Here is a 55,208-nt window from a genome sequence, read left to right on the forward strand (position 1 = left end):
GAGGTGACTGGAGCTGAACTGATAGCAGAGGCCCTGAAGACTCAGGTAAAAAACAACAACAACAACAACGTACATTTGTTTAAATCTCAATCAATGTTATCGCAACTTCAGCCTTCAGCCTACATGTCAAAGTTCAAGTGCTGCGCTGTCCCGTTTTAAAAACGCTATGTATTTTAATTCTTTATGTGTTCATTGTAAATGACAACTGCCCACAGCAACGTGGGCATAAAGAGCTTTATTTTATATTTCTTCATGTCTGTCCCTGCAGAAAGTGGAGTATATGTTTGGGATAGTTGGGGTTCCTATCATTGAAGTGGCCATGGCCGCTCAGGCTGCTGGGATCAAATATGTAGGAATGCGCAATGAGCAGGCGGTAAAAGTCTTTATTTTTGAAATCTCCTTCAAGACTCAGTCCAGATAAAAAAACAACCTTATAAATTCCTTCTTCATACAGGCCTGCTATGCTGCATCTGCCATTGGATACCTCACCGGGAGGTAAGACCTTGGAGAATGGGGTTGTGCTGGTTTATAAAGCTTTGAATGGTTCGGCACCAAAACACATAGTTGACCTCCTGACCCCGTATGTACCAACCAGATCTCTCCAGTCATCTGGATCCGGTCTGTCGTCAGTTCCAAGAGTCGAAATCAAACATAGAAAAGCTGCATTCAGCTTCTATGCTCCGCATATCTAGAAGAGACTTACAGAAAGCCTTAGACCAGCCGAAACACTCGGCTAGTTTAAATCCAGGTTAAAAGCCCACCTGTTCTCAGCCGCATTGGATTAGTTGGATTCAAAAGTTTATGCTTACTTTAACTTCATTTCATTTCAACTTTCTTTAAATTTTTATTGTAATGATCCGACTTTTAATATTTCTATTAAATGTTTCTGTTAATGTTTTATTTAATCACTTTAAAATGTCTTAGTACATGAATTGGGCTATACAAATAAACAACAGCTGAATGACTTTAGTACTCACATGTTGTTTCATATGGTCTCTGAATCCAGACCAGGTGCCTGTCTGGTTGTATCTGGACCTGGACTTATTCACGCCCTGGGTGGGATGGCCAATGCTAACGTGAACTGCTGGTATTCCTTCATGAACAAACATCACACAGCCAAACTTCCCTGATCTGAGCTCATCATGTTTTTAAAGTCTGCGTTGATGTGCAGGCCTGTGGTTGTCATTGGGGGGTCATCAGATCGGAACCAGGAAACAACAGGAGCCTTTCAGGAGTTCCCTCAGGTAAAGCATGTTGCCCTGTGGATTTTCCTCCCTCTACATTGCTAAATTGCACTAAAACTGGTTTTATTTGTCACCAGGTGGAGGCGTGCCGTCTGTACAGCAAATTTTCTGCCAGACCCAGCAGTCTAGAGGCAATCCCCTCAGTCATAGAGAAGGTCACACCACACGTTTATCTAGGTTTAGGACTAACTCCAAAAGGCTTTAAGGTACTGTTTGTCAACAAATAAATATAACTGAGACTTCCTGGTTTTGCAGGCAGTCCGCACAAGCATATACGGGCGCCCAGGAGCTTGTTATGTGGACATTGCAGGAGACATGGTCAATGCCAAAGTTAACAGGAGCAAAGTCAAGTTAGTAGTCCTTTCATGCATTTTAATCATTTCACCTTGGTGTTTCCAGAAATGAAATACTACCGTGAGGTTTGTTCTCTTTGTTTACAGGGGAGTCTCCTGCTGCCCACCTCCACCTGTGAGTTTGGCTGACCACAGTGCTGTCACAGAGGCCATCTGTGCCCTCAAGGCAGCTAAGACACCTTTAGTGATCATTGGCAAAGGTAGCACAGAAAACACTTTGAGTGTGTTTTGAATAACCATACTAAATGATATATAAGGCCATGTTTTTTTTTTCTACAAATACGGACTACTTATGCATGAAATGTTGCTCTTACGATCAGGGGCAGCCTATGGAAGAGCAGAGGCTTTACTGCGGCAGTTTGTGGAAATCAGCGGTTTGCCATTTCTCCCCACACCGATGGGAAAAGGAGTCATCCCTGATGATCACCCCAACTGTGTGGCAGCTGCCCGCTCACGGTCTGCCTCATCTGAAATTTATTCATAGCGAGAATATGTATACATAAATTGCAAACACCGTAAATTAATTTTTTAATAAAACTGCTAAAGTAAAATCAGAATTGTCCTAAAAACAAAAAAATATATATATTTGTATGTTTTTTTTTAGCGCATTTGTTTAACTTTTGGTTTAACACTTGATAAAAAAAATGAAAGTAAATTTTATCCTGGTGTCAGAGCTCTTCTCCAAGCTGATGTTGTGCTTCTGTTTGGAGCCCGACTGAACTGGATCCTGCATTTTGGGCTTCCACCCAGGTTTAACCCAAATGTTAAAATCATACAGGTAAGTTAAAATTATTGCCACACGTCTTTGCCGTGTGGAAAACTGCCAAAATAGAGTTCTTAATTACTGTTGAATTGTTTTCATCCCAAATTTTTAAAAAATAAACAATGTTCTTTTAATCAGATTTCTTTGTCCTTCTCACTCAAATACACATAGAAATGAAAGCATAGTAAATACGCAAGTAGAATTACAAAAATAAATCTTGAAATCAATTTCTAGACAAAATTGTATTGATGTAATTCTGTAATGTACACAATTTTTAGCTTCAAGCAACCTTATCTTTTTTTTTTTAACCATTTTTTATTGAACCTTACTACTTTGAACTAGAAACAATATATTAGTTAGTGTGTTCTAAAACTTTTGTCTGATAATTTTTGTATTAATTTTGCCTTTGGCTTCCAAAGTCTACCTCAGCTCAACTCTGATGAAAATATCTCGTATTAAACGTACTTTTATGTATTTTGATTGTTGAAGTACTGTAATCTACATTTGTTCTCGCCTTATTTGTCATAAGATGAAACTATTTTGTTTTTGTTTGGCAGGTTGACCTCTGTGCTGAGGAAATGAGTAACAATGTGAAGTCAGTTGCTCTGTTGGGAGATATTGGAGCCATCGTCACTCAGGTCTGTTATCACAAGTTGTCAAAAAACTATCAGTCTGCAACAAATAGTGTTTTAATTTAATGTAATATTTCTAATTGTTTTCAGCTTTTGACATGTGTCCGTGAACACGGCTGGAAATATCCCTCAAATACAGAATGGTGGGGCTCTCTGAAGGAGAAAATCGCTGCAAATGCAGAAATATCAAAGGTGAGTCTGACTTATCGACTGAATGAAAAAGGCCTTTTTATTCATATCTTTTACGGTTTAATATTCTGTTGTTTACTCTGCAGGGCCTGGCTCTGAACACAACACTGCCGATGAACTACTACACAGTATTTCATCACATTTCCCAGCAGCTGCCTCACGACTGCATCATTGTCAGTGAGGGTGCAAACACCATGGACATCGGACGCACTATGCTGAACAACTATTTACCTCGACACAGGCAAGATGGGCTCTTTGGAGCAGCTTACAGACAGCTCTCACCTTAGTTTTTCCCTGTTCTTCACTAACTCTGAGGATGTGCAGGTTGGACGCTGGTACCTTCGGGACAATGGGAGTGGGCCTTGGCTTTGCCATAGCGGCAGCTGCCGTGGAAAAGAGCAGAGACAAAAGCAGAAGAGTCGTCTGTGTGGAAGGAGACAGTGCCTTTGGATTTTCTGGCATGGAAGTTGAGACCATGTGCAGGTTGATAATTGTATTTTTTTAAGTCAATCTTGTGTTTTGTTTTTGTTGTAATTGTTTTTGTTATTCTCTCAGATACAATCTTCCTGTTGTCATCATTGTGGTCAATAATAATGGGATATACAGCGGACTGGATCCTGAAGCATGGAAGGAAATGGCAAAAATGGGGGATCTGACCTCTATGTGAGTCTTGCATATAGTAAACTATATAATGTCTCACAAGAACTGCGATGTGACAAAAGCCTGTTGACTTTTAGAGCCCCGCCTGTGTCCCTCCTACCTGATGCTCGCTACGATCAGGTGATGACAGCCTTCGGGGGTCAGGGGTTCCTGGTGCGGACAGCGGAGGAGCTGAAGAGCGCCTTGGAGCTCAGCTTGAGCGACTGGGACAGGCCAAGCCTCCTCAATGTGCTCATTGACCCTTCCTCCGACAGAAAGCAGCAGGTATCAGCAGCCTTATGAGTAAAACAGAGAGAATCATGGGTATGGGCATAACGGAGACCCTAAAGGAATCCACAAAAATGTTATTATCAAGTTTAGACTTTATTTGCAGGCCTTTTAAGAGCACATGTGTCAGCTCCAAGCCTTGAGGGTCCAGTGTCTTGCATCTTTTCCAACTAACCTGCCATTGTAGCAGTTGATCAGGTAATCAGCAGCTGGCCCTCCTGCAAATTCTGACCCCATGGAGTTAATATGAGATAATACAAAGAACTGCAACGTTTAAGCAACTTACTTAACATTGGGTGGATCTCCACTTTGATGCTTGTGTAACAATGCTGTGAGTTTGTGTTGAGCATGGCCTCTCCCTCCTATACTTTTGGGTGGTCTCTTGCTCCAGGATGTTCCATCAAATCCGTTCCATTTCTGTGTTTTTGACTGCTGTAGATGGAAGTCTGTTGAGAACACCTTACAGCTGCCAGTGGAGTGGGTTTAAGAATGGAGTGAGGCAATGATGTGTCAAATTTCTATACATTATATCAGCAAATACTACAAATCCAGCTCTGTACCCTCTTACATATTTTTTCCTCTCATGAAGCAGTGAGTGACAGAAGGAATCATGACAGAAAATCCATCCCTGATTTTAAAAGACGGAGTTCCGATTAGGGATTTGAGCATCTAACAGCTTGAGCCTCCTCTCATCCTCAAAGTGGCATGTGACTGTCAGGCCACACTAAACATTAATCCGTTCACTCCAGGTGCAGCGCAGAACTCTTCTGTTCCACTCTCGGTCCCTCCACCTCACACCACACTGACCTTTCTATTTCAGAGCTCTTATAATTAGAAGGCATAGCCCTCTGTGTTTATGTTGAATGTATCCACGCAACCATGCTTGAAGGTTGTACTGAGGTCCGTGTCCGTGATGGCGGGCTCCATGGCCGTGCAGCAGAAGGAAGGAAGCTCGATTCCCTCATTTAGATGCCTGCTGCTCTCATCTCTTCCATTCATTTTTGCAGGCTTGCGATTAATTTGGAGTCGCGAAAATATTTCTTCTTTTTGAGGAATTTCTTGTTTTTTAGGGGGTTTCTTATGTTAACACACTGTGTTCTCTGTTTCTCCAGGACTTTCCATGGCTCACTCGCTCCAACCTCTGAGCACAAACCTTCATCCAGAGCTCTCAGCAAGAGTTTATCAGAAAACAAGATAATTTTCTACGTAATTGTTTCCATGAAATAACCACATTCTTTCTGATTTTTACTACACAGTAGTATATAAGAACACAGTAAAACATTTTAAACAGCTTTCATAATTAGTACTTTGTTTTGTTATGAAATAATATTTTCTGATGTAAAGATGTTGGGGAATTATCACCCTGTTGTAATGTTTTGATCAATAAAAACTCAAAGGTTGCACCTGGTTTGACTGAATCTTTTTAAAATCTTTTCTTTTGATCTGGATTCTAATAAAAATCAACAAGAGAAGAAAAACACTATGATTAAATAATTAAAACCTCACATGCTTTTACATGTTAAAGAAATATTTATATTTCTTTTGCATAAAAGGAATGACGTGCTAGCTGTTGAAATGTAAGTAGAAAACTGCTTTTAATTCGTTCAACAAAACATTAGCAAAGCTCAGGAATGGTTAGGGCTTACATGTGTTTAAAGAAGAGCACCAAACTCAGAAATTGTTAGCTTTAGTGGTAGAAAAAGTTTCCATATGGCCATTGAGAGAAACATTTTAAACCATTATCATTTAATTCTGTTATACTCATGCATTGATGTCCACTGAAGACATGAAAGATACATAACATCTGAGAGTAATGGTACTAAAAATGAAACAAAACCAGAATTATTTCTTACTTAAAATAATAGATTCCCTGCAGAAATCTCTTTAAAAATGCCATATGTTCCTTTTTAAGGGCTCGCTTAATGATGATGTAAATAGAATGTGTAATAAACTGGTAATATAATAAGCCGTAGTTGCTCGGCACGTGGCGTAAGAGAAATAAATATATTCATTAGAGCAGACGGAGCATTGTCAATCTACATTCAAGCTTTATGGAGAATCCTATTTGCAGAGATGCCAAATCTGTGTTTGTCTCGATCAAGTCTCCCAAGAGGAGTGGAAACAATAATAACACCCCTTACAGTAGTACAAATCTAATATTGGCACAAGGAGCAGCTGGCGAGCTGTCTCTTGTAATTTTAGCACACACTGATGCAGAGGAAAGATTTAATGGGCATTGGTCAGTGTACCCTCTTGTGAGTGTAAGGGAGAACCAGGAGATTGAGCAAAGAGGGAGGGGAAACGAGGGGGAGGACAGTGAGGAAGGAAGGAGAGGAAGAAGGCAGTGTGTGAAGGCTGCTGTGGCTCAGACATAAAGTAAGGCAACAATCTGAAGCAGCATGACTCTTTTCACATTTGGACTTTATCTGCAGCTCTGGCTTTCTTATGGCCTAGCTCAGTCTCCATTTCTGGACAGTTTCTTTTCATTTCCTGCAGGTAGGACCATTTCAGCTGAGTTTGCATGCACGTTTAGATCTACGAGGGCTTTCTCTGCATGCAGATTAGGTGTTGAGCTCCTGTAAAAGTCTAGATTCCGCCTGAGGTCTTTTCAGATTCATCTTGGACTTATCACTGTACACTTTGTTGTCTCGTTTCCCCTGAAGCAGACTGGAAATGCCTTTATAAATAGCAAGCAGAGCTTGAGTCGTTCAGTGACAGGCACTTATGTCCGTCTGTCCCTCAGAACTCTTCTGGAAGTTTTTTCAGAATCTGACAGTCTGCACCTGTTTCCCTTTTGCTCCTCCATTCATGTGCACCTTGCAATCTTTCCAGTTTCTGTCAGCAAACCTCATAATGTAAGGATTTTCTCAGAGACATTAAGATTTAAGGGTTTCTTTGCTTGTGTTCATGGTAAGGTCTCGGTTCAGCCGTGCACGAGTCAAAGCAACACATGATCAAGGTTCTGACTGTCCTCTCATAACTTGGACCGGTGCTGTCATTTTTGACTTCATGCCTGCCTTGCACAGCTCTCGCATCCCGGGAGCAGCGGAAAAGATTCGACCCATGCTGTTTACTGAGTCCACCTCCACCCCCGCTCTTTCCTCCACCCCCTTCAATTTGGCGCAGCTACACACCAGTGAGTGCAAAATCATGTGGCTTTCTATTACGGAATGTCTGATTGTTGATGTGTCGTTTGGTTAACCCTTGTGCTATCCTAGGCACTTTAACATTGGGTTAAACCCATCTGCCCTGTTGTGTGATGGAGAATCTTGCTTATGAAACTCCTTTGCAGACTTTTGTGCTTCGATTGTGAAACCTTTATTAAAAAAAGAAAGAGAGAAAGGATGTTTCTCCTTTTTGTGTGTATCAGAAGGAAGAGATTTCACATCGTGGCAGTGAGTCTGACTTCGACTATGAAGAAAAAGGCTCTGATTGTGTCAGAGGCCTTCCTGATCCCCCTAAATATCAGGTATGACCCCAGATTCAATCATATCAGCAGAGCTGCATTCCCCATCTGAGACTTTGCTAGTGTCAAAAGTAGCTCAAAGAAATTAATCATTTGCATAGTTTCATCACAAATTTGCTCATGTAAACAAAGACAGCGTTAAGGATTAGTGCCACAGAATTGTATTTCCCCATCTCCTCTCCAACTTGACAGTTCCTGCAGGGCAGGGGTTGGGGATTTCTCTGGGTCATCCAGAACAGCAGCCCATTAATTTTCTACATTTAGATGTGACATAAATAGATTTTTTTCCACTGCCTGCCAGTTTGCCACACACCATTCTCAGAAAGTGTCTACAGAGCGGCCTGCTTGGAAAGGCGTCCTGGGTTGCGTAAATTCCAGGGATTACCAGTAAATACACACGTCCATGTGTTTTGGGATTTTTGGTGATGAGAGATTAAAGGCTTTCTGGTCATTACTGCCTATCGTCCCATGCTGTCAGCCCAACATTTTGAACAACATAAGAAAAAAAATTACCTAAACCAGAAGCTTTTATTAAAGCTGCTCTTTCCAGGCTGTTTCAGCTGCAGAGCAGGAACTTTTCAGCATGTCAAAAAAAGAGCCAACAGGCACTTTTTAAATCAATAGGGACCAGTCAGCCTTTAGTTAATTGAAACTGCAGCTAAGGAAGGCAAATGGGACTTTGTGGTGGGCATAGTGGACAAAGACAAAAATATATAGAGAATGATCTCTTTAAATAAATGTTTTTAAGGGTCCGCCTGGATTACCTGGAATAAGAGGGCCTAAAGGAGAAAAGGTGAGCAGTTCCTCTGCTTACAGTGGTTTATGTAAACTTTCCTTAAACTGATTTGTTGTGTACAACTTGAAATGTTTTTAAGAAGTTTATTAAATATCAGTTGTTTGTGTCTGTTTCCCATCTACATCCTGTTGTCAGGGAGAAATCGGAAGGCCTGGGCAAAAGGTGAGAGTCCTCATTAATCTCTCCATATTCTTTACTACCATAAGTAGATTTGCTCAGACATGAGATCTGAGGCTTGCGGCTGCTTGGACCATGGAGTGTACAACGCCCAAGTGCAACCTTGACAGGAGACAAAACAGACGCAGGATGCAGGGATGCTGAGGCAGGCTGTCCTTTATGGCAGGATTTACAGTACAGTCGGTCCCTTATAGCACAGATGGGGGGAACATATAGTTTCCCTTTAAACATCCAGTATACCTGTCAGGCGCCCCCTCTCTCTCTGTTACACAGCTACCTTGAAAGATCAGGACCGAGATTTTTATGAGGTTGAAGACAATAATCTGCAGCTGTAGCGGAGCAGAAATGGCAACCCTTTACTGAGCTGTTTCTCTGCACTGCAGCGCAATTTAGCTTAGTGCTCCGGCCAGATCATTAATCATTTTATTCCAAACAGGCAGACTCCTGTTCTATATACAGCCTATCATTTAATTAAAGAGAGCAAAGTGACAGGGCTTGTTAAAGCCATTCTCCAGCTTCATGTGCAGCAGGGCGTGATGGATTCTGTGGAGGACTGGTTGTCAGCTGAAGCTGCACTCAGTTTTTTATTTTTTATTTTCTGTATTTAGCTGCAAAGCAAAAGGACATTAAAGGCTCTGATTTAACTTCAAAAACTGACGTGTCGCCTCAGGGTCGAACTGGGCCTCCTGGACTCCCAGGGAAGCCAGGACTACCCGGATGGCCAGGACCAAGTGGGGCCAAAGTGAGTAAGTCAGACCTCATGATGCAGATCATGCCAGAAAATTGACTGAATACAATAATAACATGAAGAAATAACCTAAAATAAATACAAAACATTACAGACACCAAATTCTGGGGCCTGAGTTGTAATTTTGAGGCTGATTTAAAAGTGAAGGCCAAACTGAGCTCATCTAATTTTTTTTTTCTTTTTTATTAGGGAGAAAAAGGTGACCCAGGGTTGATGGGTCTGCCTGGAGGCAGGGGACCAATTGGGCCAAGGGTATGATTAAACCCTCTGACTTTAATTTCACTGTCATTTTTTATATTTACTGACCATTTAATGCACACTTTTATAAATTTCAGGGTTTGCCCGGATATAAAGGAGAAAAGGTATATGTTTACCCAAGAAATTGATACTTACTTGGAATAAATATCACTCTGTAACACTGCTTTGTGCTCTGTCAGGGTTCACGAGGTGACCATGGTGAGAGGGGAATAAAGGGAGACAAGGTGGGGCGGAGTTTTTTTTAAAAAATATTGTACGAATAGTCCTTTTAGTTATGACATCAGACATAAGTAATTGCTGTTTTCCGCTCACAGGGTGCCATGGGCTTTCCAGGAATGCTTGGACAGAAGGTAAGAAAAAAACTGCACACTGTCGCAAACCAATTTTACTCTATTCAGTCTCATCTCCCATATGAGATGAAAAGTTACTGTTACATTTACAGCTACATTTTCTTAAATTAATATTCACCTGATCCTCTGATTTACACTCATAATATTTGAGAGCTGTGAAAATACCTGGCTCACTTTACAGGGTGAAATGGGCCCCAAAGGAGAACCTGGAAACTCAGGTAACAGAGGACCCACAGGCCGACCAGGGAAGAGAGGCAAGCAGGTGAGGAGATCGTAGTTTAAATTTGCAATACAGCACATCTACATTTATGTTCTCCAGGCTTTGAATGCAAATTCGGTGAAGAGAATTCAATGGGCACACTCAGAAACAGAATGAAATGCAGAGAACAGGAAGAATACGCCAAACTGGGGAAAATGCTATAGGTGAAAGATGTGTTACAGAGATTTTCCAAAAATTCACATAGCAAGTGCTGGAAAACTGATTTCAAAAGTTTTGCTCGTTCTATAAGAAATTGTATTTCTTTCTATTCTTGATTTTTTTCTTCATCCCCATTTTGGCTGCCTGACCATTAAAGGTTTATGATGTTGCCTTTTGCTGTCTGTTGCGTACTTATGATGAACATTACTGACCCCTCACATCTTTTTAAATGGGACAACTTGCCAAATCAGTAACTGACTAACACTTTTTCACCACTGTAATAAAAATCACACAATGCTTTGGGGCTAGAGGTTAAAGCAGAAATCAGATATATCCAAAGTGTTTTCATAAATATACATATAGTTTTATTTAGCCTCAGATTTGTTGTGAACGCATTTCCTTTGGATTAGAATGCAAATTCTTAAAGTAATAAAAATAACAATTTTCTGTTAAAAACAGTAAAATATTAAAATAATCAAGTAACTCAGTGGCTGCATGGTGGCGCAGTGGTTAGCACTCTTGCCTCACAGCAAGAAGGCCCCCAGTTCAAGTCCTGGCTGGGGGACATGAAAAACAACATCAATGGGGACCTTTCTGTGTGGAGTTTGCATGTTATCCCCGTGCATGCGTGGGTTTTCTCCAGGATCTCTGGCTTCCTCCCACTGTCCAAAAACATGCTTCATAGGTTAATTGGCAACTCTAAATTGTCCACATTCTACCCTGCAACAGACTGGCCACCTGTCCAGGGCATCCCCTGCCTTCGCCCACAAGTGGCCGGGATAGGCTCCGGCAGCACCATGACCCTGAAAGGGAATAAACAAAATAGAAAATGAATGAATGAATCAAAAAAAAAGGAACTCAGTACAGTTAAGAAGACTTAATAAAGTCTTGTCAAACCAGTCTTGCATGTCTAACAAACTAAACAATCTGATAATGACCTCCATTTCCTTGGCTTGCAGGGTTTTGACACAAATGTGTTAACTTTTAACCTTTTTCAATACATGCATTTTCTATATTTCCCCTGGCATCAGTGGAAATATATATTTGAATTATTGCTATCATTACAATTCTCACCTGTCTAAGTTTTTCAGTCTCTTGACTTTTCTTGACAAACTGTTTTGCTCTGTGCCAGTCCGGATCAAAGCAAACACAAATACCTTTTACTAAGAGCGAGAGATTGCAGCTTACAAAGATCTCTGACATGCATTCATAAAATGTTTTTCTGTGCTCACTACGTGCCATTGTACCCACAGAATGGAGTTTTAAATCCTTAAACATAGTGAAAGGGTGTATTTTTAATCTGCCATCTTGTAATGTTTGATTGGGTTTCAGGGAGTGAAAGGAGACCCCGGGAGAATTGGTCTTATGGGACCCATTGGCCCACAGGGACCTCCAGGCCACCCGGGTCCACCAGGTTTACCTGCCACAGGTGAGATCAATCTGAAAGTGCGCTGAATAAAGTTGTAGTTTCAACATGGCAGATGGTAAGAAAAGAACTGCTTGATGAAAGAGTTTCTGCTGTGAGTCTGTCAAAGGCTGTTTCTACAGTTAGAGAAGAGGCAAACATCCTGCTCAGCTGAAGGAAGCTTCATTACTGCAGTGTAAGAAATAACAGCAGCAGCCTTTTTTAGCTCTGGAGAAAACTCATCCCCCGAACTGAAACTGGATCCTGTTTTGATGACATCATGTGACTGAAGTGGATTCACAGTGGCAGGGCTCTCTGCACTTTTGCTAAGATCATGTTACCGACAAATCAAAGTGACATCTCCCTCGATCGAGTTCCTGTGTGAATGAAGCTGATTGCTTTTGGCTCTTGATAGACGTCCACAGACATAACATTTAATGACTTCTACAGAAGCTCGTGGAGGCTTTTGTTTACATTTCTGCTTGAGCTCATTAAATCTGCCATGCTGCATTAGCATCGACAAAACATGAAGACATTTTCATTTTTGTTAAATATTGATTTATTCAACTTTATGTCTTTCAACTGCATACTTTGCTTTCTCCGTCTTTGTGCAGGGCTCTACATGGTTGGAGCAAAAGGTGCGCGTGGTCCACCCGGGCCTCCTGGAAGGTGTGGTTGTAGCTCTCTCAGCAATTCTCCATTCAATGATTATCCTTCTACACCAAACTACCCCAAAGTACCTGTGGTGAGAAATAGTCTGTATTTCAGTAAGATGTACTTTCTGATATGTTTATGAGACATCCGACTACACATTTTTGTCATGTTTTTTTTATTTTTATTCTCAGTTGTTTTAAAGAAGCAAACACCATTTTTGTAGTGGAATAATGTGCTCAGCTGACTTGAAGCTCCTATTGAATAAATATTAGCTCTAGAATTTTATGTGTTTAAGAACTTTACCATGATTCATTTTACACTAACTTAGGTGAAAAATCCTCTTCTTTACATCTCATTAAGATATTTGTGGTGAGCAACGAGGAGGAACTAGAGCGCCTTCATACAGACAACGCTCTTGCATTCCGAAAGGACCAGAGGTCTCTCTATTTTAAAGACATTGATGGCTGGCTGCCAATCCAGGTATTACACCCTGTCCTGAGCTTTTTTTTTCTTCTTTTTTCTATCTACACTTTCCATGTTATTCATGTCACTTAAACTCTGCAAAAGACTTTTCCATTCCAGCTGTCACCTTTCCAGTCCATGGAAAACGCACCTGATGATGAAGGGTACTGTGGGGATGGGATTGTGCAGCCCTCCAATGGAGAGGAGTGTGACGATGGAAACAGAGTGGTAACCGACCACTGCGTCAGTAAGTCCACATTTCATGATCCTTAACAGTTTGCACCTGGGCTGTGCTGTACATGTATTATATGACACGCTCTCTTGCTACCCCCTCTTTTACCATAGAGTGTAAACATGCCTACTGTGGAGATGGATACCGCTTTGAAGGCGCTGAGGAGTGTGATGGAAAAGATTTCGGATACCAGACGTGTAATTCATATCTTCCAGGGTAAGCCCAGAACACCAGTGGCAGTGTTCACAAGTAAGAGTACTGCTTGAAAAAACAGAAATTCAATACCAATATTGTTTTTTTTCCTTTTGTTTTAGGTCGTACGGTTACCTCAGGTGTACACCAAACTGTGCACTTGACTCCACAAACTGCAAGTATTTTACTTGAAGGCTGGACAGAGCAGCAGGAGCCTGGGTGTTGTTCACTTGTCACAACAGGAATATTTTGAACAAAAAAAAGCAAAAGAATTACATTGACCCAAGCACGAGACTCTAAAAAAGAAGGCACTCTATAATCTACATTAAACGGACAAAAAAATGTCATATATTTACATCCACCGGTATATAGACTCACAGTTCATCCTTGCTTCTGCAGAGAGGCCTCTCCGGGTGATAGTTGGCCTGTGAGGCTACAAATGCCCACAATGAAAATATTCTGTCTTAACAGGATTTCAACTGGATTTCTGGCCATCCTGGACTGGTCCAGAAACTACGTTATGCTAAGAGCTGATTGGACATGTTTTAGTGAGGAACCAGCGGGGTCAGGTGGATTAATCTTGTTCCAGTTGCTGCTTAGAAAAAAGGAGGCAGTTTGAAATCCAAAGCAATGGCCCCACCGCTGCAGTGTCTGTGAGGATGCACAGCATTTGCATGAGGCTGAAACAACAAAGATCATGGTTTCACTTATTACTGGTAACCTTCATGCTGTCTTTTCTTCATACCACATCAAGGACTATAAATGTAAATAGATTATAATCTTCAGGCGAGACTGTTACTGTAGACCAGGAGGCCACGCTTGATGGCTCACTGGTGCTAAAGCTTCAGAGGCGTCAATAGTTTGTTACTCAGTCAGAGCAAAATTCAAATATTTCTCAGGAATTCAGTGAGCAACTTTTCCTTAATATCCTTCTGGACAAATGAAATGGCTGTGACTGTACACCCACCGAGGCACATAGGATGAGCTTTAACACGGACAATGTGGAGCCCCAAATAGTCACGTTTCCTCCCTGTGGCTCAATCACAAAAGGAAATGTGTGAAGGCTTGAAACTGTTAATGCTCTTAATTTTCACACAGCACAGGATCGACCGGACTTGTCTGTAGCTGCTAGAGGGGAAGGAATTCAAATATTCCAGCCTGTTCATGGTCATTACTGTATATACTCTAATACCTCTTTTACCAGTCTTTCGGTCTTATGCAGCGACAGAGTTAAGTATCTTTAAAATGTAGATATAGTCTGCTGAAAATGACTGTGTGGACATAAGCTGACATTTTCCATAAGCTACTGTATGAGTCGCAGTTCCAAGTAGGACCTTTCTCCAACCCTACTCTGATACCATCGAAGGTTTGGGAATTCAGAGAAAGAGATTGTGAATAAATCACATCCACGTGAAGAAAAGAAACTCGCTCTTCTGTTATATCCTCATTGCATTCATCAGCAAAGCAGGTGTCTTAAGCGCTCCGTTCAAAGTGTAGCTACATACTGTGAGACAAACCATGTAGAGATAATAATGTGCCATGCACAAAGCTGAGTTAATAAACCATGCAGGATTTCTTTTTTCCTCATTTGTGCTGTTCTGCTTCGATACTGTGTATGCACAACAGTGCTAAACTCTGCATGTGGTAATGTACTGTACTGTTATTCTGATATGATTTTTACACTAGCTGTGGAAAGTTCAGATTACAATAAAGTCAATTGTAAAACTGGAAAGAGCTTTTTTTTTTTAATAAAAAAAAGGAGAAAAGAAAATCAAATACAGTGCAGGGAGCAGCAAAAACATTATTTAAAGCCTCCACAGATATTATAGAGAACTCAGAAGTTATAGAAATACAGAGAAATAATACAGTGATGGTAAATTACAGGTTTATCACAAAATTCATCACAATAAATAAGACAATTTCAAATGGACAAAATACATGTGGATTACATTTTACAAAGCATGGTTTAGGCATATTTTGTAACACTTTATAAAGATGCAGCTTTTTCTTCATGAAAAAAAATCAAACTGACCTCTTCAAATGAGAAAATTAAGGAAGATGAAAAGCTGAAGATTTTCGAGTTGAATTACGATGTAACTGTGAATTACTAGTAATACATGTTGTGAACTTTGAAGGAATGTTTATTTCAGTATTAGTTTTGAAAGTAAAAACACGGATTTGAAAAATATCAATGTCCTTAATGGTGAGAATTTGGAGTCTTTGAATTTGAAATATCATCCCTCTTAGTTTATTGACAGTCCTGGCTAAAAGGTAACCATCATGGAGAATCTATTGATGTTCTGTTTGTGCCAACAACTAAAAAAGAGGGATAACTCCAACAGATATCCATCAGGTGGAAAACAGGTGCTGTCAGCAGCCTACGTTGAAGGCTCCCATTAAACCAAGCAGAACACCAGTGAAGTTGCTGTTTCTTAAACATGGCATTGGGTTTTCAACCTTTCATCCTGTCGTAATGAAGGCTTGCAGAACTGACTCTGTGCCCTGAGATAAGGCTATGCGATAAAGGTGGTGGAAGCCAGCCAGCATTGCCACTGAGATGGTTGAGGCTGAGTCCCACCGTCTAAGTAAATTTACATGCTGTGTTTCGTTCCCAAATCAGATCAAGACTATTTGTCTGCCTGGACGGCAGAATAAAAGCTTACCGTAACATACTTATCCTCTCAAGTGCATTCCCGCTGGCCAGACCAATTAGATTGGTCCCACAAATGTCGGTGAGCAGCAGCTGGACCAGCTTGATTCTTCCAGCTCTGTAATGAAAAGATATCATGACTTCGCTCAAGAATTCACAACATGAGCTGGGTACCACAAACAGACCCGACCAGTCTCATGGGTGAGGGAAAAAATGTTTTAACTAAAAAGTTGACAGGATTAAGTTCTCAGATATCTCCACCTGAAAGACTAAGACCCTTCATCTACGTACAACAAACGGGGTCCAAGACCAGATCCAGATATTTTTTTTATTGACTGTTTCATTCTACTTTGTTATAAGGAAAGGTTTTCTATTTTCTAAAAGTACTTTGTTGTTGTTCCTGTGCTGTCAGTGTGGACAGATCACAGCAGAAAAATAACCCAAGTATCAAAAGCTAACAAATCTTTTTATCCTTAATACCAGCCTGATTACCCAGTTTAGTTCGTTTAGTTTCGTTTTGTTTAGTTTAGCAATCAGCTATTGAATTTTATGACCGATTTCATTTTCTTACACAATTACCGGTATGAAGCCCATTGAGATGACTATTGTTTTTATATTGGGCTCTATAAATAAAACTGAATTGAATTGTTTCTGAATGGGGTCATGAGGTCACTAAAGCGTGTCCTGACTGTCTTTGTTTGAAGGCAGGAATCCTCCTGGACAGTCTCCATGGCCGTCACAGGGCCAAGGAGAGACAATCACATACATTGACCCCTAAAAAGAGTTAAGTTCAAAAGAAAAGACACAGGAGAAATTTGAACCAGGAACCCTGTTGCTCTGAGGCACTGACCATCACACAACCATCCTAGAATGCTTCAGAGTGTAGCAATATAGTAACACCTATTCCATAGGATAAGCTTCTAAGGGAAACATTTCTGATTTTTGATATAATAATCCATACTGTAAACCAACTGGAAAAGATTTCAATTTCATAATATAGCTGAAACCAACAAATACAAATTGTATCCATCTCTTTTAACATCTCAGGCTACTTAGATTACTAAATTTGTACTAAAATTATGTTAAACTGGTGAAATATAGCTATTATTTTAAAGTACTGAGAAAAACCTATTAAAGAGTTAAAAAACCCATTACTTTTACCATGACTCTTATTTTCTTATATCAATCATAATCTAAGCGATTTTTAATTACTTTTTTAATCTTTACTTCCCCTCCAACATCTCTTTCTAAAGAAGGCATCAGAAGAAAGCATCATTTCTGCCATTTAGAACCTCAGAATGGCACGTAATGAAGTGAAAGAAACTTTAGTTGCTATAAAACTATTTCAATCTATCTCAAAGTTGTAAGGTGCAACAAATGGACTTAAATGAACAAAGAGTCATTTTCTGTAAGAAAAACACAACAGTCCAAAAGGTACTTTGAAAGTACTTAAAACAGGGACGGAGCTACAGGGGACACCAGCGAAAAAGCTTTGCCCCTCATTTTTGAGTGAAGATTAGCATAATCAATACAAGCTATTTTAAACATACTTGAAATATATTTGGGAAATGAATATTCAAGTTTGCACACACACAATGTGATCATTTAAAGAAATTTTGTTCCTGTTGTGAAGGTTCAGTAAGTGGGTATAGATGATCTATTGTTCGTAAATTCCATATTAGAGATGCATTATTTTCTCTCAGGAATCTATACACATTTTTTTTTGCTATATGTTAGCACCTCAGCTAAAAGAACTGCTGTTTATATCAACAACACTAATGAAGCTGTTGAAAATACACATTTCTCAGTTTTCATTTGCACCGACCTTCCACTCTGCTGTTCTTATTTGTAAATAAAATAAATGTAAAGACATTCTTCCACAACCACCTACTACTTTTGAGGATTCTATTCAGGCAGGTCAGACTCCACCTTAATGCCTCTTTGCAAACACAACCCCCTCCCTTTAAAACCCAGTTGCTTTTCTCCACGAATAATGTCCCAAGTAAAGATACACTTTGGGAAATAAACTTACATCATTATTTGATTTATTGGGTAAAAATCAGAGGGCATCTTATTTACAACCATACAAAAAAGACATCATTCATTTGTTACAATAATACAACAACAGGATTGACAAAAACTCATTTTCAAATGAAAATTAGTCTATGCACACCCATCATGTAAACATACAACAACAAAAACATATAAACTATACAAGAGTTTTTGTTGTACACAAGCCTTTAAAAAAAAAGTATGGTAAATGCTTTGCATCAGGGTAACTCTATGTAAAGCACTGTAAGGATTTTCCTGAAGTTTGTTCTAACAAAAGAAACACACCAGATGTCAAACATTTATCTGGGGGTTGAGGTGGACGCTTATTCAGTTATTATAATAAAATATTACATGGATTAAAATCGCCAATCTACATTTGGAACTTTGCACAGTTGTGAAAAAAGACGACATGTTGAGTGTAGAACTAAACGAAAAGCTACTGACCATTCTCAGTACACACAACAGTAACACAATCCATCACCTCCCAGATTGTTCATTTACTTGAAAATCTCCTTGTTTTCTACCGCCTGTCTGCTGGTATTTGTCATTGAATGCATCAAAATGCTCTACGGACCCAAATATCCGTCCTCGTCATAACAAGGTTGTAGTGAAAAGACTTGCATGCCAATAAAATCAAATTTCTGACAAGAAAATAAATAAATACAACAGTGAAAATGAATTTTGTGCATAAGCTTGTGCATCTATAACAGCAGTAGTCACAACTCTTAGCATGGCTGTAATGTAGTTGTGTAGCCAGAAAATGTTGTAAAGAATCACAGAAAACCTCTTTATTAAAAGGAAGTGCTCAAAAACAGTAACTTTCGAAATATGAGTCAATTCACTTATTGCATAATTAGATTACAATTGGGGGGGAAAAAACAATGATGATTAAATCACAATTGCATTAAATTTTTCCAGAGAAAATAAAGATTTAAGTTACTATCTAGCAAATACTATAGGATGGCTTTTAACATCCCATCCTGGAATTTTCATAGAGTGCTTTGTGCTAGTTTCCAAGGACAACCCTGTTTCTATTCTCAATGCATTCTAGTTACAAAAAAGAACATTCCAAGGAAAGTTACTTCAACTGAATATTAAGCTATTTATGTACCTTCAAACACATACAAGAAAGAAAGAAATTGGTACCACGATACCATAAAATGTGATTCCAAAACAAATGCCATTAGTAAATCATTTCAGCCAAAACCGATCTTTGTGGAAAAGACTTTAAATTTGCATTTCTTCATCTCATTGTCTCCTGTGCAGTTTTAACTTTTGTCTGCCTGAAGGTCCCTAAACAGGCATGAACTCTTTACATGGAGTCTAAAAATGCCAGGTGCACATGCTGACACTCTTAAGCATGAATGATGCATGTTATACTGGCACCTTCCTGTCCAGCAAATGCTGCTGTGCGGATTTGAGCCCTCGACCGCGCCTCGGTAGAGTTTCATACCACCTCGTCAGATTCCAGGTTGTATTCTTCATAAAGCTCGTCCAGGATGGCCAGCTGCTTCTCCATGGCGGGCAGATACATTCCCAGGTCCCTGTGCATGCTGTTGGTGAATTCACTATGGAGCTCATCGCCCTCTCTTGTCACTAAGGCAGCGGTGAAGCTTTCATAACACGGCGCCGCTCGCAGTGCTAACTAATGGAGAGGAAATCCAAACATTAGTATAATGCACAGATACATACCAATCAGAGAAGAGAGGTATAATTAATTAGGAAAAAACGCACAGCAAACACTCCACGCACAACCCAGCCATGGTATATCCTAAGGGTCTTCCCATAGGCGTTATCTAGGAAGGAAGATTTAAATAAAATCATTTTTGAACAATCATGTGAAAAATGTTGCTCAAGTCAACCTTCAAACATACTTAGTGCTCCTTGGATATCTCGCTCCCCAGCGTTGACCTCAGACAAAAACTCTTTGAGAAACTTCAGGCCTCGTCTGAGCCACAGAAGAGCCTCGGTCGCAGAATTGCGGACTTGGGCGACTTCCGTCCGGACTTCATGCTGCACGATGGACTGCAGTGTCGGGAAGCATTCAGGGTCCGACATCAACTTCTGATGGATTTTCTGTACAAAAAGACACGTAGAAATGTGAAAAACAACGATCATCTATTTTTTCATTCAAGAAACCCAATTCATAAAGGATTCTTCACATAGTGTAGTAACAATATTGACACCAGATACAGAGAGGTCGTATTTTAAATGATACAATATGCTCTTTATGAGTCTGACACAAATAATCAGAGCAAAAAATGTCAATTAGCTTATACAAATGCGGTTTTTAAGATCATTTGATTAATCAATTAGTATAGTTCTAATATCTTAGAAACAGTGACACTCACCTTGATGTTTCCAACAAAATCCATTTTAACAGGTGCAAAAACTGTGGAACCCAGTTTGTCTGAGAAGAGAGAACCGTCCATCATTTTGTTGCTGCTTTCAAACTAAAGGTTCTGACTAAATCACATGACACGACTTTTGCGTTTGTAAGAAATTAAAAGGGCAGAAAGAGAGGTTTAGATATTTGGGTTAAGTTTAATGTACAGATGGTGTAAACCTGGATAGAAAAAAGAAAATTATCCATTCACCAAAAAAAAAAAAATCCCAACTAAGACAAACTAGTGCTTAATTATGTTCAAACTTGAGCTTTTATTTATTTATTTTTTATTAAGTGGGTAAAAAATATTGCTAATTCTACTGAAGTCTAAAGGCTTTAATACCAATAAAATTAACCCTGAAGAACCCAAAAACAATTTTCTTCTGGGCTTTTTTCTGTTAATTTGACTTTTGTTTGTTTATTGTGTAGCTGCAATCAACATTGAGATTATATATATATATATATATATATATATATATATATATATATATATATACATACATACATACATACACACACACACTCTTTAAAATATTGTTATAACTAATCTCAGAGATTTCAATTTAGAACAGGTTTAAAAGTTTGTGATAACTAGATTTAGACAGATTCAACACCGGACAACATCTAAACATGTTGGGGAAAAAAAATCATAAAATTTATTATTTGATTCCATTTTTTTAACATGTAAATAAATATTTTTCAATTATTTTTTCACTTTTTGTACTGTTCCTCTGGTCGTGCTGTGTAGTACAGCGTGACATGTACTGCACCCTGGCCAAAATACATACAGCTATGTGGCTGTGAAGGACAGGCACGGTAAACCTTGATATACGATAGGTTGTTAAGCTACCAAGAACAAATAAAGCCGGTGACGGGCACAGAAGTGCAGTAGGAAATAATGCAGGGCATGAAAAAAAAAAAAAACAACGATATGGAAAGACGAGAGCTGCCACCTCATTAATCAAAGCGATAACTGACAGGCCATGCACACAAAAAAAAAGAAAAGTGGGTCAAAAAAAGGAGAGACTTTTGTCTCATCAAGGTCTTAAAACACTGCAAAAAGGTAAAGATGCAAATGATTTAAATGAGAAGAGACTGAAAGTGACCAGCCTACCTAATACAGGTACTATTGCATAGCATGAGTCCAAAAACTCTTGTGTAGGGATACCATTGTCGTCATCCAGTCTTATATCATTAAATCTAAAAAAGCAGGAGAGATTCAAACAGAAGAAAACATTAGAGGTGAGTGACTTACTGCCATTTTATTTGATCATTTAAACACATAAAGGGTGTACAAATTGCAAAACGAAGTCATAGAAAGGATTCAGAGCCAATACTGTTCAATTAATAATACCTATACTGTATCTGCTACTAAAATACTTGCATTTTTTTTCCTTTAAAGCCGTTTTCTTTGAAGGCTAACTCCATAGATAACAGAAATGTATCACACACACACAACACTGCAGTGCTTTAGATAGAGGTTGGAAAAAGAGATGAGTAAGGAAAAAGTTCCACAAACCCAAATATTTGACGCACGCTCCTCTGTCATGTGATCAGGAGAGAACAGACTAATAATACACTTTATTATAACACCTTGAGACACATTGAGTGACACGCCGTATCTACAGTCCAGCAAAGTCACTGTGAAGTTTGGATATGAGATACAGCACAGCTGCAGCCACTATGAAACTACAACACAAACCCAATTATTTTAAAAGTGCTAAACTAAAATAACATTTGCAGTCCCAAGGGATGTTTCAGTAACTTAACTGCTTTCAGTGATGTGACCTTCTTGAGTGGTATTTCCATACCTGTGACTCATTGTGCTGAAAAAAGTTTCCACCTGTTCTGTGTCTTCTACTTTTTGTGTTTCATCTTCTCCGTTCTCTTCTTGGACTGAAGCCGTCTCTCGTTGGAGACGGACGCCGTTTATTTCAGAGTTATTAGGAAGTTCTTGACTTTGGTCCACTTTGTTGTTTTGTTCTTGTTTTGTCTCCTTCTCTTCAGGAGTGTCGTACTTCTCATCTCCCTCTGCTGGTTGCTCCAAGTGTTCCAGCTCAGGGGAAGGCTGATTAGAGCCTGGAGCAGGATTCACTGGCTCTTTACCAACTAAACTGATGGATGACCCAAAGTCTGCAAAACAACATGGATAAACAGCTTTCATTTATATTGTGTGAAGAGAAAAAAAGCTGATTTGATTATTAAAAGAAACTAGCTTTGCAGCTTCGAAAAATAATACCTAAGTTGTTCTTTTATTTGGTAATTTAACTTTGCTCAAAATTGATGCTGGGAGCTTTAAAAAGCAAAGCATTTCAAATACTTTTAATTTATCTAAATACCTTTATTAAAAACCTATCCACCAGCACAATAATTCAAAATTGTAGATACAAATTTTACGTTATCCTTGAAACGGTTACATTAAAATTACCAAAGGGTAAAACCTTCACTAGTTTATCATATCCAGTTTTCTCTATTTACTAAAGAAAAGCGTTATAGACCAAGTAATGATTCTAAATTGTATTGGGATATGTAGTTTTTGTCTTGTGACGCAGTGTAAGGCAAACTCTTCAGCGTGTGTCCCATCATGTGCTCTCAGCCAGCTGGACCTGGCTCCAGGCCCAAACAATAAAACTAACCTGGATAAAACTAGTCCAGAAATAGTGATGGATGGATTTTCAGTCATCTCATCACAGAGCTTTTTTTATTTTATAAGAGTCCCACATTTACTAGAAATATTCAGAAAATCCAAAATATTGAACTTAATCTCTTATTTGATGGCGTTTTCTTCTGCAAAAGCCCTTTGCAATGGCATTAAAAGCATGATTATGACTGTCAATCCATTAGGACCAGTTCACTAAAAGGCAATTATCTATCCACGTTCTGATGCTCTACTCACGAGACCCCCCAGGGCTGTAAAGTATTTAGGAGTGAGCGGTTTGGAAACCTGTCTTACTTGATGGGAAAGGATGGACTTCAGGTTTCTCTGGTTCCTCTGCTCCAGACTGTAAACTCTGGCTGTCACTCATTTGTCCTGATCTTTCAGGTGATGCATCTTTTCTCCTGAGATAAAATCATTCAAGGAAAGGCAGAAAAACACACAACTTTGTGTTACTTGGAATGTCAATATGAAAAGATGATAACATCATTGACTTCATAATAACAAGGAAACAGAAGAAACCTACTTTTCTCCAAGGTTCAGATTTAAATGGTTGGCAAGCTTGATGGACTGGGGAAACAACATTGAGAAGTTGAACTTGCATAACAAACTAAAACAGCTAATAGCAGCAACTTCCTGTTATATTTTTTGAATCATTCACCTTGTTTTGTTTGATGGCAGCTAATGGAGGAGTTCCAGGTGGACTGTGTGCAGTCACATCTGTGCTAAAAGTACGATTTGCTATCTGCATGCATTCTTCCAGAGTCTTTAGGAAAGTAGTGCATGTTGATTTCACCATTTTTCCAGTGTCTAATCCAGTCTGACAACAAAAGGGGAAAAAAATTATTAGTATAATATCGACAAGCTAACTGCATACATTTGTGCCGGAATGCAAATCCAGTCTAACCACTTAGATCATTTTTTTGTGTGTGTCTTTTTATCGGCAATAAAAAATAAAAAAGTGGGCTTCATACTGCCAGCTTCTCTCATTTTAAGGGATCATCCAAACCTCACCTCCACTGTTTGGCCCAGCTCATCACTCTCCTTGATCTTGTTAACTTGCTGGAGAAGAAGGTCACAGTATAATCTAAGCTCTGACATCTTGGTTTTTAATGCCTCTGTGTTCTCCTGGAGCTCTGTTGTAAAGAAAACAAAAATAATCTGACAACCTTAGAGGGACCAAAATGTTTATAGTAAATTCTGCACTTGTTTGATCAATGTTGTTTTTCCACTGTAAAACACAGTATAGTTTGGTACAGATGGTTATATGTTCATGTTTTGCATGAGATGGTTTGACTGTGGTACACAAGGAAAAAATACATGTGATTATGCAAATCCTACAAGCTGCTCAAGGCATACAAGAAGTCCACAAACAATATAGTTGGAAACACAGATCAGGTATTGTTCATTAAGGGATTCGTATACCTTTTTCTCTCTTGGTTCGGTTGTCTGTGAGGCAGGCTTTGGCTGTTCCCATGGCCACCAGCCATTTCTGCCTCTCTGCTGCATTGATGGCTTTGAGGTAAAAGTATTGCTCTCCCGGAATGGTCAGGTCAACTCGTGTAGAGTCAGAAGTATGGACTAAACACACACAAAAAAAATCAACTGTAAAGCTGTTTCTGTTGTTTTTTTAATTGAGCAAAATTTATACCAACCTTGGATTTCGCAAACTGATATTTTAATGCTTCCCTTGCAACCCTTCCAGGCATCTTCTTGGGAGTCATAGTATGACAAAATTCCTCCATCGAGTACAAACCAGCGAGGCTGCCAGCCTGAGGACAAACGCGTACCAAAGCTGTTTTTGTATGTGTGAGTTTGACATTCAGCACCGGAAGTCTTAGGAGGAAAGTGAATTTAAAAAGTTGTCTACTTTCGTCGCCCCAAATAAAGTTAAACCGTGCTTACGTTGTGTTATTGGCGACTAATCAGGAGTTAAGTGAGATTAAAGACACGGGATGGAAACAAACTACAGGAGTTAGCTAACCCTATTCGTCTCTAATTCTTTATCTGGCGACTTTGTTTAAAAACACAGCTGCAACACAAAAAACGTGAATTTTATCATCACGTTTTGTAAATTATACATTTATTACAGCTAAAAGCAATCTAACGCTCGTTCGTTAGGGTTTTCATTAGGGTGTCCACGTCGTTAAAGCTAGCTAGCTAAAAAAAATCACTAAAGCTTAAAAACACGAGACGACTGAGACGCGACCTTACCGCTTATATAATTTGTCCATTTGTGCAGCGTGCCTTCCATTATTTAGTTTTGTTTTCGTCCTTTCATAGCTTGTTTGTCATAGTGTGATATGTGGCACAGCTGATTGCAGCAGCGACTCCATCGGGCTTTGGGAGTAATTTACAGAGTAACAAACCAGGCAAACGTTTGAATTACGTAGATTAACGTGCGTAAACGTTTCAGTGAATAAGGCTCCAACCAATCACAAGAGACGCAGCCGACATTCTTCCAGGCTACGTCAGGTTTAGTAGGTGGGGTTTAAGATGATTGATGTGTTGTATTACCAATCACTGAAGATATATGGGTAAAATGGGCGGTACTTACGACGGGACGTACCAATTGAAGCATTAGGAGGGCAGACGACTGAAAAGTTTTTTCCTCTAAGTTATTGGGGTGCCACGTAGGAAACGTGTATTTAGCTTAAATTTAATCATTTATGGAATATTTAAAGTAATATTTACTTCTGTAGAATTTATTTAATGTTGAGTACCAAAATGATACGTTTTTCTTTTTGCTTGATTGTACCCACATTTCTTGTTTTTGTCACTGGGGGAAAACTGCCCGAACCAGAGGTGAAAATTGAGGTAATACATAAACCCTTAATGTGTCTCCGTAAGTCTAAGTATGGAGATATGCTACTTCTTCATTACGATGGTTATCTGGAGAGCAATGGCACTATGTTCCATTCCAGGTAATAAAAAATATATTTGTCAAATGAAACTACATGCACTTTTATACATGCATGCCTGTATGTGTTTCTTTTCAAAATAAAAGATGGACTTGGAATTTTCAAATTAATTAACTACTTAAAGGTGAAAATTGTATAATCTATGAACTAAATGGAGTTTCCTGCAACATTTGAGTGACTGTTACACTTTATTTTATACCTCTATTGTTATTAGATCAATTGTTATACCACATGCATGTATGATTTTCCTCTCCTTCTGTTCCTTTGTTTTAAATTTTACTTTAAGTTGATCTATTTAATCCTGTTTAGCCGCAAAGAAGGGGATGGAAATCCCGTATGGTTCACTCTTGGGATACGGGAGGCCATCAAAGGTTGGGACAAAGGTCTGCAGAATATGTGCACAGGAGAGCGCAGGAAGCTGACCATTCCTCCATCACTGGCGTATGGCAGCGAGGGAAAAGGTAGGAAGTGTGATATAAAATACATGAACAAAAAGAGAGATGAATATATATATATTTTAAAACAGGTAAGATCCCTCCAAGCAGTACCTTAATTTTTGATATTGAGTTGATGGAGATCCGGAATGGCCCCAGGTCACATGAGTCTTTCCGGGACATGGATCTCAACGACGACTGGAAGCTCTCTAAACAGGAGGTGATGGGAACTTCTATTATGTTTTCAGCGTCATAGAAACAGAAAATGTATTTGTTATTTTTGTCTACTTTTTAGGTAAAAGAGTACTTGAAGAAAGAGTTTGAGAAGCACGGATACTCACCTAACGACACGCATAATGAACTGATGGTGGATGACATCTTCAAAAATGAGGATGAAGACGAAGATGGTTTTATATCAGCTAGGGAGTTTACCTACCAACACGATGAGCTCTGATAGACTGAATTTATTTGTGGATTTTTCTAGTACTCTTTTGTAATACTTTTTCATTGAACTTGAAAATGTCCATTGCTATGTTTTATTTTTACATCCATAACTTATTTTTGGTTTTACACACAACTACACACCATCACAGATTAAGTCCCTGTACTATTTTTTTAAGATAATGAAAGAAATTCAAATTAAACATTTTTGTATATTGATGCCTATATTATTCAGTATTTGTGCCTGTTTTTTTTTACAAACTTGCACACTTAAGTCACCAGAGGGCAGTCTTTTCCTTCAAATCAATTCAACGCTTTCATCTCTTAAATCCTTCCAAACTGCAGACATGAACAGCCAAGGATTCCCCCCTCAGTCTCTGAATGACCTATTTTTCAAAATGTGAATAGGGTTTTATATATGCATCCTTAATTAAAGCCATCTTTCAATTTGTTTTCTTATTTCTTTTACATTTTTTCATGATCAGAAATGAATAATCTGGGCCTTACTATTGTTAGTGTTAAAATAGGACGGCTGCAAGTGAACAACAAAACATGTTATCATTTTTTTTAAAGAAGGAATATATAGAATATAAGGTATTTGGGAGGGGGGTCAAGAGAGCTAGAAGCATCCAGCACTGCGAGCCAAATGCACTTGATTAATTGATCGTGAGCAAATGTGAGACGCTCAATAAAGGCAGTTTGTTTGGCAGTTTGCTGGCTTTGCAGCATTCAGCCATTTGTCAAAGCAAGACAAGGAGGAAAAGACATTGGTGGGGATCTTAGAAAAGCAGTGATTCCTATGTGTCAAACAGTCGAGACAGTTGCCAGTCACTCATTGTGTAAAATTCCCAGCAAATTCCAAAAAAGACGTCAGAAAAACAAAACAAAAAAGAATTAAAGTTTGTATTAGTAGTATGCACAAGTGCAATTTATTTAAAAGGTTTCTAAGGAAAAAAAAAAGCAGTTCATCTCAAAAGAGCTCGAGAGCACAGCTAGGGTTTGCAGTTACATCTGAGCGAACCACAAGCATTCTGGGAACAATGTCGTCCAGACCTGTTAGACTAAAGTGATGTTTAGTTCACGGCCCTAGTAAGAAAAACACAAACAGATATTTGCACAAACACCTAATAATGTTTAAAATAGTTAATGTAGGACTTCGTCCCACAGGACCTGAGTACACTGTGGTCATTGAGGAAAACACAAATTCTTCTGTTTCAGCATTTTACCAAAACATTCTGGAGTCAAATGCCAGTAAATTTGCTGACAGCTGCAGCTCTGTTGAAATTGGGCCACGAGAGGACCAGTCATCACCAGTGGAGTGGAACTGAGCACTTTGCGGTACTTCATTCCTCAAAATGTACAAAGTGGATATTGTGTGACAGGTCACTGAAATTGTTCCTCCTCGCATAAAAATTTGAAATGATACAGGTTTTCAGTCAAATCAAGCAAATCTTCAAAAGAACGAAAACATGAAACCGAAGAGTTCCATGGCAAACATGAAGACAGGGATGAGTAGGGCTGTGACAGGATACTCTTATGACATAGAAAGGTGCTTATGCAAGTTAACCACAGAATAGTACTCAGTTTTTTCATTTGCTGCTTTGAGTTTTTTGTTTTGTTATTGTCAGTATAAAATATTATAGCCTAATTTTTATGCTATTTTTCTGTGTGTTTTTAAATAGTTTTTACCTAATTTAAACATTGGTGACCTCATAGTTTCATTATTATTTCAAATCTGCAGAAAGCTTTTATACCTTCAACTTGTCAAAAAACAACTTGTAAAGGAAAGTTTTATTCTGTGCTCATATCTTATACACAAACACTATGGTTTTTCCTTTTCTATATATTTGATTTTTTTTAACTATAGTCAATTTTTGATGAACTGCCTTATAAAAAATAAAATATAAAGTAGATCCTATAATTTTTTTTAACTCCTAGTTTTGCAGTTCAAAGGATCAAACTGTAAATTAGTCCTGGAACATGTAATAGTAACTGTTCTGTGTAATTGCTGTTTGTATTTACTCAACTTTTGAACTACTGTCATCTCATCAATATATATTAGGAAACAAGTCTGCATTTCAACTTTTCTGTTTTGCAAATATTGTTCCCAGGAACCAGAGACATTTCAGACTGAGTGGAGCCCTGAAGTTAAAACTGTGACACATCTTTCTCAAGTATATGTCTCTGCTTTTTTGTTTTGTTTTTTCTCTTGCAGTCTTTTAGGAATCTGACAAGGTGTCTCAGTGCTGACAGGTAAAACAGTTACAGGTAGAACTGGATAAGTGGGAAGATTATTTGACAGGAAAGACTCAAGGCAGTACAGAACACCGGCAAAACAGGCGGCAACGCCAAATTAAATCCAAGTCTCGACATCCTTTTAATAAATCATTTCATAAATTACAATTGTAATTACAACGGTCACAAAAATACATTTCAATAAAATGGATTTGTAGAAATAAATCAAGAATCACATTAAACCAAGTGTAAAAAGGAACATGCTTGGCACACTTTCTGTTTGGGTCTCAAAAGAAAACTTCGTCAGGATCATAACTGGCAATAAAAAAAAGAGAGTGGTGGGAGGGCTATGATTATCCTTTTTGGTTGAATTTATCCAATACTGCCAGCTAGCATGGATTAAGACCCTCCTACACAATAAAATGGCCAAATTGTCACCCCCCCCCCCCCCCCCCACAAAATGTTGTTTTATAATGAAAGACTCACTCTCTATAGCATTTAATATGATGGAAAAAAACAAATATAAATATCTTCACAAAGCACACGTGTGCATTTGTCTCAGAAAAAGTGCTTCATAATTTCCCAATCGTATTGTTTTCTTTTAGGTAAACACCCTTAAACATTATACTTTATTTTAACCCACACTGAAAGAATCCGCACAGTGTCGTGTTTTCAATTCAACCTTCCTGTAATTCGGCATCAAGTAAAAGCATTTACTTTAACCCTCTTGGTAACATGGCACCAGGCCTTCAATGACTATGATCTGCCTGCAATACATTTCACTCAGTATCCTCCTGACTGAGTCTACACCAGGCAGCACCAGTCTTTGAATTACAGAGAGAAACAGCACAAAAGTATTCATAAATACATACATACATACATACATACATACATACATACATACATACATACATACATACATACATACATACATACATACATACATACATACATACATACATACATACATACATACATACATACATACATACATACATACATACATACATACATACATACATAAACTGATGGAGCTGTAGAACTTGCATTAACAATACAAAGTTAACCAGCTTGGATGAAAACTGTCATGTGAGAAAGAAGTCTTTCAAGTTGAGTGTGATTGCAAACTTTAGAGTCTTCACTGGAATGAAGGTGGCTTAAATTTCCTCACTGACGAATAGAAAATAAGCGTTTGTTCTTAAAATAAGACATCTTCATGCTCTATCATAAGCTGCACCACAAGTTTTTGCTGCCTCATGTCATTCAGGGTTGTCAGGGCGTTCTGCTCCGGCGCCTGCATCAGAGTTGGGCCGAAAACGATCCCCAGGTTCTCAGCACTCATTAAATTGTACTTTTCAAACATAGTTACCCTGAAAGACAAAACATAATAAGTGTGTGAGGAAATATTGAAAAGCTAAACAGAACAAAACAAAAAATAAACATATTAAAAAGGTCAAAATGTTGATTTTTTTTTTTTATAAAATCAACTTAAAAATCAGACTTTGTTTGGAAGTTATTGACAAATTCCTTAAACTGAAATCAGTTCCAAGTTCAGGTGGAAATACATGCATATTTATAAAGAGGTTTAAAGACCCCCTCCAATTAAAATCACGTTTTTGGCCTTTTTCTCATGATGGAGGACATATACAATTGCATTTCTGAGTATTTCTGTATTCAAATCGTAAATCAGAAGCAGACGAAAAAATGCAACTGGAAAAAGTTTGGAGCAGGTGTAGGACCTCAATTGCGGGCCACAAGCTCCCTGCTTCGCTCCATCCCGATGCATCCACTTGCAGACAAATAGATCCATGTACGCATTAGTTTTTTTAAAACCTGGCCCAGAACTGTATGGCTGGATAGCTTCAATATTGCTCACCATTTTTGTTGCACCGCTAATATTAGGTTGGGGGTGTGAGGGGCTGTAAACTAGTGGGAGAGAGTGTAAAAATATGGATTATAGGAAATGGAGGATGGCTTACTCCAGGTCAAAGGTTCCATCCATAACTCAGAGGGGAATTTCTGATAAACTCCTGCTGCTCTGCAGAAACTATGTCATAGAAAGCAACACAGTTTTGTTCATTTTTTCCCCAAAAACGGCATAATCATTATTAAGGGTGTATACAGACTGGAAAAATCATTTGTTTTGGACAGAGTCTGCTTAATTTGGTCCGGATTGAGTCCTGAACCTTGCATTTGGTCTCTGTTCGACTGCCGTCAAGGGGAAATTCCTGTTCTGGACAAAAGCTTGTAAACAAAACCATGTGACTAAAGATCTCTTTGGTCTTTGGCTAGGAATTACAAGGGTGGGGGAAAGCAACTAAAGGCAGAAATTATGGAACTTCTGTGCTTTGCAATCCTTGTCGGGATAGTCATTATTTTACTTATTACTTATTTAAACTTTATATTTTGTTGACCAATATTGAATGCCTGCATCAGCATCAGGTACAACACTTTTTATTGCTACTTTGGTACGGCGGATGCTACCGCAAGAGGATTACTGGCAAAATGACAGATAAGAGGATAGGCTGATAAGAGTCTATGACATTTTCAGGAAAACAGTGAGAATCAATGTGGATCACGTTAAAAGATTATTTAGATGAGAGTGCGTTCTTCTAAACACATTACGAGTTGGGATTTTATGGCATTGTTTTTAAGAGAATTCTTTAAGGAACTACAAAGTAGCTTTTAGGATAATGCCACAACAGCGCCGGGGGGGGGGGGGGGGGGGCATGTAACGACACACAGAAAAGCATGTAAGAAGTGTTAAAATAAATGTTCTAACAAATAAACAGCTGGACATTTCTGTTTGATAACACAACACTTGCTGCTTTAGATTTGTCCACGGCTCATCCGTTGTGTTATTTCTAATCTGTTTACATCACGTGACCCCCAGCTACGATACCCATTTTGGTCCTGTTATTCCGCTCCGAGAATGGATTGTGTTCAGACTGAGGAATCTTAAAGTGAACCAAAGCTAAGTCCAATTGGAAACGAACCATGACCACCTCCATAGATGGGTCCAAAAGCGGTTCCTGGTCCTGGACCATAGTCCGCTTGGGTGTATTCAGACAGAAAATTTGTTCTGGGTGATCGGAGGAAACAAACTTTGGCTGGTTCACTTTAAGCGGACCTGATGTGCCCATTCTGAATAAACTCTAATAGATCACTAGGAATGCTTTTAAAATTTATCAAAAAGATGATTGGAGTGGGACTTAAACAAGTATGATGAGCAAAATAAAACAAATAATTAGCAAAAATGTTGAAACAGTCAGTCAAAATGTTCAAAATGCAACAGTTTGGGTTAACCTGCAGCAACAAATGACACTAAACTTAGCTGCTTCCAGGAATTTACTGGCGTGAGGACCAATGGACATTAACTGACCTTCTGAGGTGGGCCATCAGGTAGCGCAGTGTCTCATAGTGTGCTGGGGGGAGCTGAAGCAACCCTTCATGGATGGCCTCCAGTCTGCATTCAGCATTCGGAATTTCTACCCAACACATGAGGAAACCATTTCAGCCTCAGACCCCCACAGTGGTGGAAGAATATCGTCATCAATTAAAACAAACAAAGAGGAGCTCTCACTTGCAGCTTGAATAAATGTGGAGTACAAGTCAAAAGTAATGACTGGAATGGGGAGATCTCTGAAGTAGAGTTTCAAAGCACCCGCAATTATGTTGATGTCTGCATAGGCACTGGCACTGATATCAACCTTCTCGCCATCTGTTGCCATAAATCAGAGAACAATTGACTGAGATTAAACATACGGATAATTATGGAGGAAGGATGAACGATCCAGTGAATATCCGAAAAACAGACAGTGTTCTGTAAGAAACCAGAGATCCAGACTGTGATTGACAAACCTCGATCAAAGGACAGCCTCACATCCTCGATGTGTTCCGAGAAGCCAGACACTCTGTACAGACCTTCAGATTTCATACCTGCAACAGAGATTGACGTCTTTTTACACACAAAAAAATCTAATTTTATCTCATCTAGCGCGAGTTCATTTTTCATTTTGTCCGGTCTGTGGACTGGTTACCTCTCAGTTCTATCTCCCGAATGCACATATCCACCACCATGGGTCGCATGGTGTTGTGAGCTTTGACAAGCGTGGTGAGGTCACAGCTGAACACTTTCTTTATCCTGCGCAGGTCAGGCTGACAGTCACTGGGAACCAGTTTGGAGCACTGTTTGTGTACATTCAGCCCACAATCTAGCACAGCAAAGTAAAGATAAAAAAAGATAGATTAGCCTCAGGCAGATAATAGCAGAATCATCATGCAGGGGTAAGACCTGCAGCTTAAAAAGCTTTCCCATAGTCGGTGATAAACTGCTCAGTCACACAGAACAGCTGCAGCTCTGTGTGCTGCGTCAAAAGTAGATAACAGCAGCAAGGGTGAGGGTTCTCGTTGCAGGTTTGGTCGCATGGAGTGTGTTGTGCTGGAGCACAGCTAGAAATAAGGTTTAGCAGGAGATCTAATTGCAGATGGAGGGGTTCCACTAGAGTCATTCTTCAGAGAAATTTTTTGATTGCCCGAGCCAAGCTCATGCTAAGCGTGATCGTCGTTCACAGACAGAGCAGGGCAAGAAGATAGGAAATGAAAAGAGACTCAAGACAGTGGGGGAGGAGGAATAACGCTCCTCTTTCCCATAGCACACGAGGTGTCTGATGATACCAGTGTTCGCCTCTGGCTTATCAGCTTAGAAAATGTCTCAACAACAAACACTCTGTTTTGGTAAAGAGCAAAACTAGTGCACACATCAGTTTCAGGGCTGAGTCTGTACGGGGACTTAAACTCATGACAGTCCCGATACCTCCCTGAGCTTTTGTAGAGAACCAATCACTTTTTTCAGCTAATTTGATCATTTTTATTATCAATTTGAAAAATCCTTTAAAAATAAATGCATGAAAAATATTGAGACATCAACTTATAGAAAGTCCTCAAAAGATTGGCTTCTTCAGCTTTAAGATTGACCTATGTGGGAATTTTGCATCATGACCTTTTGAACTTTGGGTTTTTCTCTGACCAATGTAAAATGTCTACATTTATTATTTATGATAAATGTTAATACCTTTATATTTACTTGCAGAATTTTATTCTATCACTAGAAATTTTGATTTTCCAAATCATCCAAGACATTAATTGATAAATTAATTAGGAAAACTTAAACAATATCAAACAAATTCTGACATTAAATAACCACATTTCGCATTGAGCTATTCTGATAGATGCTGATATGTAGACAAAAATAACAGTCTCCAAAAAGCTAAATAACTTAGCCCACAAATAAGCCCATTTTATGTGTTCACAGCTTTAAATTATTCTTCCAACAACTTGTAACATTCAGCATAATTTGCACATTTTCGACAACACTAAAACAAACACAAACAGAAAGATTTCTGCACTGACATTTGATGTTGAGAGAGTAAATTGTGGATTTTGAAATTACAAAAGCAACTTTGGCAGAAAGAGATGTTTTAAAATACAATTAAATCCGTTAGTGTATGAAAATCGGAACCGACAGGAGGCTTTTTAGCAATTTACCAGCGTACCAAACAAAGACTAACGCCACAATCAACCCAACTGTGGGGGTTGAGAAACTGAAATGAGAGGATGTTAGCAGAAAATCACATGTTATTTTTATAATCCCGGATTTACATGACGTGAAATCCCAAAATAATCTGCATATTTAGGCTTTATGTTTACCTGAGCAGCGGACCCCCTGGGCGATGAGGCCCCACATGAAGTTTGCACAATATTCACACCAGTGCGGCCCTCGAAAGGTGTGTACCTGTGATCAAAAAAAACATTGTTTAGTAAAGGTTAGCAGCTGCTGCAATCTGAAGAATCACCCCCCTTTGATGGAATGGATTACAATCCAAAAAACCATACAGGACAGAGCCCCTCACCAAATAAGAGCATACGTGTATATAAAAGGCAGCTTAAAGGATTTTCTACAATGTGCATCTGCTGCTCGGCAACCGGATACATGCCGGCCAGCGCAGAGGTAAGCCCTGAATGTCAAAATAACAGATGTAGACCGACTCTGTACCCTGCCGTCACTGATAAGATGAGAAATGGAGCCAAAGGTGGGTGCACGCACATGCACGCACCTTCAGCGCCACTTTGAATAGGTATCAGTGGGCAAGTAAACAAAGACAGCACATGGCAGATGGCAAGTGGATGGTTTTAGACGAGCTTCAAAGAAGTGGTGAACAAAAGAATGGGATCATTTCAACATGCCTGTTAAACTAAACATGAGATACAAGTCCAAGAATGTTGAGTTACCCAGAGGCAGCGTCACCAAATTCCCCTTTGTGTGTTCAGAGAAAAACATAATTGCTGACCACTTTTCAAAGGTCTCACAGCTCTATAACACTTTTTACCAAATTAGCCTGAAACAAAAATAGCTGTAAGTGCTTTAAGATCAATAAAAACTAAAGTGTTCTGCTGTTAATAGGTTGTACGACAGAGCATCCATTAGTTCCCCTCATTGCATTCGAGTGTCAGCTGGATCACTTCTCATCACAACAGTTACAGACACTGAGTTAGCACAGACAAACATCAGCTTTTCATGAATCTATTTACCAAACTGAGGGTTTTTTATTCTTTACCTTAAAGTTGTGGATCTTTTCGTAGGAGCACTGCTTCTCAGGGGTGTCCTTCAGGGCACTCCTTCTCAGCAAAGGGGAGGAGATCTGTGGACAAGATGCCAGCAGTTTAATGGGCTTCCACAAGAGAGTTCCTTTGCTCCCAAGTTTGACTCCTAGAGCCAAAGCCAGCAACTCCTGGTGCTTCCTCTCTTGTTTTTTAGCCTTGTGGGTAAGAAGCTCCACTCCTAAACCTCCCCTGTTTCCGTCAGCCTCCATGCTTGACTCCCAGAGACTCTCCAGACTCTCTGCTGGAGAAAGGTGAGGAGACGGTATGTGAGTTCTGTGCAGCAGACGCTGCTGGCAAAAGCCCAGCTGGGAGGTAGACGCTCCTCTTCACTCCTCTGTGACCTGGGAGAGCGACGGGTGAGAGCCAGCACGTGTTGGAGTCTGCATCTGCTCTGAAACCAGTGGCAGTAGTGAGCATGAAGAGACAGGGGGGGAGCAAAACGGGTAGTGGGCGGCCTGAGGGCAGGAGTGTGCCTCCAACAATGGTCCTCTTTCACACACCCAGAGAGGGAGGAGAGACAGAGAGATCGGTCCTTGATGGGAAGTGGTTGGGATGTTGGGAGTGAGGTGCTGTCAGGACGGCTTCGCACAGCTCAACAGCTCTGTAAAGCAGGATCAATAGTGCAGACGCCCTCTTTATAGCGCACAACACACTCCCATTAGCACACTGCCTTCCGGCCAATTCACTTAGCTGCAGATAAAACTCTTCTCCCAGTGCAGTCTGTCAGCACAGGATTCTCTAAAGGGGTCACTACTCTGGGCAAAGTCAGAGTCAAGACAAAGCCGAGGCCGTAAAGACGCCAGTCTGCGGGGATTCCCCACAATGCTGTCCAGACTGGATCTTCCAGACACTACTGCTGCTCATCCCAATCAGTTGTCTAACAGAACCTCCAGATCTGGACTTTTAATTGAGATTGGGAAAGATTAGGTCCTTAATCCCAACACAGAGTATAATCCACCAGTGCCCAAATCCAAGTAAAATCCCAAAGGAAGCTCATTTTGTTGGTCTGCAGACGTTTAGTTTAATACCTGTGGGGGGCTGTTGCCATATTTACCCAAAAGTTCAGTCAGCAAACAGTACAAGCCATAAAGATGTTTGCTCTGACAAAAAAACATGCAACTCTAATAAAGGTTTAACGATTCATCATATTTTGTTTTTTGCTGATAAGATTCATAGTTGATATTGATTCATTTTGAACGATCCGATTTACTGACCTAAAATCGATCCAGGTTAACTTTAGCTAAAAATTAAACCAGTGTGACTCAGAGATAAGTACCTGGATACTGAACAGTGCAGGTGAAGTCTTCCTGATTCCTTGTATTTCTTGCAAGATAATCAAGTGTAAATTAAATAGGTGTACAAACAAACAAACAAGTAAATAAGAATTTATGGCAAATCCATTCCCATTTTAGTTTCATTAAGTTCAGCCCACTGTTATTTTTCCACATCAAAATAATACAAAAGGAACCCAATCACGTGTGTTGTCCGCTATGATGCACTTTTTACGTTACAGTGAAATAAACCTACCGGGCCTCAATTCAAATGGTATTTTCCAATATCGATATAAACAATTTATTTCATTTTCAAACAATTTTTAATGGGATAGGTTGATCGGATTAACAACCTGCCTCAGACAGATTGTTGTGTTTGTATCGTAAAAATATAGATCAATTTATCAGTTAAGTTGATTAATCGTTACACCCCTAGATAATAACTATACAACACAAACTGGACTTTTTATTAAGCAGTGAGGGCTATTTTAAGTCTAAAAGTGAACTGATTCATTAGGCAGGAAGAAAGTTCAAAAAGTCGGGAAGTGTGGATTTGTAATGAGAAAAAGCAGAGAGCAAAATACCTGCAGGCTCAGATGAAAGACTGCAACACAAGTTCTGAAAAATGAAGACTTTTTGAGTTCCACCCATCCTTTCTATGATGATAAATGAACTCTTAACTGAAAAAGTGACAGAACAGGTGAAAATCGTTGTCACCATTGTTGAAAGTCTTTGACAAGGCCTACGCATGCCATGCAATTTTAGCTATGCAACTAAGTCTGCAGAGACCGATGACAAATAGACAACTCTCAGATATTTTTGCCCCTGGGAGGAAGGGAGGAATGGAGTGCAGGGCTGGGCTGTGTTCTTTGTCTGTGGGCAGATGGCTTCTTGTCTCTTAAAGAAGAGCTTGAAAAAAAAAAAAAGTGTGTGTGTGTGTGTGGGGGGGGGGGGGGGGTAGACAAAAGGTGGTCCACACTACAAGCCCATGCTTTCATTTCTGTAGCTTGACTCTTTTATTCTACCAAGGCTTTGTGAGGACACAGCTGAGTGAAGAAGAGCCCAGCTAGAGCGCACAACCACCCACAGCTCAAACAAAACAGCTCCTGCACCACAACAAACAGAAAAATGGGCACGTTGTGAGGAGAGCAATAAGAGACAAAACAGAGAGGAAACTGAGTCTTCTTTGAGAACAGATTAAAACAATCAATGCTTTTGTGACTGAGGTCGAATAATAAATAGGGACTTTTAAACATGAGGAAAAAGTTTGCATGACTCCACATTTTAAAGATATATTTAGTCGTGCAGCTAAACTTATCATAGAGCAAATGGCAAAAAGCAAAAAAATGTAAATAAATTCCAACAAAACACATCTTCCATTAAAAAAAATCCTCTTTCTAGAATATTCTAGCACAGTAACATGACTGTCAGGAGTCACGATGAAGAGACACTTATGTGCAAATTCCTGCACATGCAAAGGAACTCTGAACTGTTTATCAACTCAAGCACCCCTTTTCACCTCAGCAAGCACTTTAATTACACCAGGATCCACAGTCATGGCATTATATAGGTATTAACCTGACCCTGAGTAAATACAGATGAATTTTCTCAACACAGTGAAGCTACTGTGGCTGTACGTTCTCAGGGCGTGGCTGTAGAACTGGTAAACATGCAGTTCAAAAGGCAACCACAGATGTGAGCTGAGAGGCCAAGTCTCTGCTTCCCAGGCGTGGGATCGCTGAGCTGACAGAAGACAGCTTCTTTCCCTTTTGAAGGTGACAAGCAGGTGGCTTTCAAGCTGACAGTCTGCCAGTATTACAGCTGACTGAGCTGAGGAGCCTTGGGTCTAAATTTGAGATCTGTTTTCAAATAAATGCAATGTAATTGTCGGAAATATAGCAAGAGGCATGTTTGAAATTTGCTTGCAAAAGAGAGGTTATTGAAAAATTCTGCAAAAAACAGCTTCAGACATCAAGTCAAGCAGTAAATCCAGCTTGGAGGATTACTGCTTGACTGCATTCAATAATGCATTGTTTTTTAAGCAAACAGAGATTAGTCCGCATGTTTTGGTGAGTTTGGGAGCAGCATCACAAAAGTACTGTGTTTGCCAGCCCAAAAAACAAAAAGAAAGGAAAATAATGATATTAATACTGCAAACTACGCTTCATCTATCTGTCCTTGGCTGTCACTGAGTGACAAACTCAGCTGACATTCTTAAGACAAAAAAAAAAATCCCCATAGCAATAAATCATGAAATAGTTCAAGAGGGAGGGGAGGATGAAGAAAATCTAAGCTTCTGCTAATGAAAATAGCTGGCCATTAATCTCTCCAAAAAGACAGGCGGTAATAGTTTAACACTGCCACCTAGTGGAGAGAGCTCAGTCTTGGGCCAGACTTCCTCGATCCTGACTAACAAATCATTCACAGACTCTAATCAGACGACAGCTTGTGAGAACAGTGCAAAACATTGTGTCTGATATGGATGGCAGGCAGAGCAAAGTCTCTGCTCCCTTCGGTCATCATTACCTTTCAGTGTAAGCAACGAACCATGGAAGCAGTGAACACACCCAAAGGCAACACAGGATTACATACATCTCACTCACAAACAGTCTCTTAGAAGAACTCATTTCACTCTAAAAGCAAAGGAAATGTTTCCTATTGCAGAAATTAAGGAGGAGCAAAACATTACATTATCAATGTCAGAAAAGTACAAATTTGTACATTTTTATAGATTAGATTTTCCCTGTCTTTTGATGTAATCCCAGTTGACACTTAGATCAAGGCTCTATGGGTTCTGAACCATCTGTTACACAAATCCTTTTTGGTTGCGTCACCTTGTGGCTCTGAGGGTATATTTGGAGTGCACCCTGATGGACCGTCTTTTGTCTAAAACTCTAAACAATAAAAATACAACTTCTGGTGAACAGCCATAAAACTCACCCTTTCCTCCCTCTGGAAGGTGACTCGACGGGGTTCTGAGCGTGCACGGCTCAGTCGGTGCACCATCTTGTCTTTGATCAGGGACGTATAGCCGAGATGCTCATAGATCGGGTTTGTGGTCATTTTGGCAATGTACTCCGCCGCCTTGGTCTCGATGTAAAGAGTGATGAGGGCATCAGTTACAAGGTCATGAACAGACTCGAACCTCTTCTCTCCAACAAAGTGTTTCCCATCATAAAACAACCTGTAGTTGAGTGTCTGATCTCCAAACCTGGATTAAATGAGCAGATGAAGTCAAATAAACCTTGTTGAAAAAGCTGAGAAAAGTCTGGAAAGTGGGCATGATGCTGTGGATACAGGTAACCTCAAAGCATTGGTACCTTAAGGCCAAGGTGTGTGTCCCTGGCTGTCTTTGACTCTCCCTGATGAGATAAGCACCCTCCACCCCTGCCAGCAGCTGATCTGCATACTCTCGAGGGATCATGCCATGGAACCTAAAGACAAAAACTGAGCCACATATTTCTTTATGATGGTCAAACATGCGCAAAAAGTAGTCCCACTTACTCTCTGCCATAGTATTTAGGTCTGGTCTCCATCTGTAAACCAGAGGAAGAAATATTACAATTAAGACTGTGTGAAATATAGAGGACTCCAAACCACAGCCTCAATGACCTCCATCTGTGCCCCTGCGTCTGTTCTCAGCCGCCAAACCATAAAGCCAAAGCACTGAGTGTGGAGATAAATTAGAGGCAACAAAACAGCAGGTAGAAAATGGCCAGCTGCAGAAAATTAATATCAAGTGTTTTCCGGAAGGATAGCTTTGAGGGACTTGACTCCTTTGGGTGGGGACATTTTTGCACCTGGATGTGGTTTGGTGGCTGTCCACTCTGCACAACAGAGAAGAGATGGTTGAGGACCAACGTGCTGCAAATGTTACACAGCTACAACAGCTGAAAAAAAAGATTACAAATCATCAAAAAAAATAAAAATACAAAACGAAACCAAAAACAATCAACATAGTCCATTCCATAATTTACACCAGGGGGCTGGTTTGAAAATAAATCATACCTGGAGCCAGATTAGTTAACCAAGTAACCACTGGGTGCCTTTTTACCCAAGTAAACTACTATTCCATCCAACGTAAAACCATATAACAGAAACAAACATATTTACACTGAGGCTAAAAACCTTTCTACACCTGAGATATATGCAGAAGAAATTTATCTGGACTTTATAATTTAGTTTCAAGTCAAACTGGGGTCAGAAACTTCTGATTGACAACTGACCGGCTTTTGATTTGAGCAGTCTCACAGTATGAAATAACAGGCATGTTAGTGGCTATTTGCAATGTTAAAAAGTAAAGGGCTAAATTAGGTCTTATATGCAGCAAGGCTGTCCAAAAACTGGCTTCAAAAAAGCCGAATGTAAACCAGCAGGTCTCGTGACCACTTACTCCATCAACCTTTTTACCTCTATGGGGTCTGTTAGCCCTCCGACTATCAAATACTCCACTAAAGAGGCCCTTTATCTCCTCAATCCAACACATCACCAACAAAATGACTTTACCTGCTTACTTGTTTGTGCTTATTTGGATTTGTACTCTGAACCATTTCGTTATTATTGTTTTCTCTTTTTGACTAGCACTGCATCTATATCATTTAATCTTTTTGGTTGACTTTAGCCAGGTGGTTTATCTGTCTACACTGTAGATTAACCACACCAAGGTTGACTAGCAAATCAACTAAGACCCTTGTTTTCAAGTAAACCGTGGTTCGCTTGCTTTGGTCCACACCAGAGCTCAGATTAACATCAGCCAAAACATAGTAGACTCAGAGTAAACCCAGTATGTTTTGGATTTAAGAAACCTGATATAAACCCTTAGTAAAAAACATTTCCATATTTATGTTTTGTAACGTTTAAAACATTTTCACCTCCATCAGGAGACACTTATTCTGATTGTTGACGTGTCCTGACTTCCTGCCACTCTTGCAGAATATAGCAACGAAGCTCCCCTAATGGATTTGTTCACATGTTGAAGTATCCCTTTGAGCTCACCCAGTAATCTCACAAAAACCAACCCACAGCTTTGACTTTGCTCCTGACAGTGGGAGATGATGCCAAAAAAAAAGGATGCAGGAGATGTAACGGATTTTGCAGAATAGTTCGAGTTCCGCTGTCTTGTTGTGGCTGCGCGGCAGAGGCTGGACTGCATTCCAGAAAAACCTGGCAGAAAAAAGCTAACAAAACAGCTGCAAGCTTCTAAGCAGGATTTACCTCTTAACTTAACTCTTTTTTTCTGTCTTCAACTATCTTTTCCTGTATTTCTGTTTTTGAGAAAATCTTTATAAAAAAAAAGGGTTGAGGATCGTCTTTTTAAAAAAACAGTGTGGTGTATAGATGCATTAAAGCAATCACTCACGAGGCCTTCAAAGAAAAGTTTGAAAACCACCACCACTCCTCTCAGGTTTCCAACGACTAATCTGGTTCTTAGCAAGATTTTTTTTCCATTTTAATACTTTAGAAAAACAGTTGTGTTTTGGTGCAGGAGTAGCGTGGCTCCAGACTGGTTTAGGATACAGAAATAAAAAATATAAAACTAATGGGGCCATTAACAATCTCAGTGGGTTTTGGTTTCTGACCAAACAATATGAGGTGACATTGTGCAGTTGCATAATTGAAACACAGATGGAGTTAATGCTTTAGTTGCATGACCACTGGATTTGTTTTCCATTACATCCCCCTGTAATTACAATCCCACAATTGTTTTTGCGCATATTTGCCCGCTAATGTCAAGCTGTGTGATATTACTAGAATTAAAACATTTATCAGCTAGATTTATGATTAATGCATGAAATCTGGAATTACATCTGTAAAAAATTACTTCTGAAAAAAGGAATTTCCCACCCAAGTATAAAACATACATTTTGCCCCTTCTTTTCACTCCTACTCAGCCTTTAAACTAACTGAGTTTTTCTTTTTTTTCTTTTTTATTTACTAGATATGTACTAACCTCCTGAGGACACGTGACCCTCTTTGGTCTTGGGGCCTCTTGCTGTAGCTGGTATACTGACAACAGAAAGGAAAAACACTGATAAAATTTGTCAGTTCTTAATGAGCTATAAACAGATCAATATTTCTCTCCCCAGATTATTCAATTTGTTTTGGTAGACAAATATGGTAAAGATATAGATCAGAGAAACAGAAAATACATTTTTATAGTGTTTATAGAGAAAACTTGTAGGCAAAAATATATATTATCTTTTGGTTCTTACGATTCCATGAGCAAAAGTATAAAAAATTGCAAAATATGGACAACTCTATGTACTTATAGCTGCAGCCATTGTTATGAGGAGGGGGCGCAGACATCACATAAGGTGACGTAGAGCATGCATCAGAAGCAACATACAGTACGTCTCTGGTCCAGTGTTCCAATCCTGAACTTTCTGAGTGAGTTAAGGGTTAATACGGAACCAGTCATCGTAAGTAAAGCTGACAATCCCTGTCCTTCTATCCTCCCCTTTTTTCAAAAGGCACATTTTTGACTTGGATGTTTTTTTCTATGCTTTTCCCACTCTACAAAGCCACGCTGCTATGCTTGGGACCCCTGGCATTGAGAACCCTTACCACCATTTGTACCCCACTTGGTGTCTTAGAAGACACACAGCAAAAACAGGTCTCTTAGAAATAAGTCAAAAATTCCTACCCCATTGACAGATTTTCTTTAAATAAGAACAAAAAATATGTCAATGAAAAACGGTCTTAGTTTGATTCTTATTTTGATAAAAACATTTTAGTATGTTTTCCCTAACTAAGATTATTTTGCTATTGAACAACTTTCCTGATATGATCGTTTTTCCTAAAAACACAGAAGAAAACAAGACAATTTTTAATAAAATAAGGTATTTTTACTTTCTGAAGATTCAGAAGTTTTTTCAGTGCACAGGCCACACCTTGTACATTATAGATGTCAGAATATCTTCAAGGGCTGCAGTGCATTTCTTTTATTCCAGCAGCTTCCCTGGTTTTTCAATTTTCTGCTTTTCACAAAAGTATTCTTATAATAACATTTTTCTAGTGACATATGTAATAGAAGTTTGTACTGATGTTCAGCAGTGTTTTCTATGCCTGACTAATTTGCACTCTTTTAGTAAATTAGACTGATGTCCTAAAAAACAAGCTGTGATGCAATGGAATTGTGCAAAAAATTGTAGAAATTGGTTTAAAAACAGAAAGAAATAACAGAAATAAAGCATTTATACCACAAGATTAGTTATTTTTGATAACCCCATTTGTCCTTTCTGCATTTGGACCTTAATTATCTATTATTTCACAAAATTCCTTGTCTTCAAACCAGACTCTAACTAGGAAAAACCCGTTTATTGCAGCTTTTGAGTGCAGAAACTGTTGTTTGTGGCTCAGTCCTCACTGTGGCAGATTTTCCTAGCAGGGGAAGGAAGACTCCTCATTGTGAATGATTGTACTTTTTCAAGCTGACTTAAGCCAACCAGCAAGATCTGGATAGCGTCCATTTCTATCACACCGACACCTCTAAAAATATCTCCATAGAGGGCCAAAGGATACAGATGGATGACTTTACTAAAGGGCAATCATCGGAAAATTCCGCAATTTGCCTTCTGATTACAGGAACAGATTTGAGTAAATAAAGATCTATCAATTGTAATTAGTTTAATGTGCATCACACGAACTCTGAAGAGTCCCAACGTTTCATCCGTGAGGAAAAAGAGGACCTCATTGTAGCTGATCCCTTTTGCAGGTAGAGAACCCTATTTTCTGAGATGCCGGTAACCTATTTTACTTGGGAATCTACTGATTTGCATTTGTTGAGTGAACATGCTTTGTGGGCGATTGTGTCTTTTGTGTATATATGTGAGTGTAGCCTTTTGGAAAATGCAGTGTGTCGAACTGCGGTGTGCTCAGCAAGACCTAATCCTTCATAGTATAGAAACTTCCCCATGAGAAAGTGTCCAGATTACAAACAGATGATAATATTTACAGCCAAAAATAAAAAAAAATATTGCCCAATTTTATTTAAAATAAACTAGTTACTCACAGTAGGACTTCCATATGGGGGGCTGATAATCATCAGGGTCTGTAAAACATGAAAATCAAGAACATTAATGTCTTAAACTCATGCATGATGCCCTTCCTCCCTAGAAACATAGACTCCCTAAATTATTGTATTAAGCAGGAGCTCGTTGTCACAACTATGTCAGTGTTGTTTATGTCTTTGCTATAATTAAGCATACGCCTTTATACTGCACAGCTGCCACTTGAGAAAGAAAAGACACATCTAATCATTGAGTCACCTCCAGGCCAATCAATATGAATGTGTGCTTTTTGTGTGTGTGTGTTAAACATTGTTTTGCTCACACACATGATCTATATTAATCCGATGCAGGAGCTCAAAAACACAACATCTCATTATAAAGATATGAGCACAAGCATGTCAGTCAAAGTTGAGAGAGGTAAACAAAGAGGAGGTTCCTCTGCAATATATGTTTACATTGTGAACTTTGTTTGTCCGTTAACCCAAGACTAGAAGTAAGTATACCTGCTCTGCCATATTTCATAACATGACCCTCCTAAAACACACCCTTTTCCTGACGTTCACTACTGAAGCAGGCTGTAACAAGAACAATAATATGCTTTTTTCCAACACACACAGTATTAAATCAGTTTCTTTATATTTTCCGACAGAGAAACTCCACTTGGAAAGTATTGGAAAATATAAATCGTAAATGTCAGTGTTGTTTTTCCACCATAACAATCACTTATCAAATCTAAAAAAACAAATAGAAGTGATGAGTAACCAAGGTAACCTAAACACAAATAGGTGTTCAGATAATACGATCATTGTGTAATATGTTAAGGTTTTGAATGGGGAGGTTATGAACTGCATTCAAAAACATTGCTTACTGGCTTGATCCCCTCTTGTTATAGATAAAGAGCTTATATGGCCCAATGAATTCCATTGTGGGAAACTGCATCCTTTTACATCTGCAAGACTGCAACCGGAGCTGATAGCAGCAACTTAAGAAAGTGCTTTTTATCCCAGCAGATTCACTGCAGCACTGCACTGTGGGTTTCCCAGAAGTGGTTCTGTGCAGCACTGCAAAAAAATAAAAAAAAATAAAAAAGCCTGCGGAAGAAGTGCTGAGCTGCACGGATGACCAACTAAACCGAACTTCACGAAGAATCCAGCAATTTCAAAAAAATCATTCATGATAGCTCATCACATTGTAGTGATATCTAAAAGTAAAAAGAAACATCTGTAAAAAAAAAATAAAGGCTAAAAAAAGCTTTTAATTCAATTTTCGATTGGTGACATTAAATTCTCTATCCTTAAAATCCAGCAACAATCTGTTAGCCAAAATAAAGTGCTTCACGAAACTAAAATGTACTCCACAAGCCATGGATCTATGATATAAATACCACAATGGAGAATATGACAGACTTAATTATCATCTGTATAATCACCACGTGTGACATTAAAGTGATGCTAAAGAAGATGGAGAGGTGACAGGGTGGTTCAAGGGAGTGTGCAGATGTTGTTTTAGTACAAAGAAAGACAAACATCGCAGCCTTTGGAGTGAAGGAAACCAACTCATCTTGAGTCAGCCAACTCATGGTTTTCAACTAGTTCACCTCTGGAACTTTAAATTCCCTCGGTTTTATTATTATTTGTGTTGTTATGCAAGACAGTTTATTTCCCGCAAGAAGGAGGAAAATTCTTCTCGTCTACAATTTTTCAAATTAGTTTAAATCTGCACCTCATTGCCAAATAGTACATAGCACAATCCGACATTTTGTTTTTTTCGGGCACAAACAAGTAGATTTGAGAAAAGGAAGACAAAGACTCTCAGACAACAGAACGATCTTTTTTGTCAGATACATTGGCTGCTGAGACAGTGCCAGAAGAAAACTAGGCAGTGAATTTGAACGTCAATTTCACAAACTGAATAATGAATTAAAGAGAACACTGGATTACAAATATATATTGAAAATGAAAATGTGGTTGGGTAAATTTAACTTGCTTGTTTTAGAAAACCCAAATTGGGGTTTTTAATTGGTTCTGAGGTGTGAAGAAAATGAGCAAGTCTGCTTGTCAAGCATGCAGACAAGGAAAACAGACTAAATCATCTGAGGAAATTAAAACATTCAGTTTTTTATTCATCCCCATCTTTGTCATGATTTATTAAATCCATTAAACTGTGTAATGAGTAAAAAGACTTTCAAAAGTAAAGATTATAAATGTCTTTGCGACTGTGAAGCAATAACAGTCTCATAACCTATGTTGTATATATCATGATATACTATAAATACCACACAAACGAGTAAAACAGCAGTTTTTTGAAGAATACATACAGCTCTCACTAAATATTAAATACTACAGACATCCCTGCAGATGACTCTGAGCCGCTGCAGAAGAATTTAGTGAACTGTTTGCAAAATGAGTCATGATGGTCCAGATAAAACTTGTTCATTTGAAGCATTCCTTTGTATTCATCCTCAGATTGAAGCCTCAACGGTCTACAACAAAATAAAAATGTGGTTATTTGCTTCATTTAATCAAATGAGCTAGCGCTTTGTGGATCTGTGAGATGAGTTTCAGGTAGATTAACTGCCAAACTCATTACCCGCAGGCTGCATCAATATTACTGTAAAACTGAGCTGCTAAATTCTGTGCACCTCTGTTGAATTTTCATCTGTTCCACGCTGTAAATGCAGGCACTTCTTTGCTAAACTGCAGCAGGAATTTTGAGTGAAAAGTGTGTAAAGGATTTTTAAAAATTACAGAAAAATACTGGCTTATGCTTAAATCATTTACTAAAATTATATCTGCTTTTAAAGTTGACTTTGTTACAGCTAAAAGACAATTTAGGTGCCCACAATTGCTGCCTGCACTTTTTGAAAATGACACAAAAAGGAGGTAGATGCTTTAACAAGACATGCTGCTGCACAAGCTCTCTGTTCCACTATGAAAATTAAACTAAATAGCTTTCAAGCTCATTTTGCTGATAAATGCACATGCTGTCTTGGAAAACGAATCATTAAATACTGATACTTTGTCACTGCGGCTTTTCTAAGGAACGCAATTTCACCTGGTCAGCTGCCAAATAGTTTCCTTTAAGCGTAATTCTTGCTTATGTCAAATTACATTTTAGTCTAAAATTCTGCAGCAGCTTTGGCCACATGGGAAAAAATGTGCTTAAGGGGTCTTTTTTTTATACACTGACACATAAACAAAAGCACAAGCACACACCCAGAAATACAAAGGGCTTCAAAAGGAATTTTAAAGTAGTTTAAACTGCTTCTGTCGTGATCTGCTGCTGCCAGAAGCATGTTCTCCAAAAAAGAAACCAGTACACTTTTAATTTGGGTTGTCCCCCGTTACCCACAAGTCAGAAATATTCAATATTATGATTACCAGAAGGTATTTGCTTTAATGACAAAGAGAATGCTTGATGAATGAAGATGGAGGTGGGACTTTTATCCTAGGAGAAAATGTTTTCTCTGCACTCCCTCCACACGGAAAAACACATGGAAAAAGCTATTCAACCTGCAAGGACTTTTGCAGGGGTGCTTTAATTACATGTCTGATAAAAGCTCAGGTTTTGAGTTGGCACAACATGCCAACCCTAAAACAGCTGATCCTGGCAAACGTCCAGTCACGATCAAACAATGTGTCATTGTGTTTCTCCTTAAAGAACCCTTGTTTTTACCCATTCACCCACAAAATGTTTGGCTCATAGTAAATGAATTTGTGTTTTCTCTTTTTGAGGTTCATCTCCCATCTCTAATGTGGAACATCAAGATAGATTACTCTCCAGAATGCCCGCATGGGACAGAAAAAGCAACAAAAAGAGGCAGTACATTCTGTGGGTCAAGATTTGGGAACATATACATGGCTACATCAGCAGCTTTGGAGCTGATTTAATAAGCAAGTGTTAACATGTTCTTGTGCTTTTCTTTCCCACTGTCTGATCACAATAATTCTCAGATGTTTCCGCAAAGATGTTGGTCTGCTTTTGGCCCAAATCACACATTCAATATTCAGTTCAAACACATTAAAAACATGGTATTTTGAAGTGTCTGCATGCTTTTCACAACAATAAGACTAACTTGGCTCTAAAACAGGTATTGAGAACTGTTTATTCCATTCTGACATGATGAGTTGCTATATATGAAAAATAAAAATAAAGATAATAGACATATTTCCAACAGTCACCGGTAAATATAGGTAAAGTATACGTAAAAAGAGCCGCAAATAAGCTTAGTTTTTGTCTTTTTTTGTTGTGACATGGAAAAACGATAGGCATAGAGTTTCACAAACAGACATTTGTCTTTTGACAAATGTCTGTTTGACAAATGTCAATCACCTGACATTTGTTGTGTACCTGTTGTGCTATAGGGAATGCCACATCCAGCGTGAGTCTGATGTGAAGCTATAAAGCAAAAGAAAGTCCACGTTATAATTGACTAAACATCTGAAAACCACGAGGTGACAATACTTTTTGTGACACTCGACATTCATTTTATTTATTCCTTGACAGCAGCAACTAAAACCACACTATTAATCCTCTTAATGACATCTTAAGGATCCATTCCAATGAAAATTGCGCTTTTGGTGTTTTTAACATGTTCTTGTTGTGTTTTTTCTGATGACTGAGGATATATGTCAAGACAATTAAGCCTAAAATTGCATGTTTGAGTGTCTCTTGATATCGTTGTGAATCAGAAGCAGCAGAAAAAATAGTGTTTAAAAAGAAGCTCATTTTTTACGCAGGAAACATGCTGGACAGTGGGCCAATGACCAGCTCCCTGCTCCGCTCCATTCCGATGGATCCACTTGTAGACGACTACATCCATGCACGTCTTTGTTTTCCTCATTTAAGCTGGCATCTGGCATTAGGTTGGGGGTGTGAGGAAATGTAAACTCAGAGTTTTCAGCAATGAGGAAGGGAAGCGGGGCGGGGTTACTCTGCGCCAACGGTCCAGCCCAAAACTAAGAAGTGAATTTCTGAAGAACTCCTGCCGCTCTGCAGAAACTATGTCCGAGAAAACAACAAAATTTTTATTTTATTTTTATCTAGAAACGCCATAATTATAATTAAAAAAATCACTGGGAATGCTTTTAAAACAGATCAAAAGAGGAACATAGTGGGACAGAGTGGGGTTTTTGGCTTCTAAGGCAAAACCAACCCAACTCTCATAGTATTCATTAATATTTTTAACTAACCTTTTTTAACCTTTTTACACATACACAACTTGGAATTTTTTATATTAAAATAACTGAAAAATAAGTTGAGGTAACTGTTAACAAAACCTTTATTTTTTGTCCCAGTGGTCTTTTAAAATGATTGTGTGGTTTTTAGCCAAAATCAAAAATACATATTTTTTGTAGAGCAGCAGGGATTCATTGGAAATTCGCCTCTGAGTTGTGGGCAGGACCGTTGGTGCGGAAGTTAGCCTCTGCTAATATTCCATCATTTCTTTGTTTACACTCTCTTACAGCCCATCACAACCCCAACCTAACATTACTGGTGCAACAAAAATGGGGAGCAATATTTGAGCTATCCAGCAGTACAGTTTTGAGCTCAGACGATGAAAACAAAGACTTACATGGAACTATTTATCCGCAAGTGGATGCATCAGAATTGGAGCAGAGCAGAGAGACTTTGGCCACCCATTTTAGCTGCTGCATCACAAATATGAGCTTTTTTCAAACCGTGGATTTTTATCTGATCCTGAGCCATCATGATTTAAATAAAGAAATACTCAGAAACGCGGTTTTAATCTTACATTCTTTTATGTGTCCTCCATCATCAGAAAAATGCTACAAGAACAAACACCAAATACATGATTTTCATTGGAGCAGATCTATTTTGCTAAATAAAAAATAATTTCAGTTTGTGGCTATTTGAATAAATAAAAATGTAACAATTTAAAGATTGATTACGACAAGCAATGTAGCAAATGTTCATAAGGTCACTTGATATGAGCAAAAAATATCTGTGATGCTACTGTATAGAATTTAAAATGATAGACTGACACAATGTGATATATGGCTCACAGAGCCAACAATAAGGCAATACAACTGTTTCATGATTTATCCCAGTTCTTTGTTCTAGCAGAGAAATATGTTTATCAACAAATATTTGGCCTTAGTGCCAGTGTATTAATACAAAATGCTGTGTTATTGGTATTTTCCTGTCTTCCCCATGTACTTCAGTGTATAACAGATGTGCAGAGATAGATACACTGGGTGTACATTTTGATTACCCTTGGGTACATGCATACAAACAGGAATGACAGCAGCATAGAAAATATCATTTTAGAACATTTTTTTTGGCTAGCGTCAGCTGACCAGATAATATATGACAGGTGTGAGGCTGTCTTTCAGGGGTGAGCTTGTTTGATTCAGCCAATAAAAAAAAAAAAAAACAAGAAAAGGAAAAACCTTAGGGATCAGGAATGAGAACACACTGTGTAAATTCTGTACAGAACATGCTTTTTCTGCCATTGATGCAACCAATCATATTAGTGACAATTCTCCAGCTCTGTGTGTGTGACAAACATGCAGCCCTTTATGAATTACCCTGCAGAGCAAGAAAAACTGACATGTCCTCGGTAGGACTGGCAACCTGTCTACTACCCCCCCCCCCCCCCCCCCACACACACACACACACAAACACACACCCCTTCAGCCCTGAAGGGGATAAAGAAAAATGGATCCTAGGATGAAAACATGTTGAGGCAAATTGCAACATTTACAAGAAACATTTGCAAAATCCTGTTTAGCAAACAGCATCTATGTAAGTACATGGCTGGAACTCTGTTCCTCCGATTAGTTTTTTTTATTAAGGTCAAAGAAGCTGTACAGTTCAAGCCATGTCCCTTTGATTTTCTACTACCTTCCTCCTTCTAAAGGGATCTGCAAAGTGACACATCCTGTTATGCATTTACGTTGCAAGAACATGCAGGAACATCTCTGTGCTCCAAAAGCAGCCAGTAAACCTAATCGCTCAGAAACAAAAGGGATGAATGCTGCCAGAAGAATTTATAGCAGTGAAAAAAAATTGGAGGAAACATCAATAAATCAATGTTTACTTCCCTAAACTAATTATTGTGAGAACAATCAGAGGCATGGGGGCAAATTTAATGAATGAACTTTGTTTCTGTACAATTCTCCAAATAAGAAGCCCCCACGAAATTCACGTTAGAATGATATGCCTCATAGACGAGATTATTGAAATGTTGTGTCTTTTTCCAAAAGAGCTCTGCACAGAAATAATAACACCCCTGCGACAATTACTCCAAATCTGGCAGCACTGCATCTTGTAACCCCTGATAATTACATTGCAAGTCCAACTGTAATGACAACTCTCTCGGGCCGCAGATAGACAAGACTTTCTTCTCAAAGCAGCAGTGGTCAAATGCGGCTTTCTGAAAATGCACACATGATATAATGTTTTGTGAGGCATGTGGTTACCACAGGCTGGATGAGCTTGGAAATGATTGTCTGTCCCGCCCACATGGGCAGCACCTTGGGAAATGTGACGCTGTAATGTGGCCTGGCTGGGATGCAGAGACAGTAAAACAAACACTGTGTTTTTTTACCCTCATATCCTTCTCCCTACCAAACTCCCACATCCAGCTTTTCCTAGAAATATCAAACTCAAAAACTATGTGTGTGCTTTAATGTGACATTTCCTTTCTTATCATCCCACAAAAAAAAAAAAATATCTCACCGCTACTGAGTTTTGACATTATCCTGGCAATCGTGAGCAGCTCACTGAACCAAAAGAAAGTTTCTATTTGGGTAGCTGATCCAAATTTTTTTCCCTTCATTCTGTGAAGGCCAGAGTCACATTTTAGATCAGAATTTTGCACAGTGTGTCTGCACTGTAATGCACCTGGGGAAACAGCAGCAAAGTCTCACATTGGCCTGTGCCTTCCATGCTAGAAGATTCAACAGGAGTTTTGTGCTCACTTCAGCACTTTAAATTGTCTGATGTCACTCCAAAACTGCATTCCAGATTTTTTCGTCTTCAGAGAACATCTCACTCTGGTGCGTTTGTAAAAAAAAAAAAAAAATGGCAGTCAAGCAGGTAGAAGGTCAATAAGATTGGCGGTTCAAGGATAACAAACACTCAAAAGCCTTCCTCAATGTTCCCATCCAGTCTCCAACACTGGTCAATCCACTGCTGATACCAGTTATTTCTGAGACCAAATGCTTTTCCATGATTCTCCAAAGATTGTGCGAAGAGATGTGCATTTGTGGGACATTTAAAGGAAATTTCAATGTTCTTCTTTTTCTTTTAATCCCAAGTAAATAAAGCATTTGAATGACTTTATGTAACACAATGTAGAAGTTTGGTAACAGCAAATGAAGCAAGTAGTAATACATGTAATCTGAAATAACAAAAGCATCTAAGTAGATTTTAATTTAAACAAATAAATTCAGATTTAATCCTCAATTAGATTAGTTAACTCTTACCAGAGGACATGGATGAACCTGAGAGGCTGGAGTTGCTGGATGCTGCCATCCCAACCAGTGAGTTTTGCGCCTTGGTCACTCCCGTTTGGCCAAAGTAGGCTCACAGCTCGGGTGCGGCGGTGCCTCCATGTCAGTCCGTTTCACCCCAGATCACTTGATGTTTCCTCTCATCCTGATCCCCTCCGTTTGAAGGATCCCTTCGGCTCGGATCGCTGTGCGCCTCAGCGTGCAGCCGCTGCCGCATTCACTGACGCTGCAGACGCAGGAGAGTAGACAGGCTGCAGGGATACGTTTGGTTGATTATTCGGCTTTTCTTGACACTCAAAAGAAAACGCTTGGGTCTCTGCCGCGGACAGGCGCCATGGTTCCCATGTGCGCCGCTTGTATGGAATATTTGTTAATTTACGCACCACCGCGTCGACGCGCCTTAAAGAGAAAGTTTGGAGCTGTGCAGACAAACGGAAAACAAACAACCGACCTACCTCAGTCTGCAAGAATCCCAGACTGTTACAGTGTCTTCTCCTGTTAAATGAATGATTCGTTCAACCAGCCAAACCACGTGTGATCAGTTCCTGAACTGCATGACATTTTTTTCCAAATGTCATAACATTCTACTTTGCGTTAAAAGCGCCCTATGGGTGATGTTTACGCGCCATCTGGTGGATTGATGAAAGAATTGGGAAAGAGAACCAAGGAATCCTTTCAAAAGAAGCCCAAACATTTATTTCACTTTATTTGAGAATAAATATCTATAATTGAAGACTAGGCCAAAAAAACTGTGGACTCTTTACTGTTAGGCCAGCTCACTCTCATATTCTGGAAATGCACAGAAGCTGTTTCACAAATGCACACGCTCCGGATCACAAATATATTTATGCAAACACGTAAAAAAAAAAATCACAAATGCACATGAACGGTTTCACAGCAAGCAATCTGGTTCACAAACAGTTTTTTTTTTCTCTTTTGGGGATCTTTTATTTGAAGTATAAGTGAATTGAAGTAAATCCACTTTCTAGAACTTAATGTTCAAAAGGTATGGATGTGGTCATTTTTGAAATGTCACATTTGACATAATATCAGTTCACAATTTTTGTCTTCTCCAGTCTGACTTTGAGCAAGTTGTGCAGAACAGTTGCACTTTCAAGTCGCCAATAATTCTTATTTTAAAAGGCAAATATTCTTTACTTAGTTGCCTACAATATAATAGGTAGGCCAATATGAATTACTTTGAAAATCTCTAGAACAGAAAACATTTTTAAATAAATGACCAATTCCCTTTCTGAAAGCATTGCAACCTGACTCTTTTTTTCAGCATGACCATCTTCTTCATCTTTTCCCCCTTCCCCCTTCCCCCTGCACTGTGGGAAAACGTTTAACTTAAAAAAAGCAAACTTTATTTATTTCTGCATTTAATCATTAGTAGGTATCTCTTTAACAGAGTAATGTAACTATACTCTTGGTTCCTCTTTTCTGAGGTTTTGTCATTATAAAGTTATTAGCTCACTAGCACATTATCAAAACTGACAGGCCACAATAAAACATTTTTAGCGTCACTTGAATTTGGCACATAGAGTCAGATTCATGTATGTGTTACATGCACAGCTTCCACTGGCATTGAAATTGGTTTCAGTACAATCTGAACACGATCAGACAAACACATATACTTGACCGCCGATAAAAACGCTCCTTGAGCATGGATGTAGATGCATTTTAAGATGGTGTGGTCAGTCGTGACAAAAAAAGGTGTGAACGTTGTGAAGACACAAGAAAA

The 55,208-nt window shown here is 39.0% G+C and overlaps 5 protein-coding genes across 8 annotated transcripts in view; 3 read left to right on the forward strand and 2 right to left on the reverse strand.

Moving 5' to 3' along the window:
- The window catches only part of hacl1 (2-hydroxyacyl-CoA lyase 1), a 7,154-nt gene extending 1,638 nt beyond the window's left edge, over nucleotides 1–5,516 (forward strand). Inside the window, exons 2-18 of the mRNA XM_004077819.3 lie at nucleotides 1–45; nucleotides 269–373; nucleotides 455–495; nucleotides 1,007–1,087; nucleotides 1,172–1,244; nucleotides 1,322–1,399; nucleotides 1,500–1,594; nucleotides 1,685–1,797; nucleotides 1,918–2,053; nucleotides 2,270–2,375; nucleotides 2,918–2,998; nucleotides 3,083–3,184; nucleotides 3,268–3,422; nucleotides 3,506–3,664; nucleotides 3,737–3,844; nucleotides 3,919–4,105; nucleotides 5,221–5,516. The exon at nucleotides 1–45 is cut by the window's left edge and continues 15 nt beyond it. Coding sequence (XP_004077867.1) covers nucleotides 1–45; nucleotides 269–373; nucleotides 455–495; nucleotides 1,007–1,087; nucleotides 1,172–1,244; nucleotides 1,322–1,399; nucleotides 1,500–1,594; nucleotides 1,685–1,797; nucleotides 1,918–2,053; nucleotides 2,270–2,375; nucleotides 2,918–2,998; nucleotides 3,083–3,184; nucleotides 3,268–3,422; nucleotides 3,506–3,664; nucleotides 3,737–3,844; nucleotides 3,919–4,105; nucleotides 5,221–5,253 — 1,698 coding nt within the window. The 3' untranslated portion in view covers nucleotides 5,254–5,516. The remainder of the gene's footprint in view (nucleotides 46–268; nucleotides 374–454; nucleotides 496–1,006; nucleotides 1,088–1,171; nucleotides 1,245–1,321; nucleotides 1,400–1,499; nucleotides 1,595–1,684; nucleotides 1,798–1,917; nucleotides 2,054–2,269; nucleotides 2,376–2,917; nucleotides 2,999–3,082; nucleotides 3,185–3,267; nucleotides 3,423–3,505; nucleotides 3,665–3,736; nucleotides 3,845–3,918; nucleotides 4,106–5,220) is intronic.
- An 894-nt stretch (nucleotides 5,517–6,410) lies between these two features.
- On the forward strand, nucleotides 6,411–14,998 carry colq (collagen like tail subunit of asymmetric acetylcholinesterase). Its single transcript, XM_011485160.2, has 17 exons — nucleotides 6,411–6,604; nucleotides 7,135–7,244; nucleotides 7,479–7,577; nucleotides 8,323–8,367; nucleotides 8,506–8,532; nucleotides 9,218–9,289; nucleotides 9,485–9,547; nucleotides 9,631–9,657; nucleotides 9,733–9,777; nucleotides 9,868–9,903; nucleotides 10,085–10,165; nucleotides 11,654–11,750; nucleotides 12,341–12,471; nucleotides 12,741–12,860; nucleotides 12,948–13,089; nucleotides 13,188–13,290; nucleotides 13,389–14,998. Exons 1-17 carry the CDS (start codon nucleotides 6,508–6,510, stop codon nucleotides 13,456–13,458), a joined length of 1,365 nt encoding a protein of 454 aa, XP_011483462.1. The 5' UTR covers nucleotides 6,411–6,507; the 3' UTR covers nucleotides 13,459–14,998.
- Nucleotides 14,999–17,939: 2,941 nt separating this feature from the next.
- Nucleotides 17,940–25,412, reverse strand: plekha8 (pleckstrin homology domain containing A8). The gene is made up of 13 exons (XM_011485162.3): nucleotides 25,225–25,412; nucleotides 24,666–24,782; nucleotides 24,436–24,591; nucleotides 24,025–24,146; nucleotides 23,672–23,830; nucleotides 23,537–23,580; nucleotides 23,308–23,414; nucleotides 22,166–22,487; nucleotides 21,469–21,554; nucleotides 20,320–20,378; nucleotides 19,843–20,044; nucleotides 19,703–19,764; nucleotides 17,940–19,613 (listed from the first exon to the last, which is right to left on the reverse strand). Exons 1-13 carry the CDS (start codon nucleotides 25,262–25,264, stop codon nucleotides 19,416–19,418), a joined length of 1,674 nt encoding a protein of 557 aa, XP_011483464.1. The 5' UTR covers nucleotides 25,265–25,412; the 3' UTR covers nucleotides 17,940–19,415.
- Nucleotides 25,413–25,579: 167 nt separating this feature from the next.
- fkbp14 (FK506 binding protein 14) lies at nucleotides 25,580–27,258 on the forward strand. The gene is made up of 4 exons (XM_004077820.4): nucleotides 25,580–25,934; nucleotides 26,241–26,392; nucleotides 26,458–26,585; nucleotides 26,661–27,258. Exons 1-4 carry the CDS (start codon nucleotides 25,723–25,725, stop codon nucleotides 26,817–26,819), a joined length of 651 nt encoding a protein of 216 aa, XP_004077868.1. The 5' UTR covers nucleotides 25,580–25,722; the 3' UTR covers nucleotides 26,820–27,258.
- A 1,901-nt stretch (nucleotides 27,259–29,159) lies between these two features.
- chn2 (chimerin 2) lies at nucleotides 29,160–54,037 on the reverse strand. Of its 4 annotated transcripts, none has more exons than XM_020710122.2 (15): nucleotides 53,920–54,037; nucleotides 53,438–53,715; nucleotides 49,335–49,382; nucleotides 44,987–45,025; nucleotides 42,926–42,981; nucleotides 40,480–40,511; nucleotides 40,296–40,409; nucleotides 39,916–40,186; nucleotides 35,659–35,742; nucleotides 34,751–34,835; nucleotides 33,082–33,255; nucleotides 32,903–32,980; nucleotides 32,625–32,762; nucleotides 32,424–32,529; nucleotides 29,160–30,411 (listed from the first exon to the last, which is right to left on the reverse strand). In XM_020710122.2, the coding sequence occupies exons 2-15, from the start codon at nucleotides 53,484–53,486 to the stop codon at nucleotides 30,240–30,242; spliced, it is 1,446 nt and encodes a 481-aa protein (XP_020565781.1). In that variant the 5' UTR covers nucleotides 53,487–53,715; nucleotides 53,920–54,037; the 3' UTR covers nucleotides 29,160–30,239. The 4 variants fall into 4 exon arrangements, with proteins under 4 accessions (XP_020565781.1, XP_020565783.1, XP_020565782.1 ...); XM_020710124.2 differs by having other exon boundaries at nucleotides 53,438–53,690; nucleotides 53,920–54,027; XM_020710123.2 differs by lacking the exon at nucleotides 53,920–54,037 and having other exon boundaries at nucleotides 53,438–53,886.
- Between the last annotated feature and the right edge of the window lie 1,171 nt (nucleotides 54,038–55,208).

Source organism: Oryzias latipes, chromosome 16, assembly GCF_002234675.1.
Source record: "Oryzias latipes chromosome 16, ASM223467v1".
Lineage (NCBI taxonomy): Eukaryota > Metazoa > Chordata > Actinopteri > Beloniformes > Adrianichthyidae > Oryzias > Oryzias latipes.

Excerpts from the sequence above, each read along its gene's own strand:
- colq (XM_011485160.2), top strand. The coding sequence starts at position 6,508 with ATGACTCTTTTCACATTTGGACTTTATCTGCAGCTCTGGCTTTCTTAT. Across the intron at positions 7,578-8,322 it reads CTGATCCCCCTAAATATCAG|GGTCCGCCTGGATTACCTGG; the intron begins GTATGACCCCAG and ends AATGTTTTTAAG. Across the intron at positions 9,548-9,630 it reads GGGGACCAATTGGGCCAAGG|GGTTTGCCCGGATATAAAGG; the intron begins GTATGATTAAAC and ends TATAAATTTCAG.
- plekha8 (XM_011485162.3), bottom strand. The coding sequence starts at position 25,264 with ATGGAAGGCACGCTGCACAAATGGACAAATTATATAAGCG. Across the intron at positions 21,555-22,165 it reads TTCAGCACAATGAGTCACAG|ATTTAATGATATAAGACTGG; the intron begins GTATGGAAATAC and ends CTGCTTTTTTAG. Across the intron at positions 19,765-19,842 it reads AGATATCCAAGGAGCACTAA|ATAACGCCTATGGGAAGACC; the intron begins GTATGTTTGAAG and ends CTTCCTTCCTAG.
- fkbp14 (XM_004077820.4), top strand. The coding sequence starts at position 25,723 with ATGTTGAGTACCAAAATGATACGTTTTTCTTTTTGCTTGATTGTACCC. Across the intron at positions 26,393-26,457 it reads GTATGGCAGCGAGGGAAAAG|GTAAGATCCCTCCAAGCAGT; the intron begins GTAGGAAGTGTG and ends ATTTTAAAACAG. Across the intron at positions 26,586-26,660 it reads GGAAGCTCTCTAAACAGGAG|GTAAAAGAGTACTTGAAGAA; the intron begins GTGATGGGAACT and ends TCTACTTTTTAG.
- chn2 (XM_020710122.2), bottom strand. The coding sequence starts at position 53,486 with ATGGCAGCATCCAGCAACTCCAGCCTCTCAGGTTCATCCATGTCCTCT. Across the intron at positions 33,256-34,750 it reads CCAGGGGGTCCGCTGCTCAG|ATTGTGGGCTGAATGTACAC; the intron begins GTAAACATAAAG and ends TTGCTGTGCTAG. Across the intron at positions 32,530-32,624 it reads CACATTTATTCAAGCTGCAA|AAATTCCGAATGCTGAATGC; the intron begins GTGAGAGCTCCT and ends TGTGTTGGGTAG.